Below are 72,089 nucleotides of genomic sequence, written 5' to 3'. Positions count from 1 at the left end.
TAGGTTTGGCATTTTTGGCACCGTTACTAGATTTAGAGAACTTAGTCTACTTTTGTTAATGATGTTAAGAATACCCAACAGGGTGTACACACCGGCCGCGTACAGTAACGTGAGCGAGTCCCGTGATGTGCGTCTGGTGGTTCACTGCAGAAGCGCTCACAACATCAGACACAGGAGAGCGTTCAGTGGCCCACGTCCGTTGACCCAGTGTCAAAAACATCCTCTCCGCATACGGGTCCTGTGTGCATCAGACGCGTTCGGTGCTACTATTTCAAGCACTCATGTGAGTTAGCTGTTGGCAGCAATGGTCGAGTTCAAACAGCTAGTGACATGTGGCTACTTCGTGAGCATTGGACGCTAGGTTCGAGCGTCCGGTGGCTCACCTTCTACACGTTCGGTGCCCACGAGTTTTGCCCAGTGAATGGGCAATGGCTAGTTTAGCCCTTGGGGCTATAAATAGTAGTCTTGGTCGGCTTTAGCCGGTGGCTAAGCACACTAAGGCCTTGGTGGCTTATGTGGTGCTACTTGGGAGCTCTCTAACTCACATATGCTTAATAGTGATCATTCGATTGTGTGAGTGCGTGATTCTAGTGCAATTGCATTGTGAGGTTGCATTGAGTGGCACTAGGTGATCGTGTTGCAAGTCGGTGGTGCTTGTTACTCTTGGAGGTTGCCACCTCCTAGACGGCTTGGTGGCTTGTGACTCCATTAAAGCACACAAGGAGATTGTGCGGTGCTTTGGAGAAGAGATTGTGAGGGATACGGTGCTCACCCTGCGGGGATCGCGAAGAGCAACTCTAGTAGAGCGAGACATGAAGGGTCGACAAGTGGTCCAGTTGGGTCAAGTATCAGAGCTTGTGGTAAGCACTCCACATGGGAGAGTGTGACTTCTGGGTCACCACTAGCAAGAGGACCGGCGGCAACCTTGGAGCTTGTCTCAATGGAGACATAGCTTGGTGGCAACCAAGTGAACCTCGGGAGAAAATCATCGTGTCAACATTATTCTTCCCGTTGGTTTACAAGTTGTTGACGGTCCTTAAGTACCAAATATAATCATCAAATAAATAAAGAAAAGGATCCAAATGCAACCAACACCCAGACTTAGGGTTTTATCTGACAGAATTCCACGAGTTTTGGTGTTTGTCTATTTCTGCAGGGGGTTATCAGGAAATACGGAAGAAAGGCCCACACGTCGGGTTTACATAGAGATATTAACATGCCGCGAAATTTTATATCATCTAGAAGACTCCAGAAGCCTCGGGAACGAACGGGAGGCTGAACGGGCCCGGGGCAGGGCGCCCGCCCTCCTCCCTTGGGCGCCCGCCCTCTGTTGGATGCCAATCGGAACTCTTTTCGTGGACGACACTCCACCGACCTAAAGGATCAAGGATAACCGTCCAATCAATGTCGGTTTGATCCAATGGCTCACGTTCACTTGAGGGGACTATAAAACCAGACCCCCTGGCCCCTGGAGGAGACAAGTTCATCATAGAGTTGAGAGGAGCCCTCGAAGGAATACCTCTCCTCTAAATAAAATTTCTTTTTAGGCTTAGCATCCAATGTAAGTAGAAATAGATCTTCTAGTTTCTACTAGATTGAGAGACATAGAGTGGAGGTGTAGATCGGAGGAAGCCCGGCCTGTCGGTGTCTACTCCGAGCTTGTACCTGCGGGATCAAGTCTTCTAACCCGAGGCTTGCTCCTAGGATTCTTCAGTATTTCGACTTCTAAATTCTAGTAAGTTCTTGTTTTATTGTTCTTTTGGTTTATGAGTTTACTTTAATCTCTTCGCGTAGAGTTTAGAGTAATCATCTCTAGCGTAGACGTGGTGTTTGGGCTACATTACTCATAGATATTCCTTGACTAGCTAGACTGTGGTAGTAGCGAGGAACGTGACATTTACGAGTTACCTTTGCAGACCATATCTCATTAGCAGGAAGGATAGGGTTTATAGGTGCGGGTTGAACATTCTCTGTGGTGTCTAGATTCCGTAAGCTTCCCCAATAAAACAGTAGATCATCCTTACCAAGGTTAGAACGAGACTACGGTTGTAGTCTTCTCTATTTATCACTCACATCGAGAAACATTCTTTGTAGCCTAAAGGGGTAGTGGCAATAGATTTGGTTAGTCAGATGCACCCTTTCTCCCAGTGGTAAAAATATAAATACGATACTCTAGATAACCTCCCGGGTGAAATGCTCACCAATATCCGTGCGCTTGCGGATCATTTCCTTATTGCGTTACCAAATATCAACACAAGTCTCTAACACAAGCTTGTATTTACATTCATATATTTGTGCTTGCGTAGTTGCTTGTAATTAGTTAGCTTGTGTAGCTTTCTAGTTATCTTCTTGCTTGTCTAGCTAGAAGTAGTTCCCTTGCGTGGCTAATTTGGTTTGTATAACCTTGTTAGTCATTTTTCTTAGTTTGTGTAGTTAATTTAGTTGCGCTCTCTAATTTGGCATTAGTTGCCTTGTTATTGAGCTTTGCTAGTGAGCTTAGGAGCTTTGTGCTTTTACTTACTAGTAGTGTAGGAGCTCCCCCGGTGTGCAAAGTACTAGTGACATAGGTTTGTGTGACCTTGCTCCTAGAATTGGTTAGGTAAGCTCTTGCTAACACCTTGTTTGCTTGTTTAGGATCTTTTACAAGGTGCTAGAGAACTTAGATAGAGGGGTATAGTCTTGGCTAGACCGATAGTTTTAATTTCGCACTTAATTCGGTTAGCCGGCGCGATAAGTTTTAGAAATGACTATTCACCCCCCTCTAGTCCGCCATCTTGACCCTTCACCCATCTACCCACCCGATGCATTTGAGGCTCAAATAGAGAGCTATCACTCTGATCTTGGTGTCTATGAGACTTGGCTGTGTGAGGAGAAATCTGCTAAGACCATCTTACTTGCCACTTCACACCTCATATGGGATCACCTCCGTCATAGTTACGATATCTATAATCAAGCAATGTACCTTGCTATTGTTGAGGAGGCTCAGTCACTTCGCTAGCTTGATTCTACAGTTGAGGACTTCCACCGTTAGATGACAGACGTCTGGCATCGTCTTGATGGTTTGGGTGTCGAGTTATGCGGTTGTGGTACTTGTCGGTGCTGTGCCCGCCACCGGGATCAGAGACACACTTCATCTCCATGAGTTCCTCTCTCATCTACGTTCAGAGTTTGAGACTGTTCGCGCATAGCTATTGACCTATCATTCGTGCCCATCGCTTGCAGCGGCAACGCCTGAGCTACGAGCTAAGGAGAACCGTCTTTGAGCTAGAGGTGTGAGTTGTGCTCTGCCGTAGCCCTCCGTTCTAGTGGTCACATCTCCATTGGTCTCTCCGCCTTTGTCCCAGTCTCCGGTCAGGGTGGGGGTACCTTTTGGTGTGCAGTGTGGCTACTGCAAGCTCTATGGCCGAGAAGGACTGTCACAAGAAGTAGCACAACTGGTAAGGGCATAGTGATAGACGCAACTTTTATGGCTCTGGTGGTTCCTCTGCTTCGTAGGGCACTCGTTCTGTGTCTGCAATGGAGCAGGAGGTTCTTTTACAAAATTTAAATTTTAAATTCGAGAAATTCAAATGTAATTTTTCTTGACAAGATGATTTCAAATTAAAACATTGTCAACTATAAGTTTATAACTTTTTGAGATCTACAACTTTTTTTTTGTTTATCCATCCAAGGTCATTTATAAAATTCAAAATTCATTTTTTGAAAATTCAAACATAGTTTTCCTTGACAAGATGGTTTCAAATCGAAAAGTTGTCAACTAAAAAGTTGTATAATTTTCCAAGATCTATAACTTTCATTCCGGGAGTTTCTTCATCCAAGGTCGTTTACAAAATTTAAATTCCAAATTTGAGAAATTCAAATGTAGTTAACCTTGATAAGTTTATTTTAAATGAAAAAGTTATCAACTATAATGTTTCATAGCTTTTCAAGATCTAAAACTTTTATTTTAGTTGTTTCTTCATTCAAGGTCATTTGAAAAATTTAAATTTTAAATTATAAATATTTGGACATCTAAACGATCTCAAATTAAAAAAGTTTAAACTACAAATTTATAGATCTCATCGAATACTACAAATTTGATATAAAGTTCATTTCCTTGGACATCATATGAGAAAGTTACGAAGTTTTCTTGCATATCACTATCGGTACCAGCCACAAACTGATAGTGATAACATCAGTATTGATTCTTGGCTAAAACCGACAGTCATAACCTCATATCACTGTCGGTTCGTGGCTTAAATATGAACCAGTAGTGAAGACCCGATTTTTACTATGGGTTGACCCTATTACTATCGGTTGAAGCCAAAAACCGATAGTGATGTACCGGGAAGCACTATCATTGTTGGTCTTTTTAAATCCGGCAGTGATACAGTCGGCAGTGAACCAAATCTGTAGTAGTGAAGCATGATCGAAAACGGCCAGCGGCTGAAACAACCTGGGCAAATGAAATTGGTCAGGCTTTGCCTGCTAACATACCGGACACGAAGGCACAAACTCCTTTACTGAAGCTTTGAAACTGCGCCACACGGACAGCCGCTTAGCGCAGTGCAGAGTCACTGGAATTCCCGAATGGCCACCAACTGGACTAGCATGTATCGCTGGCAGCAAACGAGCCTGCAGATAAAAGTCTCTGCGCCCACCCATATATCGTCCTTGTACCTGAGAATACCAATGCGGAGGGTGAAATTGGACACCGCTGCGGCATCAACAGCCAATTTAGCTAACAAACGGATAGAAGGATCCGAGTCATAGGAAGCCACAACCGATTGTAGCCAAACTGGAGACACTGCCGACAAAGCACTGCAACTAGAAGCATTAGCCAACCTGTTGTTGTGACCCTGTTTGTACTCAATCTGGTAATGCAAGCCCAATGGCTTGGTCAACCTTTTGCTGTCAAGGTGTGTGAATACATTATTTGGCCAACTCAACCAACCTCTTTGATCCACATTGTATGGCATTGGGACCCTAGTCGATGACGTGCACCTAGCCATCAGAGCGGCTAGATAGGTACAATGGTACGCAGCGGATGCTGATGCTGCGGAGCCGGAGGTGGTGATATTCAGAGGCGGAGCCAGAGAAACAAATTAGAGGGGGCCAAGATAAAGGAAAGCCATAGAAATAATACTTTGAAAAACTTATTTTCTTTAAAATAACTACTTATACTAGTGGCTGAAGCAGAAGTATATACAAAAGTATTGTACGATAGGGGGGCCTTGGCCCCTGCTAGCCCCCTGGTGAGATTGGCCTCGTTGGCGGAGGAAAATGTTTAGGGGATGGGCACGATCATTGACATGCATGATCACGATCCACGATCCAGCCCGGTGTCTGTTGGTCACCGCGTCATGTCGAGCCGGGCGCACATAGCGTGGACCGATCGAAACGGTGTCGCGTTCTTTGCGCGGTATGGCGCGGGAGGATATTGTGGTTGTTGAGATCACAAGACTTACGAATAAATAACAAGGAACAAAGACCCTGCGATGGTTGGCATCGCCATATCTTCTTGTTTGTTGCATCTGCTAGGTTAGACTCGCCGCGATCACCATTGTTCCGCCGGTGCGATCCGAGCTCTAGAGTGCGTTGTGCTCCAACAACTGGTATCGGAGCCAAAGGAAGCCGGCAGGAGGCATTTTTGGTTGTAGAGAGGAGCTGTGCTAGGTGCTGGGTTGTTGAATCTATCACAATCAAGAGGTAGAAGACATGAACGTCATCGGAGTCATGGCACCTAACTCGCCAAAGTCAAGTGGAGCCGACAAGGAGGTGATGCAGCGCGTGTGGAATCAGGCCGCATACAATCTGGTATGGCCGATGTTAATGCGCACTAATTACCACTCATGGTCAGCCCATGTTCAATGCAATCTCAAAGGAATGATCGGCTCACTATGGGTGCTATGCTGAAGGGCGTTTCTGAGGACATGCACGCCATGTTGCTGAATAAGAAATTGGCAAAGGAGGCGTGGGAATCGCTAAAGACAATGCATCTCGGAGTAGATCAGGTCAAGGAGGTGGATGCGCAGAAGTTGTTGAGCGATTTCGAAGCGATATCCTTCAAGACCGGCGAGACCATTGAAGAATTCACCATGAGAATTACAAAGCTCGTGGCAGAATTACGCAGTCTAGGCGAGACTAGAGTTGATGACGCGTGGGTGGTGAAGAAATTCTTGAGGGTTGTGCCATCACGCTACAATCAGGTGGCGGTGGCGATCGAGATGTTCTGCGAAGTAAAGACCCTATCCATCAAGGAACTTTTTGGTCGTCTCAGGGCGGTGGAGGCTTGGTTCGGGCCCACGGTCGAGCAAGTAACAGACAAAACTGGTCGTCTTCTGCTCACAGAGGAAGAGTGGATGGCCAGGAACAAGAGCCACATGGTGGATGACTCATCATCTAGTGGCGGGAAAGGAGGCAGAAAATATATCAAAAAAGATCAATCTGGAGGCTGCGGTGTCTCATCTGGTGGTGGCAAGCATGGCCATGACACGTGTGAGTCCGGTGGTGCCCTCACGTCGAAGGGCATGCCTCGATGGAAGGGAAGATGCCGAAAGTGTGGTGTCTACGGGCACTAGGCAACGAGTGCTTGACCAAGAAGGCTGGAACAGAGGATCATGTAGATGCCGCACACCATGTCCTTGCTGACACGGAGATGAAACCAGCTCTCTTGGTGGCATAGGTGTGCAACATTGTGCGCACACCGGAATCATTGGCCCAAGGTTTGGAACGTGTGTTCCCAAAGAAGTATGATGATGGAGCATGGATACTTGACACAGGGGCAACAAATCACATGACAGGCTGTCGGTCTTCACTGGTAAGCCTAGACGAGTCCGTGCATGGCTCTATCATGTTGGCGATGGATCGACCGTGGAGATTTGCGGGGTTGGTGCGGTCACAATGGTCGGCAGAAATTAGGAGCATCACATTCTCATCGAGGTATTTTTCATCCCCTCTTTGAAATGCAACATTAACAGTCTTGGCCAACTCAAAGAAGCAGGATGTCGTGTCGAGATTGACAAAGGTGTTCTGGTGGTGTTCGACCGGGAACAACTTGGTGTGGAAAGAGGTGTCGTGATCAGAGCAGAAAGGATGAATTGCTTGTACTGGCTGAAAGTGAATCTGTCATCACCTGTTTGCCTACTGACCAAGATGGAGGAGGAGGCCTGGTGATGTCATGCACAGTACGGTCACTTGAATTTTAGGGCTCTGCATGATCTCGGTGCCAAGGAGATGGTAGAGGGACTGCCATTGATCAAGATGGTGGAGCAAGTGTGCGATGGTTGCACCTCAGGGAAGCAGCATCGTGCGCCATTTCCTCAAGCTTCGGCATGGTGGGTGTCCACAGGACTCGAGCTGGTGCACACAGACTTGTGTGGCCCGATCACGACAATCACACCTGGAAGCAAGTCCTATGTGCACACAGACTTGTGTGGCCCGATCACTTCATGCTCGTGGTTGATGATCACAGCCGCTATATGTGGCTCGAATTGCTGGCAAGAAAAGATGAAGCACTGGCATGCTTCAAGAAGTTCAGGGCGGTGATAGAATTGGAGTCAAGTCGTTGCCTAAAGGCGCTAGGGACGGACCTCGATGGCGAGTTCAACTCCAGGGGGTTTGTGGTTTTCTGCAATGAGCATGGCATTAAGCACAACACGACCATGCCCTATACTCCACAATAGAATGGGGTTTTGGAATGGAGGAATCGGACAACAGTGGAGATGAAGAGGTGTTTACTAAATAGTATGGGAGTTCTATCCCAGTTCTGCGGTGAGGCTGTGAAAACAGCAGTATATATCCTAAATCGCTCTCCAACCAAGAGTCTGAGAGGAATGGCTACCTATGAAGCATGGTTTGGTAGGAAACCCGACGTCAAGCATTTGAGGACGTTCGGCTGTATTGCATATGCGAAGAAGGCCGGCCCGGGGATAAGCAAGTTAATTGACAGATCAATTCCAGGTGTGTTCTTTGGCTATGAGCCGGGGACAAAAGGTTATCGTATCTATGATCCAGTGAAGGATGTTGGGTATTCTTAACATCATTACCAAAAGTAGACTAAGTTCTCTAAATCTAGTAACGGTGCCAAAAATGCCAAACCTATCCCTCACACCACTTAAGCCAAGTTGTCATCCCCAGCATGACATGAGAGACGCGGTATTGAAATATGCAATTGCTCTTCTAAATAAATAATGAATGGGATCTACAAGCGCACAGATTAATACCGATGCAGCATTTTAACCGGGAAGTATTCCCGGTATCGTTATTTATATTTTTACCACTGGGAAGGGATTAGCAATCATCACTATTGATTACAGAATAGAATATGAGATTGAGCATCTATCATTGCATGTATAATTGAGAACATTATATCTAACTCATCATACAGGGATAAGTGTCACATAAAAGATATATGAAATAATAATAGTGACAAGGATAACTAATCTGATCTAGCCACATAATAACTATGATAAGCACCTCAATTAGATACTCTAGAAAGTCATTAGCATGGTATTAGAACGAACTACAAGAATATTCCCTAAGTTATTCTTAACTATATAGTCTAGCATTATCATAGTTAGTGCAAGCATACTTAGCAATCATTGCGAGACAAGACTACGCCCATGCATAGTGATATTAGCAAGGAATATGAGAAACATAGCAATCACTCCCCTGTAATAATGTTGCTCTGCCAGCCCAATACACGAGAGGGGGACTATATAAGAATCAATGAAGCTGTCACTATCACGAACCACCCCACGATCTAGCATATTGGGTACAATCGCAGATAAATACGGTATAAGCACCACGCCTACACAATATCTATCATTTACCCATGGATCCGATGGATAAACGCTATACGATCCTAAGCATGTATATAGATCGACTCTAACTAAGCCAAGTACAGAACTATGATAAACTAAGAACAATATAATCTTGAATATAAGCAAGTAGAGCAAAGTCATAAGCAATATATTGAAGTAGAACAAAGTCATATTCATAATATTGAAGAACAAAGATAATTAGAAAGCAATTAGAAGCACAATTAGAGAATTACCAAGAATCCTCTTGACAGATCCAGAAACCAATCGAAGATTGACTCCTTCTAGTTCTAATCCTATGTAGCTATGCTAATCTAGATATCTAATTGATGTGGTGGCTCTAATCTTGATCAGAGGCTTCTTCTCCCTTGATGGAACAATGAATTAGGGTTGAGAGGCTCTCTCCTCCAGGGGCCAGGGGGTCTGGTTTTATAGTCCCTTCAAGTGAATATGGGCCCTTGGATCAAACCGACATAGATTGTATGGTTTAGATTCCTCCTTTAGGTCGGTGGAGATCTCCCGCAAAGCAGAGTCCTGATTGGACTCAGGGGCAGGGCGGGCGCCCTGACCAACTGGGCGGCCGCCCAGGGTCAGGCCCCGTTTCGCCTCCGCTTCGGTCTCGTGGCTTCTGGAGTCTTCTAGATGTAAGGTAATTGCACGGCACGTTAATATCTTTACGTAATCCCGACATGTGGGCCTTTCTTCCATATTTCCTGATAACCCCCTGCAGAAATAGACAAACACCAAAACTCGTGGAATTTTGTCAGATAAAACCCTAAGTCTAAATCTTGATTTCATTTGGATCCTTTTCTTTATTTATTTGATAATTAAATTTGATACTTAAGGACTGTCAACAAACTCCCCCAAGCTTACCTCTTGCTCGTCCCTGAGCAAGGATAGACTCAGTTATGGATCATAAGTAGTTGTAATATCTTTAAAAATTTGACGGTACACATGCTTTTAAATAAGATCTCATCTCTGAGTTAGAGTAAATTGTCAAGACTTAAAACTTACTTACTTTACCTTCACCATGGGACTTGTAACCGTCACTTCTGTCTTGAGTGGTTAAAAGATAGAACAGTCTAGTCAAGTGTCATGTCTCTTATTCTTGATCAGCTATAGCTCTAGAGTTTTTGTAGATTTTCAAATAAAACTCAGAGATTCCTTGTATGATTCTTTCATATCTCTCTTTTCTGGTATTTTTGGATCCTTACCAAGGCAGTGATGGTATATGCCTTCTCTCAAGATATGTGGTATTTGTGGTATGAGGCATAGTGACATTGCCTTCTCTCTCACCCTACTCTAATAAGGCTTTAATATCTGGAGTTCATAGGTGGGAGATAAAGTTAACATACTTATAAGACATTTATTGCATAGTCAAACCATGGATCCAAAGAAACAAATCAATAAGCCAAATCAAGATGTGCATGTGTAGCGAATGAATGATGTATGGTAATGATGGCGATAACAATGGTGGAAACAATGGTGATGGAAGTCTAATTCTACTTTGCTCTTTGAGGGGATACATACCTTCCTTGCTTTTGAAACTTTATGATGAGAATGAGAAGCTCTTCTTTTCCTTTCCTCTCAGGTGGGTATATTGTACCCCTAATTCTACTGTCGGACACTTGTCCATTTTTACCTCTCGTCTCACTTTTTTTCTTTTCTTTCGAGGTTCCGAGCACTTGCTCCTTTTTATTTCCTCGTATCTCTCTTTTTTTTTAGAGCATTCATCTCTTGAGATAATATAGCAAGTGGTAGTAACAAGATAACTTGAGCATTTATTTCACAAGGGGAAAATAGAAATATTTTTGGTTATTCTCTCCCGGATTAGGAGTAGAATATTTTTGGTTGGTTCTGGAGATGGAATGGGTGGATATATGTGGATGGTACTTCCGGAGTAGAAGTAGCATATATGAGTGAACGTGCAAGTGAAATCTTGATTTAACCACATGACAAGCTCCTAAGGGTCTACACAGCTTGACCACACTCAATGCTCATAAGCAGTAAATAATAAATGTGTGGCTCAAAGTCTAGCAAGCATGTATATATGGCTGTGGTAGGAATTTAAACTCTCATCATACAGGAACTCATCATGCAACATTTTAAAGATTTTCAAAGATAAAATTCTCCAGAATTCTAGCATCTCTAGGAACAGATAAACAGCAGCTCAACCTTTCCATATCATATCCGTTAACAACTTATACTTCAGATCAAGTTTTCATCCCACAAGTTTAAGTCTAGGGCAAGCCTTAAATTATAACAGTTATATCTAAACTTGAGAGAGAACTTAAAATTCGCAAATTAGGCAGAGCAACTATTTATCATATCCATGCTTAAGTTTTATTTAGATACAGATTAGCATAGCCACTTTATTTATTTATTAAACACACTAAGCAAAAGACATATATATATATATATATAAGCATAAAATCTTTATTTGGTTTTCCATAGTTTATGTGTATTTTAATATTCTAAAATAATATAAGTATAAAGATAGATAGAAATACTTATCGAGATAAATGGGGGTGCTCTCCCCCAAGCTGAATTTTGACGTAATTTCTCTTGATGTAGCTAGCAGGTGGCAAAGGTGTATTTAAAAGTCAGCAGCATTCTGACAACCATTAAAATGTCCTCCGTCTGCTAGTCTTCTTGATTCTTAAATTCTGTGGACCTCAAATAGACAACAAAGCTTGTGGAACTGATTAAGTGTTAGCGTAAATATCTAGCCTTTATTATCTTGAGACTCCTTAATAAATATTACTCCCTGTTTTTATATTTTTATTTTATAAAACAGAAAAAATTTTATGCCACCACAGTGAATGTACTTATGGGTTGTATGCCACTCGTCTACTCACATGGGGCTTATTGTTTTTCACATTTTTTTCATTTTCTTTTTAATATAGCACGAACTTAATTAACTAAGTAACTATTTGAAATAATTAAAAAGGAAAGGATAACTACCAAGTTTACCTCTTGGCAAGGCGTTCGGTGTTTTTAAGTCCTCCGAACGGGACTCTCCATTTTCTTAATCGTCCTGAGGTTCGTTGGGTGGCGTAGTCGGTACTTCCGGCAGCGCCTCCTCTTCTTGTATAGTTATCTTCATTTTCCACACCTAGCTTGGTGCTTCAATCTCCTCTGGATAATTCTGTTTAAACTCAACGTCTTCTGACCTTACAACTTCTCCTTCATAGTCTGCCCATCCGTCCTTGATGATCTGCCTCCTCTGGTTGCGGTTGCGTCTCTTTCTGACCTGCTTAGATTCTTCAATAATATAGTTAGGATCAGTAAAATAACAGCGTACCTTCTCTGAGGGGAAGTGCATATGGACTTCTCCGGTTCCAATGTAGATAATTGCTTAACAGTGCTGAGGAACGGTCTTCCAAGGATGATGGGTGGATCGTACTCGTCTTCTCCCATGTCAACAACTTGAAAGTCTGTGTAGACAAAGTGATCGTCTATTTTGACTGGGACATCAGATACTATTCCTTGAACTTCTCGAAATGTCTGATCTGCCATCTGAAGCTGAATGTATGTTGGTCTTAGTGGCAGGGTCCCAAACAAGAGCCGATAGGTGACTGCGGCCATTATGTTAACGCCCGATCCGGTGTCGCAAATCGTCTTGTAGAAGTTGTATCCATTTATGGAGCAGTAAATGCTTGGCATTTCTGGGTCGTCCTTCTTGGTCAAAAACGGTGACTTAAGTTGATGATCTTGGCCTCCATGGACTACAGTGACCATCTTAGCTGACTCGGTCCACACTTGCTTGTTCATGTTTCTCCTGTTGGTCCTCTTCCTTAATTTACGTCTGGATTGATCTTGAATTTGTGTAGTCTTGTTTTTGAAGAAAAATGTCTCCTTCTCCCCTTTGACGTAGAAACTGATCTTGGCAGCACTAGCGTAGATGATAGCTCCCGTGGTGTTCAAGAATGGCCTCCCTAGGATGATAGGTGCTCTCTCATCATTCCCGGTCTCTACCACTACGAAGTCTGCTGGGGCATACAAGGTACCAACTCGGACACAAAGATTCCTCACTATTCCTTTTGGAAAAGTTATCGTCTGATCTGCAAACTGCAAACACATGGTTGTTTCTAATAAAGGATATGTAAAGAATTTCTCATAGAGTACCCTGGGTATAATGTTGACGCTAGAGCCAAAGTCGCAGAGTGCTTCTGGGAAGTCCACCATGCCGATGGAGATCGGGATGACGGGGCGTCCTGGATCGCCTCTCTTGACCGGCAGACGGTCAGTAGAAAATTCAGTGACGGGGTTACTCCAATTACCTGCATCAAACATGTCTACAAGATTTGCAGATTCTAATCCTTCCGGTTGTGATGGTATACCGGGGTTAGTAGTAGGAACAGCAGCAGCTATTTGATTTAACTGAGATTCAATCATTTTATTAAAGCTAATTTGATTCTTGATGGCAGTAGAAAAATTATCCATTCTATTATTTATATTTTCTAGCATTTTATCATTAGATGCCAATTTCTTAGATAGATTATCCATTAGCTTTCCATGATTAGACACTAACTCTCTCAAAGGTGGAAAATTATTATTGTTGTTGTAAGAATTGTTACCTTGATAATTACCTGAGTAGTTAGGATTCTGTTGATTCCAACCTTGATTTTGTTGAGGACGATTGTAGTAGTAGTTGTTGTTGTTGTTGATGTAGTTCACATCCTCAAGCATCTCAGGGCAGTGGTTGCCTGAGTGTCCAGTGTCTCCACACTCCTCACAAGTCATGTGAGAGTCGTAGATGTGCATAACTTCTTTCTTGTCTCCAGCTCTATCATCGAGCTTCTTCATGAGCAGGTCTAGCTTTGCAGACAGCATGTCTACCTCCTTCAGCTGATGCATGCCTCCACCTCTCTTGTGTGTCTGGGTCCTCTCTTCATTCCAGCTTTGGTTGGACGCCATCTTCTCCACAAGAGTTGTGGCTTGTGGTATAGTAAGTGATAAGAATGCTCCTCCAGCTGCAGCATCCATGGTTTCTCGGGCACTGTTGCCGAGCCCATGATAGAATATCTGCATCAATAGCCAACTCTCCATTCCATGATGGGGACATTCTAGGATGTAGTCTTGAAAGCGCTCCCATGCTTCTGGAACAGATTCATCATTTTGTTGCTGAAAACTTGTAATCTTCCCACGGAGAGCATTGGTCTTGCCCATGGGAAAGAATTTTGCCAGGAAGTTTGTTGAGCAGAGTGCCCACGTAGTATTCTTCTCCTTTGTAGCGTAGAACCACTGCTTCGCTCTTCCTAACAGTGAGAATGGGAAGAGGCGAAGTAGTATAGCGTCTTTGGAAACTCCTGCTATGGTGAATGTGTTGCAAATCTCCAGGAAGTGTTGTAAATGAGCACTAGCATCTTCGTGTGCCTTCCCACAGAACTGGTTGGATTGCACCATGTTGATAAGTCCAGGCTTGAGCTCAAAATTGCCATCGATCTCTGCAGCAGGTCCAGTGCGGATGTTGTCCGTAGTGGGAGCTGAGAACTCGCGGATTGATTTGTTCGCCATGGCTTCGAACTCTGAAGACAAGTTCCGGTGATCTTCTGGATTGGATGAAACTTCTTCGTGAAGTGTTGATGATTTCTTTAGCTTGGCTCTTGTCTTCTTGAATAATGCTTCGGGATTGTCAACAAAATTCCCTGGAAGATGTCTTCTATTCATACATTCCCCTGCATAAGATAAAATAGAAAAATATCGGGGTAAAACTGTATGAGAGAATAGATAAGCTCAATCATATTAGTGATGCGAATGATAACTTGAAATCTTTTATTCCATTCTTGATTAGTAATCAACCTTCCCTGGCAACGACGCCAAAAATGCTTGTTGGGTATTCTTAACATCATTACCAAAAGTAGACTAAGTTCTCTAAATCTAGTAACGGTGCCAAAAATGCCAAACCTATCCCTCACACCACTTAAGCCAAGTTGTCATCCCCAGCATGACATGAGAGACGCGGTATTGAAATATGCAATTGCTCTTCTAAATAAATAATGAATGGGATCTGCAAGCGCACAGATTAATACCGATGCAGCATTTTAACCGGGAAGTATTCCAGGTATCGTTATTTATATTTTTACCACTGGGAAGGGATTAGCAATCATCAATATTGATTACAGAATAGAATATGAGATTGAGCATCTATCATTGCATGTATAATTGAGAACATTATATCTAACTCATCATACAGGGATAAGTGTCACATAAAAGATATATGAAATAATAATAGTGACAAGGATAACTAATCTGATCTAGCCACATAACAACTATGATAAGCACCTCAATTAGATACTCTAGAAAGTCATTAGCATGGTATTAGAACGAACTACAAGAATATTCCCTAAGTTATTCTTAACTATATAGTCTAGCATTATCATAGTTAGTGCAAGCATACTTAGCAATCATTGCGAGACAAGACTACGCCCATGCATAGTGATATTAGCAAGGAATATGAGAAACATAGCAATCACTCCCCAGTAATAATGTTGCTCTGCCAGCCCAATACACGAGAGGGGGACTATATAAGAATCAATGAAGCTGTCACTATCACGAACCACCCCACGATCTGGCATATTGGGTACAATCGCAGATAAATACGGTATAAGCACCACGCCTACACAATATCTATCATTTACCCGTGGATCCGATGGATAAACGCTATACGATCCTAAGCATGTATATAGATCGAATCTAACTAAGCCAAGTACAGAACTATGATAAACTAAGAACAATATAATCTTGAATATAAGCAAGTAGAGCAAAGTCATAAGCAATATATTGAAGTAGAACAAAGTCATATTCATAATATTGAAGAACAAAGATAATTAGAAAGAAATTAGAAGCACAATTAGAGAATTATCAAGAATCCTCTTGACAGATCCGGAAAGCAATCGAAGATTGACTCCTTCTAGTTCTAATCCTATGTAGCTATGCTAATATAGATATCTAATTGATGTGGTGGCTCTAATCTTGATCAGAGGCTTCTTCTCCCTTGATGGAACAATGAATTAGGGTTGAGAGGCTCTCTCCTCCAGGGGCCAGGGGGTCTGGTTTTATAGTCCCTTCAAGTGAATATGGGCCCTTGGATCAAACCGACATAGATTGTATGGTTTAGATTCATCCTTTAGGTCGGTGGAGATCTCCTGCAAAGCAGAGTCCTGATTGGACTCAGGGGCAGGGCGGGCGCCCTGACCAACTGGGCGGCCGCCCAGGGTCAGGCCCCGTTTCGCCTCCGCTTCGGTCTCGTGGCTTCTGGAGTCTTCTAGATGTAAGATAATTGCACGGCACGTTAATATCTTTACGTAATCCTGACATGTGGGCCTTTCTTCCATATTTCCTGATAACCCCCTGCAGAAATAGACAAACACCAAAACTCGTGGAATTCTGTCAGATAAAACCCTAAGTCTAAATCTTGATTTCATTTGGATCCTTTTCTTTATTTATTTGATAATTAAATTTGATACTTAAGGACCGTCAACAAAGGACAAGGTCATGGTGACTCATGATGTGATCTTTGATGAGGAGAAACCATGGAATTGGGAAGGGAAGGAAGACATGGCTATGAGCCGGGGACAAAAGGTTATCGTATCTATGATCCAGTGAAGAACAAGGTCATGGTGACTCATGATGTGATCTTTGATGAGGAGAAACCATGGAATTGGGAAGGGAAGCAAGACAGCTAGGTGAAAGAGGCAGCAGATAAAACTAAAACTTTTCATTTTCAGTGGGATGATATTGACGATACTGTTCACGGTCCAGCAATGGGACCTGACGATGCTGCAGTGCGCGGTTTCGAGCCAGTTTTGCCTGTTGCGACAATTCCATCAGTAGGGGGTGCAAATACACCACCTGGGACTCCTATTTCCAATCTGGGTACACCATTGATGCAGTGCGCCATGCCACCCAGTGGAGAGTCCATGGATTCAGAAGGTGCTCCACTCCGGTATAGGACCATCGTTGATCTGCTGGATGATACTGAAGATGTTCAGGATTTTGAGTACAGTGGACTTTGTCTTGTTGTGGCTGAGGAACCAAGATCAGTTCAAGAGGCAATGATGGAGGAGTGCTAGAAGCAAGCCATGCAGGCAGAAATGGAGGCAATAGAGGCGAACCGAACCTGGGATGCCAGTGTGTTGCCACCCAAACACAAGGCAATTGGCCTGAAATGGGTTTTCAAGGTCAAAAAGGATCTTGAAGGTAACGTGGTCAAGTACAAAGCACGCCTAGTTGCAAAAGGGTATGCTCAACGGTATGGAGTAGACTTTGATGAAGTTTTTGCTCCGGTGGCCAGAATTGAAACTGTAAGAGTTATGTTAGCACTCGCAGCTCAAGGTGGACGGGAGGTCCATCATATGGATGTAAAATCAGCTTTTTTGAATGGTGATCTCTCTGAAAGTGTCTATGTGCAACAGTCTCCAGGTTTTGTTGTCGGCAATGGAGACAAGGTACTCAAACTGAAAAAGGCACTCTATGGTTTGAAGCAGGCGCCTCAGGCGTGGAATGCAAAACTTGACTGTGAACTTGTGGGTCTTGGTTTTGTCAGGAGCAAGTTGGATCATGTTGTTTACAGAAGAAACAGTGGGAACTTTTTTCTACTTGTGGTTGTTTATGTCGATGACTTGATCATCTCTGGACCAGATGTGAAAGACATGAGATGAAGAAGAAGTTTAGCATGAGTGATTTGGGGCTTTTAAGCTACTATCTAGGCATAGAGGTTAAGCTGGATGCAAATGGCATCACTCTGTGTCAGAGTTCCTATGCGACAAAGATATTAGAAGTGGCTGGAATGAGGATCTGCAACTCGTGTGATACCCCAATGGAATGTCGACTAAAACTAAGCAAGGTAAAGAATGGAGAAGCAATGGATCCTACGGGATATAGGAGCTTAATCGGCAGCCTAAGGTATATTGTTAACACTCGACCTGATCTGGCATTCTCGGTTGGTGTTGTGAGCAGATATATGGATGCACTGGGCAAAGAACATTGGGCCGCTGTAAAACACAGGTATCTTAAAGGTACCATGGGGTATGGCTGCAAGTATGAGAAAGAAGCTGAGCTGAAACTAATTCTACTTGGGTACAGTGACAGTGATTTTGCTGGTGACATTGAGGATAGGAAGAGCACTTCGGGAGTTGGCTATTCCCTCGGTAGCAGTCTTGTTACCTGGGCATCACAAAAGCAAAGGATCGTTGCTTTTGTCTTCGTGTGAAGTGGAGTATGTGGCGGCAGTGGGGGCAGCTTGTCAAGGCATATGGCTAAGTCGGCTGATTGCAGATATGCTGGGAACGAGGGAGACGACAGTAAAACTGCACATGGATAACATGTCTGTGATAGCACTAAGCAGGAATCCGGTATATCATGACCGAAGCAAGGATATTGATACTAAGTGTCATTTTCTTCGTCAATGCATCGAGGAGGGCAAGGTGGAGGTTCAACATGTTGGGATAGGAGATCAGGTCGCTTACATCTTCACCAAGTCGTTGGGACGAGTGAAGTTCATGGAGTTCAGGAGTGCATTGGGTGGCATCGATGTGCATCAAGTTTAGGGGTGATTTGTTAGCTAAAGAGATGCACGAATAAATGTAATCTTGTTCGAGTCGGAGTTTGTAATAGTCGAGTAGGGGATGGGCGTGATCATTGACGTGCATGATCATGATCTAGCCCGGTGTCTGTTGGTCACCGCGACATGTCGAGCCGGGCGCACGTAGCGTGGACCGATCGAAACGGTATCGCGTCTTTGTGCGGTATGGCGCGGGAGGATATTGTGGTTATTGAGATCGCAAGACTTGTATATAAATAACAAGGAACAAAGACCAGAAAAGGCTGCGATGGTTGGCAGTGCCATATCTTCTTGTTTGTTGCATCTACTAGGTTAGACTCGTCGTGATTACCATTGTTCCGCCGGTGCGATCCGAGCTCTAGAGTGCGTTGTGCTCCAACAGAAGATGAGTAGGAGGGGTCAGAATCAAAGAAGGACCGTGTGGCCATCGGCATGGTCGTCTCCAAACATGGCGGTGGTGGTGGAAGCTCCCAAGTGCAAGGCTGGCTAGTGTCGACGCAGTCTCATCGTTCACGCGGCCACACAAAGCTACAACCGGTGTGAAGCTGGCCGCCACTGTGAGGTCGAGCAAGCCCGTCCATGAGGCTACCCCACGTTGTATGGGTGCGAGGCCAGCCCCGGCGCATCATACACAGCACTATGTCGAGCGGTGACCTGAGGCCAGGGAAGGAAGGAGGAAGGTCACCTTTGAGGCCCATAAGTCAGAAATGTAGAGGGGGCATTTTGGGCAATATAATAGTACAATTGACTATAGATGGGCCTGACACTATCTAATGTGTATGAAGTGGCATATTTCAGAGAGCCATAGAATTGCAATGTTAGAGTTCAAAATAGGTGAATAGTAATGGTAGTTTTCAGAACTTAGAAAATTGTAATGATACCGATCCAAATAACCAAGATGATGAGGTCCCAATAACAAAATAAATTAGAAACCATGTCTATAGATGGCCAAACGGGCCACACGGCACGAGCACGGAACGGCACGTCGCGGCACGGGCACGGTTCGGCACGGGCACGATTTGGCACGCGTGCCTGCCGTGCCGTGCCTGACGTGCTACCGTGCCAGCCTCCCAGCACGAGCACGACACGACTAGATCTGGAGCGTGCCGTGCCGTGCCGCTAGGCACGGCAGCACGCCAGCACGAGCACGAGCACGAGAACGACACGGCCGCGTAACAGGAAGAAATGGACGGAGGAGATCGCTTGGGGAAGGGATCCAACGGCTCTCGTGACTGGAGTGGGCTGATGGAGCGGGCCGAGGCCGTGCCGGCCGCTGGAGCGGGCCGTGCCCGTGCCGTGCTGTCGTGTGCGGCTTCCAGCACGGGCACGGGCACGGGGGCGTGCCGTGCCAGCACGGGCACGAGGCAGGCCGGGCCGGGCCGTTTTCGGACCGTGCTTTCTCGTACCGTGCTCGTGCCGGCCTGTTTAAATCGGCCCGTTTGGCCATCTATAACCATGTCTTACTTTAAGTATCAACAATCTTAATGTTTTCTTAATAATACATAGGACATCGCCTATCACTACTGGTATAAAGCAACTCATAGACAGGGCATATATATATGCTGGCAGAACATTAACGACAGAAACATTTTTTTGCATAAAAAGATTCTGCTACAACACAGATCGTGCATGCCATGGGGTTGGTGGAGCTCGATTACCGGTTTAAAAAGGTAAAAGCTTAATGGAATCTAAGATGGTACTACTGTATACTTGTATAGTAACTTTTGATCAACAGAGCCCTCATTCCTCAGCAAGCAGATACGCTGAATCCTTGGAAGTAAGATAGCAGGTACTTGCAGGGACGACGGCATCCACGGCAGTACCCTCACCTGTGAGATCGCCATAAGCATGTTCCTCCAAGATGCGAATGTGCTGCGGATCGTGCGTCGCTGGAAGCACCGGCAACATTGCATCTGCAGAGCGCAGAACATCCATAGCTTGCTCAATGGACGGTCGCTGGCTTGGGTCCTGATGCGCACACCAGAGACCCGTAACAAGCACACGCTCCATCTGCTGCTGGTCGAACTCGCCGTTCATTTTGGCATCTGCTGCATCAAGAACCATGCGCTGATCGTACAGGTCACGGAGCCTGCAGACTAGCAGTGCAGAGGCCTCATCTGGCTGTCTCGATCTCGACGCCGGCCGCTTGCCAGAAGCGATCTCGAGCAGGGCAACGCCGAAGCTGTAGATGTCTGCCTCGGGGCAACGAAGGTGGTTGTTGACGAACTCTGGGTCGATGTACCCACGGGTCCCAGCAACGATTTCCGTGGCTCGGGGCTCTGCTCCGTGCTCGATGAGCCTTGCTGTCCCGAAGTCACCGAGCTTAGCGTTGTATGAGGCGTCAAGCATCACATTTTCAGGCTTGATGTCGCCGTGGACAATGCATTTGTCGCAGCACCGGTGGAGGTAGAGCAGAGCAGAGCCCAAATCAAGAATAATCTTGTACCTAGAAACGGATGAAAGAAGTTGTCTTAGATTGCTGGTATTGTTATTTAATGGAATGGAACTACTGGACAAGATGTTAGATAGAAGACTGCTTATGCCAATTTGGGTGGGTACCTCTGTTGCCATGATAAAACTCTAACAGGATTGTGAAGATGCTTGTCAAGGCTGCCTTGAGCCATCAGTTCGTAGACGAGCAGGAGGCCTTCATTACTGTCACACCAGCCGACGAGTTCCACGATGTTCCTGTGCCTCAGCTGGGTCAGGACTTTGACTTCTGCCTCAAACTCCTTGTGCCCTTGCCAAGAAGAGTCTGCAGACAGCACCTTGACAGCCACATGGCGGTCCGGGTCCGTCAAGAAGCCCCTGTACACAGGGCCAAACCCTCCTTGCCCAAGCTTGTTCTCGTCGGAGAAATTGTTGGTAGCAGCCGCCAGCTCGTTGTATTCGAATGGCCTAGGTCCTTTTACTCTGCAGAGTTGAAGTTGAACTTGGGGTTGATTTTGTTGCCCTCTGTTCCTACACTTGTACCAAAGCAGAGCAGCAACAAAGCAGACCACCACCACAATAAAGATAGCTGAAGCTATGACAATCCACCAAACCACGCCAGTTTTGATTGTCTTGTGTTCTGACAGATGAGGCTTCTGTGGTCTTTTTTGCTTGTCTGTGACATAATATTTGCCTGACCGATCTCTGTTATGATCTGAGATCCAATGTGCAAGTGCTTTCTGATCCTGTCCAGAGCCATCAGCATTCACCGGCGTTGTCATTCTGAGATCAACTCTAACTGTGCTATCCTTGTCATGATTAAATGCAAGTAACGTCCTACCATGAGACTCATCATAATAATTGTGTAAAATTGCGCTGTCCCTCGCTCTTCTCATGCCTGACCAATTATTGAGCCCCAGATCTAAAGCACCAAAAACAAGAGCAGAAAACAGCATCACAAGAAGTCTAACCATCACCGATTTCCTTGTCAAGATGGAATACACAGAGGTCACAAGCTCCTTGACATCTGCAATAAACTTCAACCATGATCGCAGGACGAGCAAACCATACACCTGCTCCACATCAAAGATGTCGCACACCTGATCCACAACAAAGCACGCCATAGCCGAGATTTTGCAGTGGTGTGGTCGTTCTTTACTCACAAGCAAGTGATGCGACACCAGGACCCCTGAATAGTAGAGAAACAGATATAGTAGGATCGGTTCGATATGAGTGTTGAAATTTGTGTTGTCGGTCCCACGCATGCCTCCAAAACAACCCGTGAAAAAACCACAGGTCAAAAATATGAGAAATACTGCAGCAGCAGCAGCAGCGTTACGATGGGAGGAGGACAAGGCGGCGGCGGAAGAGCCATCACCGGAGCAACAGTGGTCCACAGGAACAGCGGCGTTGACGTTGCTGTTGTCGTTGGCCAGCTGCAGGTCATGGCGACAAGAAGGAAGCCATGGTCGAAGAGGTGGGCAGGCTTGTGGTCCAGGAGGGTTGGCTCCGCCATTGGCACTCTCTCCGTGGACGATTTGTGGCATAGCTGTAGGTTTCTAGCACTAGGGAGTATGAGGAAGGGGATGGCAGGCATAATCTCAAGTGACAGGGATTGGGGAGACTAGAGGGATAATATAGCGTGTGATGTTGCATTTGTTTTGATGACCAAGCAGTCTTCATATTGTGTGTGTCTCTCTCTCTCTCTCTCTCTCTCTATATATATATATATATATATATCGCTATTCTACACCGCAAGTTAAAACTGACTAGAAAAAATACTGAGTACTACTGAACCGCGTATCACCCATTACTACACCCAAAACCATAAAATACTGAACAAATACTAAAACACGAGTATTGTATCATACTGAATTCGGTTCAATATACAGTTTGGTGTAGAATAGTATTGTATAGCTAAGGTGTGGAATAGCACTATACACACACTTTTTATTAAATCTGGGACCAAGTCTCGTATTGCGGTCACAACCCCTATGAGCAATTTTGGCCACACAACTAGAACAACAAATTTTAAGATTAACAAAGTTATCATAGCCGTATTGGTATCACTATTGGCGGACATATCGTTTATTCTTAAAAAATAGCACAAATAATTTCTAAAATAAATTCATAACACTTTTGTTAAATCGAGAACTGTTGAAAGAATAGCATCGCTAAATACTAAAATAAATTAATAAAAATACGAATACATGTTAAATCAAAAACTTATTTTCTCTATCCCTAAATGTGTGTCGATATAGTTTGTGTCGATAAGTTTACCTTGATTTATAGAAACTATATTCAACATTTGTGTGTCCAAATAAAATTATTAAAAGCTAGATTCAAATATCTACAATGATACTAATTATGTGCCATAAATATTAATATTTTTTAATATATATTTAGTCAAAGTTGTTTCTTAAGAAATAAAAATGACAAATATTTAGGAATGGAGGGAGTAAATCCATGTAGATTGATTGAACCACAAGAAACTAAGGGCGGCACTAAAAATTAGATAGCTGCTAATTTTTAGTTAGCTAATTTTCAAGAGGAGGTTGGTTGTAGACATCTACTAATAGATGATTGGATAGTGAGTTCAAGGTGTATATGAACTGTTAGCACATATTAGCGACTTCAAAAACTGCTAATAAACCTAATAGTTCTTCAGTTGTTAGCAATAATAGTTGATTCATTTGTTGGTCGGGGAACTGGCAACTATATGGCGACAGGAACCGGAAAAATCGCGTGGCAACTGGCAAGTGGATGTCTATTTGTCTGTTTTCGGGTTCTCTCTAGCTTTTTATTCGGAAGAAGTACGGGAGCACAGTACCATTTCAATTTGTGTACGGGGACATACAGCGTTTGCACTATTTTTTTTTTCTTTCCATGTTTTCATTTTCTGTGTTTACACATGTTTTTAACCGATTCTAGTGATTGATATATTGAGCCTCTATTATATTTTGACTACTATCTTGGTCTCATAAATAGTATCATTCTCGATGAGTTTAAGTTTTTCAACTTTGACCAAATATATATAAGAGAATATTAATATTGTTAATGTATAACAAGTATGATTATATTATTAATCATTGGAAATACTTCTATAATAAATTTATTTGAGATTCAAATGTTGCTGACATTTTCTACAAACATAACTAAACTAGTACAAAATCTATGTGACTTTTTTTTGAATGGATGGGGTACATGTTAGGCCTCGTTTGGTATATAGCTACCTTACCTAGGTTGAGTGTGTTTTAAGAAGTTCGACATGTTTTCACACTTGCTTGAAAAATTAACCATTTGGCATATAAAACAGAATCAAACAACGTATGAATCTGCTAAAGAAGATGTGCCAAAGGGATCCTAATTAAGTAAGCAGAGCCTAGCTGCGTTCACACGTCGTACTATGCTACTACTATTATATAGATAGAAGTGCAAGCCCTGCTTCTGCCGCTTGTGTAAATAATCATCAGTACTTGTAAAACTGCCACTCAGCAGCGTTGGAGTACGTATTAATTTATTTTTCTCCATAATAATCTATTAAACTATCTCCTTTGTTGATTTGCATATATCATCTATCAGATTGCAGTTGTTAATAGTCTATACGCGTTTGGGTTCACCTTTGGCTTCACGTTCGCATATAAACAAGTTGAACCGCCGCGTGTGGGACCAAAGTTGTACGTAGCTCCTTTGTTGCCGAGGGCTACTTTGGATTTTTTTGGTTGCGACATGGAAAGGAAGTTTCCATGTGCCTTCTTCCATTGACCATTGTCTTGTGTGTTTTATGACCGAGTTAGTTGGACGTTTCTCTTTGAGATGCTACAGTCTAGGAATTTAAACCCCATGGTCATCAGTTGGTTTAAACAAGTAGTTATGAGTGGTTCTATAGGGATTATGCTCAATGGTAAAGATAGTGCTTACTTCAAAGCTGGTAAAGGCTTAAGGCTTAAGGAGATTCTTTGTCTCCTTTTCTTTTTAATTTAGTTGGAGATGGCTTATAAAAAGTGCTAGCTAAGGCTTCTAATAGAGGTTTAGTCAAAGGTCTCTTAGAGGACTTTAGACCAGGGGGGATTATATCACTACAATATGCAGATGATACAATATTGTTTTCTAAAGCAGATGCACCTGTTTTAAGGAATCTTAAATGTGTTTTGATGTCATACGAACAGATCTCTGGTATGAGGATTAATTTTAATAAAAGTGAATTAGTACCTCTCAACTTAGATATAGAAGAAACACATAGCTTTTCCCCACATTTTCTCTTGTCCTGTAGGTGCTTTTCCTAAAAAGTATTTAGGAGTTCCTCTCCATTATGATAACCTGACCAGAGAAGACATACAACCTCTAGTAGATAAAATTTTGAGAAAGATAGCAGGTTGGAGGGTGAAACTCTTATCTCTACCTGCTAGAGCTATGTTGCTTAAATCTTGTTTAGCTAGTATATCCCTTTGTATTTGCTAGCCTTCATTAAGTTTCCTAAGTGGGCCGTTAAAATTCTCAATACCCATCTTAGCGATTATTTGTGGAATGATTCAGCAGATAATCACAAGTTTCATTTAGCTATCTGGGAATTAGTGTCACTTAAGAAAGAATATGGTGGTTTAGGTCTTCCAAACCTTAGGGACCTAAACATTAGTTTGTTGGCTTCTTGGCTGAAAAGACATAAATTTGATAGAGATAAGCTTTGGAAAGAGGTTATTGATTGTAAGTATGAAACACAGAGACCAAACATCTTCCAAACTAAAATGGACGGTGCTTCTAGCTTCTTCAAAGGGTTTATGTAGGCATCACAAGCAGCCAAAATGGGTTATAAGTGGAATGTAGGTAGTGGTAAAAAAAAGTTAGATTCTGGGAAGATAACTGGCTAGGCTCCTCTAGTCTAGATCTAGTTTTATCCTTTGTATAGGATTATGAATCCAGAAGGTAAAACAATAGAAGATCTATGGGATGGGGTTAATTTACAGTGTACTTTTAGAAGAAATGTTTCTAGAGATCTTTATCAATCTTGGCTGGATATAGTAGAGTTAGTTGCTTCTGTTGAATTATCAGATGAAGAGGATGAAATGATTTGGTAGTTCAATACCTCTAGTATTTATTCTTCACAATCCCTGTAAAAAATATAAAATTTAGAGGAATTAATTTTGTTTATGTTTCAGCTGCTTGGAGTCTCAAAATTCCCCCTAGGGTCCATTTTTTATAGCTAGTGATGAATAATAGAGCATTAACAAGAGGTAATTTGGCTAAAAGAAGAAAGTTGGAGGATGATACTTGCTTGTTTTTCTCAGAGAAAGAAACTATCCATCATGTTTTCTTTGATTGTGTAGTGGCTAGACAATGCTGGAAAGTTGTGTCTGATAGTTTGGGGGTTGAAATAGGTGTAGATTTGACTAATATTGAAACTTACTGGCTAAGCAATAAAAAGCATTGTTTATCTAATATAGTCTCTTCTACTGTTATTTGGGCTATGTGGAAACTTAGAAATGATCTTTGTTTTTAGAGGATTGGCTGGAGAGGCATGGAAATGCTTCTTTGCAGGATTGTTGGTCTTTTATTGAACTGGGTGGTCCTCTATCCAGCAGACAAGAAGGACTCTCTGAAAGAATGTATAGACAAGATCAATTCAGCAGCAAGCAAGATTTTGTGGCTCCTGTATATCTCCAATCAAGACACTATATGAGGTTTCAGAGAAGCAATGAAGAAGTGTCTGGACACTACAAGCTGATGGAAGCTGTAGAGAAGAAGAAAGAGTTGCCTTGGTGGAGTGCGCTGGACACCTCCCTCTCTGATTGAGTTGGGTAGCTATTTGGCTGTCACAGTTCTTGGATGGACGGTTCAGCAAGTGCTCGAAGCGGTGGTCTAGCTGCTTTGGCGTTTATCTAGTAGTTGTGCCTTGTTGTCTTTAGAGCCCTGGTGTTGAGTTCTGACATTGTTCGGTCCTGGTGGACTTTTGGCTTCTTAAACTGTGTTGTAAAGTACTTTGGTTTTTTTATTTAATTGAAAAGCTAGGGTAATATCCCTCAAATTCTAAAAAAGATATATACACACACTATCGGTGTCTCGACTCGCGATCTAAACAGTAACAAGTAATACAAGTCTGCGTACCCTTCAACCCAAATGCGGATGCAAGAAGAACATAGAGATTTATACTGGTTTAGGCCAAGCGTTTCATACGTCTAGTGTGGGGAGTCGACTTGTATTATCCTACATCCAAAGTGCTCGTAGTAGGGGTTACAAACAATTTGCGAGAGAGGAAGTATGTCACAAGCCTTAGCTTGGCTCGTACTTGTGGTGTTATTGACAGTGTGTGTTCGGTATCCTACTTTGAACGAGGCCCTCCCTCCCCTTTTATAGCTCAAGAGGAGTGAGGGGTACATGTGTTTATGTTACAATGTCGTGGTGTTGTTCCAAGACGTGGGTTAAGGTATGGTGTCGTACGGGAGGTGAGGTGCTCCATCTCTGACGTTGTAGTGGATCATGATCTCGGCATGGTTGCCCCTGTTGATCGTGCCGAGCAATACTTATGTTGTAGACATGATGCTTATCCCTGTTCTTGCCATGTCGACCCCTAGCTCTCATTCGGGTTATTCCCGAGGCCTCTTCCTTTAATCCACGTTCAGGAGTGTTGATGGGTTCATAGCTATAGTACTTGGGATTTGACGTCGCCCACTCATCCTGACTCGATCACACGTATAGTGACAAGAGTCGGGTATGGTAGTGATCAGAGTAGGCGGCACAACGTGTGCCATACCCTACCACATAGCATGGGTGCAAGGACATGCCTTGTGTCCTATTTGTTATACAGCAGCTACTCGGCGTGCGCAAGAAGCCTGGTTACTATATCGAGGAGAGGGGATCCGAGCACAGGCTCAGGCGAAGTGGAAGAATTAGTTCAAGGTTTAGGTCTCGGGCGAGACAAAAAAGACATCCAAGGCTTGCTCTTGGACGAGAGAGAGAATTCGTCTGAGGCTTGGCCTTGGATGAGATGGAGGACACCTCTGAAGGGTCGAGATGGCGGACTAGAGGGGGGGTGAATAGTCCTTTCTAAAAATTATTACGCCGGCTAACCGAAACAAATGCGGAATTAAAACTATCGGTCTAGCCAAGACTACACCCCTCTATCTAAGTTCTCTAGCACCTTGAAAAGATCCTAAACAAGCAAGCAAGGTGCTACCTTAGCAAGAGCTCACCTAACCAATTCTAGGAGCAAGGTCACACAAACCTATGCAACTAGTATTTTGCAAACCGAGGGAGCTCCTACACAAACTAGTGAGGCAAAGCGCACAAAGCCTAAGCTCACTAGCAAGCTCAATAACAAGGCAACTAATGCCAAATTAGAGAGCGCAACTTACTTAGCTACACAAACTAAGCAATGTGACTAACAAGGTTACACAAACCAAATTAGTCACGCAAGGAAACTACTTCTAGCTACACAAGCAAGAAGGCAACTAGCAAGCTACACAAGCTAACTAATTACAAGAGCAACTACACAAGCACAAGTATATGAACGTAAGAACCAGCTTGTGTTAGGGACATGCAAACCAACGGGAAGAACAATGTTGACACGATGATTTTCTCCCGAGGTTCACTTGGTTGCCACCAAGCTACGTCCCCGTTGAGACAAGCTCCAAGGTTGCCGCCGGTCCTCTTGCTAGTGGTGACCCGCAAGTCACACTCTCCCACGTGGAGTGCTTACCACAAGCTCTAGCACTTGACCCGGCCGGACCACTTGTCGCTCTTCACGTCTCGCTCAACTAGAGTTGCTCTTCGCGATCCCCGCGGGGTGAGCACCGTACCCCTCACAATCTCTTCTCCGGAGCACCGCACAATCTCCTTGCGTGCTTCGACGGAGTCACAAGCCACCAAGCCGTCTAGGAGGTGGCAACCTCCAAGAGTAACAAGCACCACCGGCTTGCAACACGAACACCTAGTGCCACTCGATGCAATCTCTCAATGCAACGCACTAGAATCGCTCACTCACACAATCGAATGATCACTATCAAGCATATGTGAGTTAGAGGCTTCACTAGCACTCCCCAAGCATGGACACTAAGTCCCAAGGGTGCTCAGCACCGGCCAAGGCCAGCCACCACTTCTATTTATAGCCCCAAGGGCTAAACTAGCCGTTGCCCCTTCACTGGGCAAAACACGTGAGCACCGGACGCTCTCAAGGAGCCACCGGACGCTCAACACCCAGCGTCCGGTGCTCAGCTGACCGCCACGTGTCACTAGCCGTTTGAAGTCGACCGTTGCCGCCAACGGCTACTTCGCACGCGCGCCTGCACAGCACCACCGGACGATGGCACCGGACGGTCCGGTGCTCACCGGACTCGTGCGCAGAGAGTTTGTCAAACTCGCGACCTCACCGGACGCTAGGCACCGGACGGTCCGGTGCTCACCGGACTCGTGCGCAGAGAGGGTTGCAAAAACCCCTCACACCGGACGCTGAGCACCGGACTCACTCCGGTGCGTCCGGTGCACTCTGCTGCACCCGACAGCACACCGGACGCTAAAGGCCAGCGTCCGGTGCCTCCGCGCTGAGCGTCCGGTGAGTGTTTCCAATTGAGAAACACTCCCGTGACTTCTCTAAAAATTCCCACTGGCGCAATAGAAAATATGCACTTAATTTCCTCAAAAAGCGCCGAATCCCGCCTCGCAAGCTCGGCGGGAGGGAGAGAGAAACCCACACCTCTCTCAACCCTGGGAACACCACCTCCTTTGCAAATGTGCCAACACCACCAAGTGTACACCACCATGTGCATGTGTGTTAGCATTTTCACAAACATTTTCCCAAAGGAGTTAGTCTCTCAAACTTGCCACGCCACTCGATCCTAACACGTATGCAAAGTTAGATCGCTCAAGTGGCACTAGATGACCGATATGCAAACAAGTTTGCCCCTCTTGATAGTACGGCCATCTATCCTAAATCCGGTCATAAACTTCTCTACACACCTATGACCGGTGAAATGGAAATGCCCTAGGTTATACCTTTGCCTTGCGCTTTCCATTCCATCTCCTCCAATGTTGATGCAACACATGCACCAACCAATCACCAAATGATATGATCCACTTCATATCATCACATGACCGTATTGGTTCATCGATCTTGACCTCACTTGCTCTTCACCGTTGCCTCGGTCCATCGGCGCCAAGTCTTGCTCAAGCTTCACCGTCACACGCGGTCCCTCGCTTCAAAGCCTCCGACTTGCCCTTCACTCTTGCAACCGGTCCATCAAGCCAAGCCTCATCTTGATCTTCTCCACCTTGGTCACATGACTCCATGTCATGTCTCATATGCAATGAGCTTCTCCATCATCACATAATCACCTGTGGACTAATCTCCTGTGTATCTCACATAAACACTATTAGTCCACCTAAGTTGTCACTCAAATATCAAAACCAAACAAGGACCTTTCAACCTCCCGTTGCCCGAGGCCCGCCTTGGACTGAAGCAGAGTGGTTCTAGCCCAGTTTGGAAATGTCCTTTGGGCGGCCTAGCTGTCCTCCTTACTAAGGTCAGGTGATTTGGGCCTTGGCCTTTGTTTAAGCAGATTTGTGCTTTTTATGGTGTTAGCTTGGGTACCCCAATTTACAGTAGCTGACAGTAGCCCTCGAGCCTGTGGAGGAGTTGGTTTCTCCTTCAGAGTCTTTTCCATTTTTACTAGGGGTATTTCTTTCAAGGGCAGTATTTGTGTCCTCTGGCGGGTGCACGTGAGTGCACCTGCCGGGTGTAGCCCTCGAGGCCTTGAAGGAATGGGTCATTCCTTCAAGGGCTTTTAGTAATTTGGTGTATGTAGATGAAAGTTGCGTTCTATACACGAGCCATTTTTTGGCTTTAGCCTTGGTGCGGGTGCAGTTAGGGACTTCCTGGCTTTTTAGCCTAAGGGTCGGTCAAGGACTTCCTGGCTTTTTAGCGTCCCTCATTCATCCTTTTCGTTCGGAGGAGGGGTCGGTCAGGGACTTCCTGGCTTTTTAGTGTCCCTCATTCATCCTATGACATAAATTTAGGTCATAAAAGCTTGTGACATCTAAAACCAATGTCATAATATTATGACATGAACACTTATGTGTCACAAGTTGTCAATAAAGACGTGCATCTTTTGACATTTCAGTTTTCGTCAACTTGGTGCCATAAATGGTGATCTATGAATTATTTTGCATATATTATGACATATTTCAATTGTCAAAAGATGGCACATTTCTTGTAGTGTGGGTGACACCATGCTACCCTCGGTGGGCGAGCTATGGTGTTCCCGGTGAGCTTCTAACGCGTTAGTCCAAGTGGAGGCCCGAGCTCCATTCGCTAGGGGTCATCTAGCGGCCACATAGGTGCGCTCCATGATACCTGAGGGTTGTCTTGGTGGATCTCGGAACTGTTCACTAAGTTTTGAGGGCTTGGTGCCTCCCTCGATGGGATCCCACTAATGAGACACCTGCTTGGGTCTCAGACATGGCTTTTTGGGACGTGCCGAGTGAAAGGTCCTAATATGGCTAGAGGGGGGTGAATGGCCTATTTAAAAATTCTACAAAACTCACTAAAGCAAATGGTTAGTAAATAATAAAGCGTAGCTTTTTGCTCTAGCTCTAAAAGGATGTTTGCAAGCCACCTATCCCACAATTCTAGTTGACATAATCACTAGGCACACAAGAGCTATGTCACTACTTACACTAGAAAGCTACCTAAAGTTTCTATACAAGTAAGTAAGCTACTCTAGTTTGCGGGAATGTAAAAGAGTGGATGAGAAAATTATACCACCGAGTAGGGGATGAACCAATCACCAATATAAACAATCAAGCACCGGGAGAATGCCAATCAAACACAATTGAGACACCAATTTTTCTCCCGAGGTTCACGTGCTTGCCGGCACGCTACGTCCCCGTTGTGTCGACCAACACTTGGTGGTTCGGTGGCTAAGAGGTGTAGCACGAACCTCGTCCTCACTAGGACACCACAAGAACCTACCCACAAGTGAGGTAACTCAATGACACGAGCACTTTACTAAAGTTACCTTTCGGCTCTCCGCCGGGAAAGGTACAAGACCCCTCACAATCACCGGGAGATGGCTACGAACAATCACCAACTCGTGTCAATGCTCCTCCGCTGCTCCAAGCCGTCTAGGTGGCGGCAACCACCAAGAGTAACAAGAAAACTGCAGCCAAATCGATCCCCAAGTGCCACTAGATGCAATCACTCAAGCAAATGCAATTGGAATCACTACCAATCTCACAGAGATGTTTAATCTATGAAGGAGATGAGTGGGAGGTGTTTGCTTAGGCTCACAAGAATGTATAGTAGTCAAGAATGCCAAGAGAGTGAGCCCCAAGCCGGCCAAACACGTATTTATAGCCCCTCAAACAAATAGAGCCGTTGGCTCTTTTCACTGGGCAAAACACGAGGTCACCGGACACTCTTAAAGGGGCACCGGACGCTCAACACCTGCGTCCGGTGCTCTAGAAACAGCCAGGTGTCAGAGTCTAACGGTAACCTGCAAAGCACCGGACACTGAGCAAGTTGCCACAGGACGCGTCCGGTGCACACCGGTCCTAAACTGAGGGAGGTCTGTAAAACGCGCAGGGCACCGGACGCTTAGCACCGGACCGTCTGGTGCTCACCGGTCTTAAACCTAGAGAGGTTTGCAAAACACACAGGTCACCGGACGCACACCACCGTACGCTCCCAGAGCGTCCGGTGCTTCCAGTCAGGTTTACTCGCAGAAGACAGATGGTACCGTACGCATGAACAGGAGCTACCCTGCGTCCGGTGCTCACCGTTCGGTGCTTAACCCTAACACCACAGCACACCGGACGCACAGCCTCTGCGTCCGGTGCCTCAATGGTCAGCGTCCGATGAGTGTTTCACTGCGAGGAACACTTCCGTGACTTCTCAAAAAGCGCCGAATCTTCCATGAAAGGTCGAGCCGGGAGCCCATCTTCCATGCGGGCGTACAAATTGTCGGTCTGCGTGACTGGTGTGGGGCTCGGGTACCGAATAATATTCACTACCCTGGGTACCCATTAGCACAGACAGAACATTAACGACAGAAACATTCTTTTGCATAAAAAGATTCTGCTACAACACAGATCGTGCATGCCATGGGGCCTGGTGGAGCTGGATACATATACATACATAACACCCACAGGATTAGCGGTTTGAAAAAGGTAAACTTACTGGGATCTAAAACGGTACTACTGTATAGTAATAGTAACTTGTGATCAACAGAACCCTCATTGCTCAGCAAGCAGATACGCTGAATCCTTGGAAGTAAGATAGCAGGTACTTGCAGGGACGACGGCATCCACGGCAGCACCATCACCTGTGAGATCGCCATAAGCCTGTTCCTCCAAGATGCTAACGCGCTGCCGATCGCGCGTCGCTGGAAGCACCGGCAACATTGCATCTGCAGAACGCAGAACGTCCATAGCTTGTTCAATAGACGGTCACCGGCTCGGGTCCTGATGCGCACACCAGAGACCCGTAACAAGCACACGCTCCATCTGCTGCTGGTCGAACTCGCCGTTCATCTTGGCATCTGCTGCATCGAGAACCATGCGCTGATCGTACAGGTCACGGAGCCTGCAGACTAGCAGCGCAGAGGCCTCATCTGGCTGTCTCGATCTCGACGCCGGCCGCTTGCCAGAAGCAATCTCGAGCAGGGCAACGCCGAAGCTGTAGATGTCTGCCTCAGGGCAACGAAGGTGGTTGTTGACGAACTCTGGGTCGATGTACCCACGGGTCCCAGCAACGATTTCCGTGGCTCGGGGCTCCGCTCCGTGCTCGATGAGCCTTGCTCTCCCGAAGGCACCGAGCTTAGCGTTGTATGAGGCGTCAAGCATCACATTTTCAGGCTTGATGTCGCCGTGGACGATGCATTTGTCGCAGCACCGGTGGAGGTAGAGCAGAGCAGAGCCCAAATCAAATATAATCTTGTACCTAGAAAGGTAAGAAAGAACTTGTCAGAGGAGGACAGATGTAATAAACAAATAGAATTGTAGTAACTGATGAAACTACTGATCGAGATGTTAGATATATAGACTGCTTAATTAGGCTAATTTGGGTACCCTAGATAAACTAGAAACGGATGAAAGAAGTTATCTTAGATTGCTAGTATTGTTATTTAATGGAATGGAACTACTGGACGAGATGTTAGATAGAAGACTGGTTATGCCAATTTGGGTGGGTACCTCTGTTGCCATGATAAAACTCTAACAGGATTGTGAAGATGCTTGTCAATAGGCTGCCTTGAGCCATCAGTTCGTACACGAGCAGGAGGCCTTCATTACTGTCACACCAGCCGACGAGCTCCACGATGTTCCTGTGCCTCAGCTGGGTCAGGACTTTGACTTCTGCCTCAAACTCCTTCTGCCCTTGCCAAGAAGAGTCTGCAGACAGCATCTTGACAGCCACATGGCGGTCCGGGTCCGTCAAGAAGCCCCTGTACACAGGGCCAAACCCTCCTTGCCCAAGCTTGTTCTCGTCGGAGAAACTGTTGGTTGCAGCCGCCAGCTCGTTGTATTCGAACAGCCTAGGTAAAGTAGATCTCCAAAGTTCAAGCTTAGCTACCAGCACATTTTGTTGCGCTGTGTTTCCACATTTGTACCAAAGTAGAGCAGCAATACAGCAGACCACAACCACAACAAAGATAGGCGCAGCTATGACAATAATCCACGAAGCCACGCCAGTCTTGGTTGCCTTTTGTGCTGCTGACAGATGAGGCTTGCCTGCTCTGCTTTGCTTCTCTGTGACATAATATTTGCTTGGCCATTCTCTGTTATGATCTGACATCCAATGTGCCAGCACATTGTTATTGTGTCCAGAATCAGATCCATCAGCACTCCCCGGTGTCATTCTGAGATCAGAGTTGATTATGCCATCATTCATATCCTTGCTAGCATTACCTTGTGTCTCGTGGCCAATTGAAACTAGCATCCTACTCCTACCATGAGAAGGTTCGTAATCGTAACTGCTAACCATTTGGATTTCACTGCCGCGTCTCATCATGGCCAAGCTATTATCCAAGACCAGATGTAAACCACCAGAAACATGAGCCAACAACAGCAACCCGAGAAGGCTACCCACCGTAGCTAATTTCCTGTTCTGGTTCTCAGATGCCAAGATAAAGATGACAAGAAAATGCACCATGGTATGTGCGGTTGTGGCACCAAGCTCAACATCGGCATGCCACAGCAAATATCCAAGACCAAACATGAGACTAGGAGCAGCATAAAGGACTGAAAACATTGCTTTGGCGGAGACAGGGAGGACGGCGGGGTTGGGTGGTGTCGGTGTTTTTCCCCCGGGGGTCACACCAACGAGTAAATTTGTATGCGTGCTCCCTTTCCCGGATGGTGATGCAAGAAGACACAGAGATTTATCCTGGTTCGGGTAAGAGAAGGCCCTACGTCCAGCGGGGGGAGAGAGTTTGTATTATCTTGCACCTAAGTGCTTGTACAGGGGCGAATACAAGCGTGGTATGAAGTGTGGAGCTCTACTACGTATGAGCGTGGTCTTGTGTCGTCCTCTCCGTTCTATTCCTGAGTCCCTCCTTTTATAGTTCAAAGGAAGGACCTAGGGTACATGTATAGGTGTAGGAATTGGAGTCGATAGCAGCATGGAGCGCTGACCTACTCGAGGTTTCCGTACCGGCATGACCTCGAGCCGTCCCGTCTTAATAGCCAGGTGATGATCACGCGTGCCCCTGCATTCTGCTCTGCGCGCCGTCTTGGATTGGTTCGGCGGATGCACGCTTATATGGCTCGGCGGCAAATCCGGCGGAGCGGTTACGGCGTGGTCAGTCGACGCCCGACTCGTCTCCAGGAAGGAGCCTGGTGAAGTCGAGGGTCGGACGCCGTACGAGGTGTCGATATCTGGAGCGCTGACCTTGGGTGTCTCGAGGGGGTCCCGATTAGACGTTCCATCCTTGTTTCCCGCGTCCTGACACGCCCTGGGTCGTTCGGTGGGAAGGCTGCAAAAAGAACGATGGGACAGAAGCCTGTTCCCTATCACGCCTCCCGTGACCCGTGTGTTAGGTGGGGAAGCGTCAGGTGCATTAAATGCCCTGGCTCTCGTGCGCGCGTCAGGCGGCGGACAGTGTCCTTGCGCTCGACGCCTCTCGGTTCGCTCGAGCCCGCTTCCGTATTCGACGGCAGTTGTCGCTCGAGCCCTGACCGATTCGCTCGACGCTATTTCCGTCTTCGAGGCTGCGGCCGTCGATGGCCGCGCGTGTGTACGGATGGTCTCGTTATACGCATTGGTGAGGGTACCCCTTGTTGATACCCTCGACAGTAGCCTCCGAGTCTTCATTCGAGCGCTGGCGCTCGAGTGGAGACTTTCGTTTTTACGGTCGAGCTTCCACGGGGGCGCGCGAGCGACCCCGCGGGGGGTAGCCCCCGAGCCCTCGAGGGAGTATTTAACTCCTTCGAGGGTTATTTTGCCAAATTTGCAGAAACGCTGTCAACACCCGTGGTGGAAGGTTTTGTTCGGCTTTGCCTTGCGTGGAGGTTTCGACGTACTCTCGATAGAGCGAGCGTCTTCCACCCCAGATTGAGTTCCTAGCGGGTAGTCCAAGTGAGAACCTGTGCCCCTTTCGAGGGGGTCAGCTGTAGCCCGGAGGCGTCCTCATAAAGCAGGGTCGACGTGGTCGGGGATACTGGTCTCATTCGATAGAGTCCAGCGGCTCGATGCCTCCCTTCGGGGGGATTCCTCTCGACTGTCTCGACCCTACCTTGGACATCGCCAGCGAGTCCTCGAGGCGGGCCTCGATTTTCGACCACTCGCTGGGGATCCCTGACTCTTGGTGCTCGAGATCGGCTGTCGAACCCTTTCGACGGGCCAGCCATCGACCTCTCGAGACTATCGTGGGCGCATATCTTGGCTTACGAAGTAAGGAAGCTGCCGTGCCGGTTCGTCTTTCTGCCCGTTGGGCGCACCTTTTGAGGTAAGTGACGTTGCGACACTGTATCGGCGGGGAATTCGGAGCGTCCGGCCTGTGAGGAGAGAAAGGACCGTTAGACGGCGCATTTATGGGGGGAGTTACCTCATTTATCGGATCTATCCGTTGGTTGGCCGCTATCTATAAATACGCCGTGGCGTTGCTCCATTCTTTCTTTCCCCTTCCGTCCTCTCGCCTTCGTCTTCTCGCTGCCTTTGCTCTCTTGCTTCCTCCACGCGCGCGTGCACCCCCTCGAGCGGTAGTGAATCCACCATCCTTCCAACCAAGATGCCTGTGAAGCTTGTTGCCGCCGACGACTGGCGTCCGTCGTTGATGACGGACCGCCGTCTGCTAGAGCTCGAGAATGAAGGGCTCTTGCGCCGCCGCACTTCGCAGTCTTCGCCGGAGTGGATCGCGCCGCCGGCGAGTCACAGGGAGCCCCAGCCACCCGAGAGCTATGTGGTGTCATTCGCCAAGTTCCACCGCCGTGGCTTGGGTGCTCCCCCGAGTCGCTTTATGCGGGCCCTCTGCTTCCACTATGGAGTGGAGCTCCAGCATTTTTCTCCGAACGCCATCACCGTCGCGGCGGTCTTCGTCGCGGTGTGTGAGGGCTATCTGGGGATGATGCCCCATTGGGATCTATGGCTCCACCTCTACAGGGGCGAACTTTTCAACGCCCCCACTGGAACCACCGGCGTGAGGAAACCCGTGCGGGCCGGATGCCTCAACCTGGTGTTGAAGACGAAGAAGACGGAAAGGCCGCGCGAGTACATCCCGGTGGGGCTGTCGTCGAACCATGCTGGGTGGGACTCCTAGTGGTTCTATCTGAGAAACGACGACGGTCTCTTCCCCGCCTACACGGGCCGTCTGATCTCAGAGCGCCCAGACAACTGGACGTATGGCGTCGTCCAGGAGCACCAGTCGCGGCTCGACCCCCTCCTCGACGCCATGAAGAAGCTGCGCCTGGAGGGCCTGTCCGCCGCTCTCGTCCTTTCGGCCGTCCATCGTCGGAGGGTCCTTCCCCTGATGTCTCGGCCGTTGAGGATGGACGAAATGGGGCCGGGCGTCTCGTCCCGGGATCTCGAAGCTTGCCGGATGTCCAACGTGGCTCTGGCGGACGATGAAGTCGCCGCCCGGGTCAGGGCGGCCATCGCCGGCGACTTCAAGTCGCAGCACGTCAACGGCTTCCCCATGAGGCCTGATGAAGGCTCGGTCGATCTGGTATGTTTTCTTCCTCGCGGGTAGCCTTGACACTGGGTTCCTTTTCCACCCCCTTTTTCTAAGTCTACTTTTTACGGTGGTAGGGGCGGATCGACGTTCGATCCTCGAGGCCCCCGGTGAGGGAGGACGAAGTCGACCGCGACGCGCGGCGCCGGTCCGCCGAGAAGTCGAAGTCCGTCAAGGACTCTAAGAAGAAGGGGGAGAAGAAGAAAAACCTCGACCGGCAAGCCTTAGAGGCGCGCCGGTCCAAGTCCAGGCAGAGGGGAGAGCCTGAGGAAGAGTCCCCCAGCGAGAAAGATGACGACGATGACGAGGACAGTGAGGACTCCGAGGGGATGGCGTCTCGTCTTGACCGGATCCTCGGGGGTCCATCTCAAGGCGACGTCGACGCTCCTCGGGCGGAAGCTCCGACGGGGGGCCCAGGCGGATCCTACCGTCCTCGCGCCGATACCCCTCCCGCGCCCAAGGTCAGCCAAGTCGTGCCGCGCCCTCCCCCGGCGCTCAGGGAGAGCGGTCATGCCAGGCCCCAAGCGATGGGGCCACTGACCCGCGGTCGCGCAGCAGCCTCCGAGAAAGGAGAGGTCGGCCGCAGGAGCGCCAGTCCCGGCGCCCGTCAGGCTGGAACTGACGCACCTAGGCCAGCACCTGCCCTTGAGGGGCCTGGAGCCCTGACGCGGGGTGGCTCGAGGCCCACCGGTCGGGGCGGAGGGAGGCGAGCTGTTCTCCCCGTGGGGTAAGCCTTCTCGATGCTGTGGCTTTTGTCTTCCTGTTCCTCTGCGTTTGCTCATATACCGATCTTTTCTCAGGCTAAAGCGGACCCTCGAGCAGGCCCAGCCATCCATGGCAAAGAGGCTCAAAACGGGCGCCGCCTCCAAGGAACCAGGTTCGTAGTTTATTTCTGGGCCTTGCGATGTTCTTGTGTCGGTTATTATAACGTCTGACCTTTTTACCCTTTGTTTCGTAGGCTCCTCCAGTTCCCAACCTCCAGCCGGCGTCGAGAGGGCTCCGTCTCGTCCCGCGCCTATTCCGTCGCTGCCGACTTGTGATGAGGCGCCCCAGACGCAAGCGTCAGAGGGAGCCCCCGATCCCCCTAGATTGGGGGTCGAGGGGGAACCCATCACCATCAGCGACACGTCTGATGGTGACAGAGCGTCTGGGGGTGCCCGCCCCATGGAGGAGGAAACGTCGACCCCTCATGTCGAGGGATCAACTCCCTGGCCCGCCGGCCTCCGCACCCTCGAGGAGCAGAAAAAGAAGAGGGAGGGGGATGAACAGCGGGAGCGCGAGGCGGCGCGGCAGCCACAGGAGCATGAGGCACAGCAACAGCAGCAACAACAACAGCAGCAGCAACAACAGCAACAGCGGCAGCAGCAACAGCAACAACCGCAGGAGCAACCGCAGCAGCAGCAGCAGCCAGTGCCCCAAGGTCCGGCCCAGCCAGTGCCACCGGAGCCGCAAGGTCCGGCCCAGCCAGTGCCACCGGAGCCGCAAGAGCTCGGCGAGGAGGAGGACTTGCCGGTGTACGGCCCCCCAACCCCGGCGTGGCTCCTCCCGGGGGCACCTGCCGCGATCCGGGCAGAGCCGGGGCGAGCGGATGGAGTGGTGGCGCTCGCCTGCCTGAAGCGCACGCCCCCCGACCCCGAGTCCGATATCAAGAGGACAATTTTCGGCATGGACGGGATCGCCCCAGGGTTCCTCCGGGAACGTCGGGCGTGGGAGGACCGCTTTCCTTCCGAGGAGGATGAAATTGGGGCATCGGGGACCAAGGATGGAACCTGGAAGACGGTGGATGACGACGGACGGTTCCCATGCCTCGTCGACCTGTTCCTGCGCCATGGGGGCTCCCTCGAGACCGTCGAGGGCCTCATCCGCGGCGTTAAGGCGCGGGCTGACCGGGAGATGGAGCACTGGTGCCCCGACCGCATCCGTATCCGGGCCTCCCACGACCCGTCTGAGCCCGACATCTTCCTCGACGATCGGAAGGAGGCGGAGAAGTGGGAACACGTCGAGGAGCTCCGCCTTTGGATGAAGCATGTGGTGGGGCTCCTCTCGGACGTTATCAACAACGGGCTCGGCCCGGCTTATTTTGTAAGTGTTTCTCGAACTCCAATCCTCATGGTGCTTTCTGGTTTCTGTATTCTAATCCATCCGACCCTTGATTCGTAGGATATGAAAGAGACCTCCCGCATCAAGTCCAGCTTCATACACGTCACGAGGGGCGGTTGGGAGCAGCTCCCCCTCCTCAAGGATCAACTCCTCGAGTCGCAGGAAAAGCTCCTTAAAGCTTACAAAGATCTCATAGCACTCGAGGAGGAGAAGAAGGCGAGGGAGGCTGCCTTGGCTGAGGCCCGAGAGGCCTCGAAGAAGGCGGAGGAGGAGACGATGCAGCTACGGGAGCGGGTTCTTACGGTCGAGGAGGCCGCGTCCAGAGCCCGGGAGGAGGCCCTGTCCTACAAGAGCGTTATCGCGGATCTGGACAAGGAGAAGGGCCTCCTTAAATCCGACCTGGACTCTCTCCGAGAGTCCTTCCGAAAGATGAAGGTGGAGCATGTGAACGGCGAGGTCGCCAGGGGCGCCGCGGAGGAAGCCAAGAAGAAGGCCCTCGAAGATCTCGAGGCGGAGCGAGCTCGATCCCGCAGTCTCTCTAACGACGTCGAGCGTCTGAAGGGAGAATTGCTGGAGAAGAGGGGGCCATTGCTCAGGCTGGCAAGGCGATCGAGGATCTCCGCGTTGCCAACACCGAGCTGGCACGCTCCAACAAAGAGATCGAGGGGGCCAACACCAGGCTGGTCGGCGAGAACACGGCCCTCGAGGAGACCGTACGCGGTATGTTTCCTCTATCAGATTTCTTTTTCCGAGGTGTGCTTAGTTTTTCCTAAGGTCTCTTTATATTGGCTTTTACAGGGCTCAAGGACGAACTCCTGGCCGCCCAAGCCGAGGCTCGCAACGCCAAGGCTCAGCTCGAGGCGGAGGTTGCTTTGAACCGTCGAGTGCGGACGGCGATAAGTGATCTCTCGACCTCTTGGGAGGTCGAGCCTATGGATGAGTCGAGGGAGGACGCTCGAGGCGACGCCCTGGTCGACCAGTTGTGCTACATAGGCGCGACGCTGCGAGATCGGGTGCGGGACGCCCTCCACATCGGGGTGAAGCGGGCGATGGCGGTTGTCTGCTCGGGCTTCTCCTACGACATGGAGGGTCCCATGGCTTCGTCACCGACATCTCCAAGACCGACGCGGAGAACGAGGAGAGGCTCCATGCCTTGATCGACGACGCGGAGGCTCCTGGGGAAAGGTTGGCCAAGCTTTTCGAGCCTGAGGTGCTCCCTCCTGAGGCTAGCTCGGGCGGAGGCGAGGGCGGTGAGGATCGTGACGCGGACTGAGGCCTGCGAGCCTGCTCGGGGCGCCTGAGGCCCCTTGTACGATACTTTGTTAATTCTGTGGGTAACTGATGTTGTATCACTTTCGTAATTGTTAAATGCTTATTTTGTTTGTCTTTCCGCTCGAGGTTCTTTTATTCTTCCTTATTCCTACGTTTGTATTCCTTGTTCGATCTTTCGTCAAAAACAACCTTGATCACCTCAAGGGTAAGGAAGTGAGTAGAGTTTCCGTAGCCCGGGGGCGTAGGAGTTCTCAGGCTCGTTGTCCCTCGGCCTTTGAGGGGCTCGAGGTGCTTTGGCTACTCGAATCGTGCAAGGTTTACTAAGTAAGAAAAGAAAATTTCTTGGCTTTTTTCGACGTTTGGGGGGGGGGTCGTCCCCCTGGTAGCCCCCGAGGGGGGTGTTGACTATGATGGGTCATAGTCGGCACCCCCTTCTATCGTCGAGATCATGACTTGTAAAGCCTAAGTACAAAAAGAAGTTGGATGTTCGAGGGAAGGACCTCATCTATTCATATATTCGTTTACAGGGTCTTGGTACAAAATATACGTAAGAACATAAGTTTTGAACTTCTAGGGGTAAAATCGATGTAGCTGTTCGATGTTCCATGCGTTGGTGAGAATTGCCCCCTTTTCGTCCGCCAGCTTGTACGTTCCCGGCTTCAGGACCTCGGCTACCACGTACGGACCTTCCCAAGGCGGAGTCAGCTTGTGGCGTCCCTGATTGCTTTGCCGGCGTCGTAGGACTAGGTCGCCCACGTTGAGGTCCCTCTTGCGCACATGCTTGTCGTGGTAGCGTCGAAGCCTTTGCTGATATCTGGCAGAGTTGAGGAGGGCCATGTCTCTAGCCTCCTCAAGTTGGTCGACCGCGTTTTCTTGAGTCTCTTTGTTCGATTGCTCGTTGTAGGCCTTGAGTCGAGGTGACCCATACTCGAGGTCCGTTGGGAGCACGGCCTCAGAACCGTAGACCATGAAGAACGGGGTGTATTTGGTGGCCCGGCTTGGCGTCGTCCTCAAGCTCCATAAGACCGAGGAAAGCTCCTCGACCCACTTCTTGCCGAATTTCTTTAGGCGATTGTAGATTCTTGGTTTGAGCCCCTGCAAGATCATGCCGTTGGCGTGCTCGACCTGGCCGTTAGTTCGAGGGTGAGCCACCACGGACCAGTTCACACGGATGTGATGCTGATCGCAGAAGTCCAAGAACTTTTTGCCGGTGAACTGGGTGCCGTTGTCGGTGATGATCACGTTAGGGATTCCGAATCGGTGTATGATGTCGGTGAAGAAAAGGACGGCTTGCTCGGAGCGGATGTTGGTGATGGGTCGAGCCTCGATCCATTTGGAGAATTTGTCGATGGCCACCAGCAAGTGGGTGTACCCTCCTTTCGCCTTTTGCAGGGGTCCTACTAAATCGAGCCCCCACACCGCAAAAGGCCAGGTAATGGGGATCATCTAAAGAGCGTGGGCAGGCAGATGCGTCTGTTTGGCGTAGAACTGGCATCCATGACATGAATGTACGAGCTCGATGGCATCTGCCACGGCCGTCGGCCAGTAGAAACCTTGTCGAAAAGCGTTTCCTACGAGGGTCCGTGGGGCAGCATGGTGGCCGCAAGCCCCCGAGTGTATGTCCTCGAGGAGTTTTCGGCCTTCTTCTACGGTGATGCAACGCTGCAAGACCCCCGTCGGGCTTCGTCGGTATAGCTCATCGCCTTCGCCATAAATCACATATGACTTGGCCCGTCGAGCGATACGGCGGGCCTCAGATCGATCTTCTGGCAGCTCGCAGCGGATTAGGCAGTCGAGGTACGGTGTATGCCAGTCGAACGGTCGACCGGGTCGCTGCTCTACCTCCATCACCTCTGCTGCTCTCAGCAACGCATCGACGGTGTCGGTTGGCTGGGCGGGTGCGGCATCGACGCCAGCCCCCGAGCCCAAGTCGACGGATGGCTCGTGAAGATCTCTTGAGAATGCATCAGGTGGCACCGTGCCTCGAGTCGATGCGATCTTGGCGAGCTCGTCGGCTGCCTCGTTGTAGCGTCGGGCAACATGGGCGAGCTCGAGACCATGGAACTTGTCCTCGAGTCGACGTACTTCTTTGCAGTACGCCTCCATTTTCGGGTCGTGGCAGCTCGAAGCCTTCATCACCTGGTCGATGACGAGTTGGGAGTCGCCTCGACGGGGAGGATGAGAGCGGTCTTTCTACCTCGAGGGGGAGGTTGTTGATGGACTGACACCTCCTCTTCGTTCAGAGGCTGTTCGTCGCGCTTCTCTGTGGCAGCTCCTCGTCGTCGAGACGCCGAACTTTCGGCTTGTTGAACCGCCGCCACCTGGAGCAATGTCTGTACCTCATCTCGAATGCGTCGGGCCTGGGAATTCGACGGCTCTGGCATGTTACGTAGCAGCATCGTCGCTGCCACTACATTCTGGCCTGCTCGAGGGAAACGGCTGACAGGTTGCTCTGGCTCTGCGTCGCCGACGATCTGTCGATGTACCTCTCGAGCGCGTCTGCGGACACTTCCGCCCGGCGGGTAGGGCAGGTCTTGCTCGAGGATTTGCTCGAGCAGGACGAGGCGCTCGCGGTCTTCGTCGAGCTTCATCTTGAGCTTCCGCAGCTGCGCGAGCTGCGCGGTTCTGTCTTCCTGAGGAGGGGGGTCGACCTGTCCGTCGTTCCCAGGCGTCCTGGGGTCTTCTCGCGCCGCGGGGGCTCGACCACCCGCAGCAGCATCCCGTGTCTCGTCAGTAGTTTCTACCGCCCCGTCGATGTGATAGCATTCCCTCGTAGGGTCATAGCTATCTGTCTCGGAGTCGGAGTCCGGTTCGGCGGCGTAGAAACACCCACGTCCTTCCTCCAGCAATCGTTGCCTGAGGGAGGTGATCGAGTATCGTCCGGGGCCTAGACGACGGAGGCCTTGTACTCGGGAAAGGTCCGGCAGCTCGGACGCCGGCCGCCGCGCTTCAGAGCTACGTGGGAGGACCATTGGTCTTTCTACGTACGTCTGGGCGTTTGGGCATATCGCCCTGGCGAGCGACGCCGCGGCGTTGTCCAATCCGAACGGCAGTGCCGCTCTTGGAGAGAACAACCCGTGTGGAAGTAGCCTAGCTGCGGTGGGGGAGAGCGCGCGAGACGCATCCCCTCCCGTCGTCGCGCGGTGCTGAGTCGTCGCGCTTGTTGCTCCGTCACACGGTGCTGCCGACTTGTGGCCTACGTCCTGCCTCGCACGAGTTGTTGGTCGTGCTGAAGCAGAGGGGCCGCGGTGGCGCTGTCCGCGCCTCTTCTTAGGCGGGGAGGCGTGGTGGTGAGGGCGTCTCGGGGCCTTCAACCGTGCTGGCGTAACGCGGGCTCCTCCTGGTCCTTTGACTGAGAGCAAGATCATGTCGTAGCCGGAGCCCGTAGACATGAACTTGAGACTCCCAAACCAAATCACCGTGGAGCGCGGAAACGGCGAGGCAAGAGTAGCCATCCGGAAAGGAGTGGGAAATCGATGAAAAACACGCAGGACCCCTACCTGGCGCGCCAACTGTCGGTGTTTTTCCCCCGGGGGGTCACACCAACGAGTAAATTTGTATGCGTGCTCCCTTTCCCGGATGGTGATACAAGAAGACACAGAGATTTATCCTGGTTTGGGCAAGAGAAGGCCCTACGTCCAGCGGGGGGAGAGAGTTTGTATTATCTTGCACCTAAGTGCTTGTACAGGGGCGAATACAAGCGTGGTATGAAGTGTGGAGCTCTACTACGTATGAGCGTGGTCTTGTGTCGTCCTCTCCGTTCTATTCCTGAGTCCCTCCTTTTATAGTTCCAAGGAAGGACCTAGGGTACATGTATAGGTGTAGGAATTGGAGTCAATAGCAGCATGGAGCGCTGACCTACTCGAGGTTTCCGTACCGGCATGACCTCGAGCCGTCCCGTCTTAATAGCCAGGTGATGATCACGCGTGCCCCTGCATTCTGCTCTGCGCGCCGTCTTGGATTGGTTCGGCGGATGCACGCTTATATGGCTCGGCGGCAAATCCGGCGGAGCGGTTACGGCGTGGTCAGTCGACGCCCGACTCGTCTCCAGGAAGGAGCCTGGTGAAGTCGAGGGTCGGACGTCGTACGAGGTGTCGATATCTGGAGCGCTGACCTTGGGTGTCTCGAGGGGGTCCCGATTAGACGTTCCATCCTTGTTTCCCGCGTCCTGACACGCCCTGGGTCGTTCGGTGGGAAGGCTGCAAAAAGAACGATGGGACAGAAGCCTGTTCCCTATCACGCCTCCCGTGACCCGTGTGTTAGGTGGGGAAGCGTCAGGTGCATTAAATGCCCTGGCTCTCGTGCGCGCGTCAGGCGACGGACAGTGTCCTTGCGCTCGACGCCTCTCGGTTCGCTCGTGCCCGCTTCCGTATTCGACGGCAGTTGTCGCTCGAGCCCTGACCGATTCGCTCGACGCTATTTCCGTCTTCGAGGCTGCGGCCGTCGATGGCCGCGCGTGTGTACGGATGGTCTCGTTATACGCATTGGTGAGGGTACCCCTTGTTGATACCCTCGACAGGTGGGGAACTGGGGAGGATGCGATGCAACGGCAGAGCTGAAAGGCGAGAGAGACGACCTGGAATGCGACGGTGGAGTTGGGAGAAGACGAGTACAAGGTGGTCGTGTCCCAACCTCCAGCAGCAAAGGCCAGGGCAGGGCTCGGGAGCTCGGTGGACGACCTTGTCAGCCGAATCGACAGCAAGATCGGTGTTGTTCTCCTTGACTGGGACACGGCGGCGACTAGGAGTTGGGAAGGCTTGTGTCTACGATTTGTGTGGCGCAGGAGGAAGGGGATGACTGAAACTAAAGAATTGATGATGGTAGCCACTAGGGGTGGAAAGAGAGTGAAGTGCGTGATGATGCTTTCCTTGGTTTTGACGACCCACTCTCACAGTGCGGATACAGTCACTACGCGTAGTTAGGCATTGTTTAGTTCGCTAAAAGAAAAGATTTTTTTAGATACTTTATCATATTTATAACTATACTAATTTGTATCTAATCTTTGACTGATTAGGTTTAAAAAAATTATCTTACAAAATACATGTAAACTGTGCAATTAGTTATTTTTAAATTTATATTTATTACTTCATGCATCTGTCTAAGGCCATGTTTAGTTTCTGGATAAAAAATTTTCGGAACACTGTAGCACTTTCGTTTATTTGTGGTAACTAGTAAAAATGCCCGTGCGTTGCAACGGGAGAAAAAAAAAGCTATTAAATCTATATATATCTCTATTACCTAATAACAATATGGAGCCAACATTAGTTTACTCGTTAATATTATAGTTTTAAGTTTGTTTGTTCGATGCAACTGTGTCGACGAAAGCTAGTCGGCAGTCTACCTTGGGGTATACCCACGGTAGTAGTTTATCGGTAGACGGTGCGCAAACTACGAACTCGATGGTGACGCAAGACACGGACAAGCTTTTTATCCAGGTTCGGCCGCCGAGTTGGCGTAATACCTACGTCCTGCGTCTGGTTGTATTGATTTGTGCTGAGAGAATATGATGTGATATGTCCTCTAGGGGACCCCTGCCCCTCCTTATATATCCTGAAGGGACAGAGTTACAAGCAAAGTATCCTATTTGGTACAAAATCTTGTAGCCTTGCGGTGCACGCCGACCAGTCGTGCGCCGCACGTCTTCATCTTGTGGGCCGAGCCACCTCTAATGGTGCGGCCCATATAGGCCCATGAGGGTATAGGGGTTTATACCCCCACAAACTGTGTCATGAGAACTTTAATCTGTGATACAGTAGCATTCGATACTTTCTGGAAATATCAAAGTAAGAGTACATATGAGCTATCATGCATTTGCAAGAAAAAATGTTGAGCTAACCACTATAACTTGGCACGCATATTATGTGTAACAACTCAGTCACAATTTTCAATTTTTTCTGAATGCTATCACCTACACATACGATACAAAATCAGATGACAGGAGCAGATGGAACCACCACGAATCCGAACCAAAGATGACCGGACAACAGACATCCCAACAGTCACTCACCGACGCCATTCGAAGCGCCCTTCTGATCCCCAAAAACTGCACAAGCATCGTGACACGTCCCAAAAAGGCAGTGTGAGCGAAGGAGTAAATCGAGGCAATAGTTTGCATGAAACTAATAAAGTGCGTGAGGAGCAGCGTACCAAAGACGGCCTTGGCGCCCCTGGGCCCGGAGATTGTTAGCCCCTGCTCCGTCGTCTCGCACCGCAGCCCGCTCCCGTGGATCTCCATCTTGCACTTGCCTGCGCAAACAAGACGTGTATGGGATTCTACGAAAACCTAAACAAGGAGTTAAACGTGATCGGTGGGCTGGGCTGGCTAAGGCCCAGTTTTGTGAAGCCCAAGTGGCAGACAGAAAAAAAAAGACAGACTGAAATTTTGGCTCTTTATAGATAGGTATAGATTATTGTCCAACCATAAACTAAATAGACTTAAAAGATTTGTCTCGTAACTTCCGATCAAACTGTGTAATTTGTTTTTATTTTCGTTTATATTTAATACTCCATATATGCGTCTAAAGATTCGATATGATAGGGAATTTTGAAAAATTTTGAGTTTTTTAAAGTAAATAAGGCCTAAATATTCGATGTGACTGATAAAGAGCGCCTAACTACGCGTACGGAGTCAAGTCAACAATTCAACGTGGCCTGACACATCATGGAAGGCGGCAAAATCCTTGGCATGATATGGAGATGTGGACCTATCCAGATTCTCTGCGGTCCATGTGACTTTAGGCCCTGTTTAGTTCCCCACCCAAAAATTTTTCACCCATCCCATCGAATCTTTAGACACATGCATGAAACATTAAATGTAGATAAAAAAATAAACTAATTACACAGTTTAGTTGAGAATCGCGAGACGAATCTTTTAAGTCTAGTTACTCCATGATTAGCCTTAAGTGCTACAGTAACCTAAATATGCTAATGACAGATTAATTATGCTTAATAAATTTGTCTTGCAGTTTCCTGACGAGTTATGTAATTTGTTTTTTTATTAGTTTCTAAAAACCCCTCCCGACATCCTTCCGACATATCCGATGTGACACCCAAAAAATTTTCGTTCCCAATCTAAACAGGCCCTTAGCCATATCCGATACCATCCATTCACGATCCAACAACTATTGGTTTGCCATGTCTGTTCCGCAGGAGTATTTTAGGCGCCGATTGTGTCCTTGCTCGCCACCGCCGTCATGTCAGACTCACGGCGCAGCATAGTGCTCGCGCCGCCGGACATCGTCGTGCAGTGCATTGATGTCCTTGTCCGAGATAGTAAGGCCGTGTTTACTTTCCGAATTAAAAAAATTGTGATACTATAGCATTTTTCGTTTGTTTATGATAATTATTATCTAATTATAGACTAACTAGGCTCAAAAGATTCGTCTTGTAAATTCCAATCAAACTGTGCAATTAGTTTTTATTTTCGTCTATATTTAATATTTTATGCATACGTTTAAAAATTCGATGTGACGAGAAATCTTGAAAAATTTTGGATTTTTGGTTAGAAGTAAACAAGGGCTAACACATCGACGTCCTCATCCCAGATGCAGCCTTGCAATCTTCGTGCATTCAAGTTCGTCGTTGCCGGTACGGTGAGTTGCGAACTGTGTCATGATCAACGTGTTAGTTTTTTTCTTTCTTCTCTATTTCACTTTTATTTGTTCACAAGTAAAAGTTCACTCATTTCTGCTTATTACTTGTAGTGCTCTTTAAGGCCTTAGCTTTTAATTAAAAAATCCGATAGAACAAACCCGCCAACAAAGTGAGTTATGATTACATTTGTTACTTTTTCTCTTTGTTTACCCACTAGGTGTATTGCAATGAGCATGATTTTATTTTTCTTAAATAGAGAATGCAACTCCAATTTGTGTACCTCGTATTGGTCAGAAATTTTTAAACTTGGATGATGCTTGTCATTTTGGATAGATTATGGAGATCATGCTGGTTTTGAGGTCCGGAAACGCTATGCAAATGAAAGTAAAAATCTGATAAAAAGGTAACATCATGTAGATATGTATGTGTTAGCACAAAAAATAGTCTTCGTGTAACACACTCAAAGGCCCTCAAAGACCATTCAAAAGCTGGAGTTCTTGATCTCCTAAGCCTCAACACGTGAGCCGAGTCTGATGATTTGGGTCTACGGCGTGTCAGTCAATTTGACCTATAATTGACAAGGATAGAAGCAAATGTCAAATTATGGAAGCTGTCGGTTGTTACCTGACAGTCCCAAAATGTATGACTTAAAATAGCCGTTAATCAAAAGATTAACTAAAAAGTCAATTCCTAACAATACTCAGATAATGATAAAATGATCGTGATACTTATTATCCAATAATCTATTATAAAATTATATTACGAATCAAATTATTTTAAACACTCTTCAAAATGAATGATATGGTCATACTGTGAGCGAGAAAGACCGGATCGACTAATTAGTCGTTGCGAGGTTCACTTAAGAAAAGATAGCCTATATGTATTTGTTCTCTTCATTATTAAATAAATGGTAACTTATCCTGATTCATCTAGAGTCCTGCGGTCTCAATAAGTTATTTTTATAAATACATTAAATTTACATTTATCTGGTCTAAGGGTCAGTGGATTTCAATAAATTCGATGCACATTACTAGTTTACTTAATGTCCGAATTGAATCTACACATGAACACTATTCGTTAAAGTATAGCTAGATCGGCTATTTAGCCGGTACAAGATCCATAAAACACGAACAAGATCTATATATTTTATCAGGGTTCAAAAATACAACCGATAACAAGTAATTTAAGCTAAATCTCATTCTAATTCCGGATTAATTATGATCAAATAGATATCTCGAACGCACAACATGTAACAATCGAGATCGACAAACTAGTTGACGATGTAGGCCTGATCAACTGTTTTGATAATGATTAACGTTTATTGGACGATGCATTTGTGGCAGCAACGTGGAGGTAGAGCAAAGCAGAGCCCAATGCAAGTCAAGTATAATCTTGTACGAAAGGTAAGAAAGAACTTGTCAGAAGAGGACAGATGTAATAAACAAATAGAATTGTAGTAACTGACGAAACTACTGATCGAGATGTTAGATATATAGACCGCTTAATTAGGCCAATTTGGGTACCTCTGCTGCCAAGATAGAATTCTGACAGTGACAGGATTGTGAAGATGCTTGTCAAGGCTGCCTTGAGCCATCAGTTCGTAAACGAGCATGAGGCCTTCAATACTGTCACACCCGCCGACGAGCTGGACAACGTTCCTGTGCCTCAGCTCGGTCAGGACTCCGGACTATCACTTCTGCCTCAAACTCTTTCTGCCCTTGCCACGAAGAGTGTCAGCGCCCCACATCCAGGTGATCCTCAGGCTGCAGCTCATCCAAGGAGGTCAAGCAGAGCAAGGCCTTGTTTAGTTTTTGAAGAAAAAAATTTCACACACTGCAGCACTTTCGTTTGTTTGTGATAATTATTGTCTAACTACGGACTAACTAGGCTCAAAAGATTCGTCTCGTCAATTCCGACCAAACTATACAATTAGTTTTTATTTTTATCTATATTTAATACTCTATGCATGTGTTTAAAGATTCGATGTGATGGAGAATTTTGAAAATTTTTGGGTTTTTGGGTGGAAGTAAATATGGCCCAATAGCAAGGAGCAAGAGACTGAGTGGGCTTGTATCCAGTGAGACTGAGTGGGCCTAAGTGGGCTTGTATCTAGTGTTAAGCATAGCCCAGGAGAGCTAGAAAAATATCCTATAAATGTATCCGGGAGGACAACTCTGAATAAACACAAACTCAATTACAATACGCAACCGGTCCTTCCTCCGGTCTTCACCCCCTTCTCGTTCTCCTTCCTGCTGCCTTGCCCTTGCTCCGATCTGCTCAACCTCACCGCACTCGCACGGGGCTGACATCTAGTATCAAAGCTACCGTTCTGCCGACCCGTGCTGGAGTCCAAGCTTCCCCACCCCACACCCGATTGCAGCGAGCTAGGGATGTGATGGAGCCTAACGCCCGAAACATGTTCGACGAAGTGCTCAAGCGTCTCAATGGCATGGAGTCTCTGAGCGGTGGGAGCGTTGGGAGAAGCGCTTCTCCAACTCCAACGCCGAGCGCAAGGAGCGCGACGATGCCGTGGACGAGCGGCTGCAATCGCTGGTGAACTTCGCCTCCGCCCAGTACAGTGCCGCCGCCGACAACTAGGGGTCCCACTTCGAGGATTGCCTACAAGATCTGGAGCATCGCTAGGTGGATCTCGGGCTCATCCGCATCCACGAGATCCGTGACGAGCGCGACGATCGGGTCGAAGCGGTGGAGTCCGAGGTGAAGGAACTCGCGTCATGGTGCCCCCATGTCGACAGATCGATCGACTACCTTCGCACGGAGGTGAAGCGGCTGTCCAAGCACTGGGACCGCGCCCTCGTGGATCTGTCACTTCCCAGGCCGGCATCATGTCTTCACCGGAGTTGGTCGCCGCGTGCCCATCTGCCGGACCAACGACCGACTGGCCCAGTGAGCACCATCATGAATCGACTACACGGGAGAGGTACTATGGGTCGGTCTCGACCCTTGTACCAAACCCGGCCAATGGTACGTGCATTCATCCCTACCTCGGTTCAATTCCTTTACCGATTAATCACCATCCCCCCTCCACCGATTTCGCATCCTCCACCCAATACCTATCCACCTCCCAAATCCGCCCACCACACACATACCCCATACCCCACTGTTCATCCTCCACCTTCCCACTTCGATCCCACATACCACCCTGCTCAATTTTCATCCACTCCACAGCCATCTGATGCTACCAACTTCCTCACTTCCCCCGATAATGATTTGGTGTCCTCCATCCCCGCCAATTCCTTAGGCCACCTTCCCAAGATGCAATTTCCCCAGTTCGACGGTGACAATCCCAAACTTTGGTTATCCCGAGCCAAATCCCATTTCGAGATGTACTCTATCCATCCTTCTGTGTGGGTTTGTGTTGCCACTCACCACATGACCCATGCGGCAGCACGGTGGTTGCAATCTGTCGAGTCTAGTCTGTCCAACATCTCTTGGGAGGCCTTTTCTTCACTCATTCACGAGCGCTTTAGCCATGATCAGCATGAATTGCTCATTCGTTAGTTGTTCCACATCCATCAAACCACCACTGTATCTGACTATGTGGATTGCTTCACTGATCTGGTGGACCAACTTGCTGCTTACACTCCTAACCAAGAAATGGAGGGAGTAAATCCAAGTAGATTGATTGAACCACAATAAAACTAACTAAGGGCGGCACTAAAAATTAGATAGCTGCTAACAGCTGAGTAGCTAATACTCTCTGCAAGCTGCAACTTCTTGAATTGTCCTAAGTCAAATTTTTTGATCTTTGACCAAATTTATAGAAGAAAATGCTAAGATTTATAGTACCAAATTAATAACATTAGATTTATCATAGAATATATTTTCATAAGATATTTATTTTATGTATAGATATTGATGCTATTTTTTATAAAGTTGGTCAAAGTTAAAAAAGTTTAACTGACACAGATTCTAGGAATTGAACTAATTTTTAGTTAGCTAATTTTCAAGAGGAGGTTGGTTGTAGACACCTACTAATAGATGTTTCAAGAGGAGGTTGGTTGTAGACACCTACTCTCACTATCCAACCATCTATTAGTAGGTGCCTACAACCAACCTCCTCTTGAAAATTAGCTAAATAAAAATTAGCAGTTACTCACTCAAAACTGCTAATAAACCTAATAGTTCTTCAACTAATAAACCTAATAGTTCTTCAGCTAATAATTTGTAGGTTTATTAATATACTAGCATTAATTTTAGCTGCTACTTTGTTAGTAATAATAGTTGATTCATTTGTTTCCGGAGACATACAGCGTTTGCACTATTTTTTTTTCTTTCCATGTTTTCATTTTCTGTATTTACACATGTTTTTAACTGATTCTAGTGATTGGTATATTGAGCCTCTATTATATTTTGACTACTATCTTGGTCTCATAAATAGTATCATTCTCACTTGACCAGTTTAAGTTTTTCAACTTTGACCAAATATATATAAGAGATATACTAATATTGTTAATGTATAACAAGTATGATTATATTATTAACCATTGGAAATACTTCTATAATGAATTTATTTGAGATTCAAATGTTGTTGACATTTCTATGAACATAATTAAACTAGTACAAAATCCTGTGACTTTTTTCTGAATGGATAGGGTACATTTTTTTTTTGACCGGCCTTGTTTGTTATATAGCTACCTTACCTTGCTTGAGTGTGTTTTAAGAAGTTCGACATGTTTTGACACTTACTTGAAAAATTAACCATTTGGCATATAAAACAGAATCAAACATGAAACTGCTAAAGATGATGTGCCAAACGGATAGTAAGCAGTGCCTAAAGATAGCTGCGTTCACACGTCGTACTATGCTACTACTATTATATTATATAGATAGAAGTGCCGTTTGTGGCCTTGTTTAGTTCTAAAATTTTTTGTAAAATAAATATAACAATTTTGTTTGTATTTGATAAGTATTGTCCAATCATGAACTAGTTAGGCTCAAAAAAATTCATATCGCAAATTACAGGTAAATTGTACAATTAATTATATTTTTATCTATATTTAATGCTATGCGCCATAAAATTCTATGCGACGGAGAATTTAAAAAATTTATAATTTTTTTAGAACTAAACAAGGCCTAAATAATCATCAGTACTTGTACAACTGCCACTCAGCAGCATTGGAGTACGTATTAATTTATTTTTCTCCATAATAATCTATTAAACTATCTCCTTTGTTGATTTGCATATATCATCTATCAGATTGCAGTTGTTAATAGTCTATACGCGTTTGGGTTCGCCTTTGGCTTCACGTTCGCATGTAAACGAGTTGAACCGCCTGCTTTCTAACGCGTGTGGGACTAAAGTTGTATAGCTCCTTTCTTGCCAAAGGGCTAAGCTTCGGATTTTTTGGTTGCCACAAGGGAAGGAAGTTTCCATGTGCCTTCTTCCATTGACTATTGTCTTGTGCCAACACTCTTTAGATATAGAATATTATTCTACACCGCAAGCTAAAACTGACCAGAAAAAAACACTGAGTATTACTAAACCACATTCAGTGTCCCTCACTACTACACCGAGTACTATGAAATACTAAACAAATAATACTGAATTTTGTTCAGTGTACAGTAGTTTGCATGTCTCTTTAAGTCGCTCTCTATTAATCAAGGTCGGTTGGTGTCGTATACCTCGATAGTTAGGCCTCGTTTGGCTAATCATGTATTGAAAACACATGTGAGGACTTTCACCCGTTGATTGGGTAGGTTAATCTAACTTTTCCAACCACCAAATCCATGCCTAGGCCTAATCCACTGGTGAATTGCTTCTTGCAGCTTACAGGCTAGCTTGTAGGCTGGACACGCTTGGAAAGGTGCTATTGGTGCTTGCATTGAGGCCTTGTTTAGTTGCAAAATTTTTGCAAAATGTATATTATACCATTTTCCTTGTATTTGACAAATATTTGTCCAATCATGGAATAACTAGTCTCAAAAGATTCGCCTTGCAATTTATAGGTAAAATGTGTAATCAATAATTTTTTATTTATATTTAATGCTCTATACATATGCCTTAAAATTCAATGTGACGGAGAATCTTAGAAATTTTGCAAAATATTTTTAGAACTAAACAAGTCCTGAACACGGATTGCTCCCTGTGCTTATATTAGCCGATTTTAATACAGATTGCTGCCAAATTGACACTCTGAATTTTAACCATGAAGCTGCGGACATTAAAAATTCTGAAGAATTATGGTTGCCAATCAGAAGAATAAAAGAAAACATTTTTGAAAAACATATAGCAATATAGTTAAAATAAACACTCATCACACTTCCTGATAATTAAAATAAGCCCTCATTACATACTTGCTCAAACTTACAATCGCAGTAGTGTTGCTTGGTAGCTTGTGTTGGCTGTAGGAAAGTGCTTGACTTCCTGATGAATGAACCAAAACAATGATAGTTAAAATAAGCCCTCATTACATACTTGCTCAAACTTACAATCGCAGTAGTGTTGCTTGGTAGCTTGTGTTGGCTAGGAAGTGCTTGACAGCTTCAATCGATCGATTTGCGTGCAGCGTTGTAGTTTATTCCACACTTGACTGGAGCATTGGATGCTAGAGTAGCTCTGAACCACCACGTGAAACGCCGGCCAGTGCATTTGCATGAAGAAGCGTGGAGGCGCCCCAAGATGCTTTCCTTTTTTTTCTTCTTTTGTGTATTCGCAAGATGCTTTCTCGTCACACGAGATGACGAGCCAAGACTCACAAAAGTGTTATGAATTTATTTTAGAAATTATTTATGCTACTTTAAATGGTAAACGACATGTTTATCCGTTTAAAGATAGTGTTAGTTTCGGTGCAAAATAGGTGCACAATTTGCGCTGAATATATCATAGGCTTAGAAACCATTTTAGACGTACCGATAGTACTTCTAGGTGAAGAGGCTCAAGTGGAAGCTCAGTTTGGTCCGTTTGGAGATAGTGCTAATCTTGATGCAAGATGGGTGTACGGTTTGTGTGGAACGTACCATACGCTTGGAAATCAATTTGGACGCATCTGATGAAATTCCTAGATGACGTGTGTCATATGGAATATCGCTTCAGTCCTTTTGGAGACAGTGTTAGTTTCGGTGCAAGATAGGTGCACGATTTGTGCTCAATGTACCATAGGCTTAGAAACCATTTTGAACGCACTCGATGATACACCTAGGTGAATAGGCTCAAGTGGAAGCTCAGTTCGGTCTGTCTAGAAATAGTACTACTCTTGACGCAAGATAGATGCACAGTTTTGTGGAACGTACCATATGCTCGAAAATTATTTTGGACACACCCGATGGAACTCTTAAATGACGTGTGTCATATGGAATCTTGCTTCGGTCCGTTTGGAGACAGTGTTAGTTTCGGTGCAACATAGGTGCACAATTTGCACTGAATGTACCGTATGATTAGAAACTGTTTTAGACGCATCCGATGATACTCCAAGGTGAAGAGTCTCAAGTGGAAGCTCGGTTCGGTCCGTTTAGAGATACTGCTAATTTTGATACAAGATGGGTGCGGTTTTGCGTGAAACGTACCACATGCTCGGAAATCAATTTGGACGCTCCCAATGGAACTCCTAGATAAGGTGTGTCATATGAATCTCGTTTCGATCCGTTTAGAGACAGTGTTAGTTTTGATGCAAGATAGGTGCATGATTTGCACTGAATGTACCATATGCTCAGAAAGCATTTTGGACACACCTGATGGTACTTCTAGGTGACGAGGCTCAAGTGGAAGCTCGGTTGAGTCCGTTTGAAGATACTGCTAATGCTGATGCAAGATAGGTACACAGTTTGCGCTGAATGTACCATAGGCTTGAAACCATTTTGGACGCATCTGAAAGTACTCCTAGGTGAAGAGGCTTAGCTGGAAGATCAGTGCGCTCTGTTTGGAGATAGTGCTAATCTTAATGCAATATGAGTGCACAGTTTACGTGGAATGTACCAATTTGCTGTTCTAGCTGTGTGGCGAAAAGTGTTCATAGGGGTTATGACCGCAATACGAGACTTGGTCCCAGATTTAATAAAAAAGTATTCCCTCCATTTTAAATTGTAATTCTAATCTTAAAAAGTTAAATCATCTCAAGTTTATCAAATTGCTGTTCTGTGTGGCGAAAAGTGCTCATATGGGTTGTGACCTCAGTACGAGACTTGGTCCTAGATTTAACAAAAAGTACTTTCTCCGTTTCAAATTGTAAGTTATTGTAAGAATTTTGGAAAGTCAAAGCATCTCAAGTTTGACTAAATATATAGGATAGGACAATAACATTTAAGATATCAACTAAGTATCATTAGATTCTTCATTAATTATATTTTCATAGTATATCTATTTGATGCTATAAATTTTGTAATTTTTTTTATAATTTTGGTCAAAGTTGAGATGCTTTGACTCTCGAAGATTCTTGTAATGACTTACAATTTGGGATGGAGAAAGTATATATTTGTACGAGACTCGGTCATCAAAACAAATGCAACATCAGTACATCACACTCTATAGTATCCCTCCAGTCTCCCCACTCGCTATCACTTGAGATTATGCCAGCCATCCCCTTCCTCATACTCCCTAATGCTAGATGCCTACAGCTATGCCACAAATCGTCCACGGAGAGTGTGCCAATGGCGGAGCCGGCTCTCCTGGAACACAAGCTTGCCCACCTCTTCGACCATGGCTTCCTTCTTGTCGCCGTGACCTGCAGCTGGCCGACGACAACAGCAACGTCGACGTCGCTATTCCTGTGGACTCATCCGAGAACAACATCGTCCACCACCACCAGTCTCCGGACCACTGTTGCTCCGGTGATGGCTCTTCCGCCGCCGCCTTGTCCTCCTCCCATCCTAACGCTGCCGCTGCTGCAGTATTTCTCATATTTTGGAGCGGTGGTTTTTTCATGGGTAGTTTTGGAGGCATGCGTGGGAGCGACAACACAAATTTCACCACTCATATCGAACACATCCTACCATTTCTGTCTCTCTACTATTCAGGGGTCCTGGTGTCGCATGACTTGCTTGTGAGTAAAGAACGACCACACCACTGCACAATCTTGGCGTGCTTTGTTCTGGATCAGTTTATTACAGATGTCAAGGAGCTTGTGACCTCTGTGTATTGCTTCTTGACAAGGAAATCGGTGATGGTTAGCCTTCTTGTGCTGCTGTTTTCTGCTCTTATTTTCGGTGCTTTAGATCTGGCGCTCAATAAATGGTCAGGCATGAGAAGGGCGAGTGACAGCGCAATTTTACACAATTATTATGATGAGTCTCATGGTAGGACGTTACTTGCATTTAACCTTGACAAGGATAGAGTTGATCTGAGAATGACAGCGGTGAATGCTGATGGCTCTGGACAGGATCAGAAAGCACTTGCACATTGGATCTCAGATCATAACAGAGATCGGTCAGGCAAATATTATGTCACAGACAAGCAAAAAAGACCACAGAAGCCTCATCTGTCAAAACACAAGACAATCAAAACTGGCGTGGCTTGGTGGATTGTCATAGCTTCAGCTATCTTTGTTGTGGTGGTGGTCTGCTGTATTGCTGGTCTGCTTTGGTACAAGTGTAGGAACAGAGCGCAACAAAATCAGCCCCAAGTTCAACTTCAACTCTGCAGAGTAAAAGGACCTAGGCCATTCAAATACAACGAGCTGGCGGCTGCTACCAACAATTTCTCCGACGAGAACAAGCTTGGGCAAGGAGGGTTTGGCCCTGTGTACAGGGGCTTCTTGACGGACCCGGACCGCCATGTGGCTGTCAAGGTGCTGTCTGCAGACTCTTCTTGGCAAGGGCACAAGGAGTTTGAGGCAGAAGTCAAAGTCCTGACCCAGCTGAGGCACAGGAACATCGTGGAGCTCGTCGGCTGGTGTGACAGTAATGAAGGCCTCCTGCTCGTCTACGAACTGATGGCCGAAGGCAGCCTTGACAAGCATCTTTACAACCCTGTTAGAGTTTTATCATGGCAACAGAGGTACCCACCCAAATTGGCATAAGCAGTCTTCTATCTAACTTCTCGTCCAGTAGTTCCATTCCATTAAATAACAATACTAGCAATCTAAGACAACCTCTTTCATCCGTTTCTAGGTACAAGATTATACTTGACTTGGGCTCTGCTTTGCTCTACCTCCACCGGTGCTGCGACAAATGCATCGTCCACGGCGACATCAAGCCTGAGAATGTGATGCTTGACGCCTCATACAACGCTAAGCTCGGTGACTTCGGGACAGCAAGGCTCATCGAGCACGGAGCAGAGCCACGAGCCACGGAAATCGTTGCTGGGACCCGTGGGTACATCGACCCAGAGTTCGTCAACAACCACCTTCGTTGCCCCGAGGCAGACATCTACAGCTTCGGCGTTGCCCTGCTCGAGATTGCTTCTGGCAAACGGCCGGCGTCGAGATCCAGACAGCCAGATGAGGCCTCTGCGCTGCTAGTCTGCAGGCTCCGTGACCTGTACGATCAGCGCATGGTTCTTGATGCAGCAGATGCCAAGATGAACGGCGAGTTCGACCAGCAGCAGATGGAGCGTGTGCTTGTTATGGGTCTCTGGTGTGCGCATCAGGACCCGAGCCAGCGACCGTCCATTGTGCAAGCTATGGATGTTCTGCGTTCTGCAGATGCAATGTTGCCGGTGCTTCCAGCTATGCGCGATCCGCAGCGCGTTCGCATCTTGAAGGAACAGGCTTACGGCGATCTCACAGGTGATGGTGCTGCTGTGGATGTCGTCGCTGCTGCAAGTACCTGCTACCTTACTTCCAAGGATTCAGCGTATCTGCTTGCTGAGCAATGAGGGTTCTGTTGATCACAAGTTACTATACAGTAGTAAGTACCTTTCTAGATCCCAGTAAGCTTAACTTTTTCAAACCGCTAATCCTGTGGGTGTTATGTATGTATATGTATCCAGCTCCACCAAACCCCATGGCATGCAGGATCTGTGTTGTAGCAGAATCTTTTTATGCAAAAAAATGTTTCTGTCCTTAATGTTCTGTCAGCATATATATGCCCTGTCTAAGATTGCTTTATACTGTGGTACCAGTAGTGATAGGCGATGTCCTATGTATTATTAAGAAAACATTAAGATTGTTGAAACTTAAAGTAAGACATGGTTTCTAATTTGTTTTGTTAATGGGACCTCATCATCGTTTTAACAAAGGTTTTTTTAGATAATGGAAAAGTTCTAGCTTCAGCCTTCTTCTAAGAAGCATCCATCCAAACTTATTACAGTAGCATGCCCATAATTAAAACTTATTAGAGGTTCAGAACTAAAGTTTAAGACAGTAAATGATGGACCATCCATGCGATGCGAAGAACTCCATGACTCTCTGTTGGGGACTCGACCGCACCTTCCCTCCCCCTCAGCTGCGTTGGAAGTAAAAGAACACGATCCAATCGTGATGGCCAAACCTTCGTACACGTAACCTTCGTGCAGTAACGAACGAAGGTTCAGGAAAAGTTAGCGCTAACATAGTTTGACTTTGTGAGACAGGTGTTCGGGAACCAACCCAGCACGGAGGACCCCAATTGATTGCCCATCCTTTGGTCGTTACCAAACCTCAAGCGAGGGCGAAGCGGAGAACCTCATGGTGATGGACGGTGATCCTATGGTGGCCGGACGGCTAAGGATTCGTGAGCTTCATCGAAGGTCAAGCGGAGGATTAGGGCCAAAGTCCTGTCGTGTCGACCTATAAAGTGCTTGGGGTTAGAAATTACTCGAGTAACCCTGTGGGCCGTAGACTGCGGTGATGGAATATGCTAGGATATTCCGCCACCGTTACGAGGTATTTCTGTAACGGATCCCGGTCGGAATCCGTGCCTTATATAAAGGGATTGTAAATGCTCCTCTGGAGTTAGTTGGACAATTTATTGCTGCCTGGACTGTCCAAGCACTACTACAGAACAGGCCTTTGGTCACTTGCCCAAAATGAACAATAATCTCGGCCAAAACAGCGTCCGGGACAAAAACATATTTAGTCCCGGTTGGTGAGACCAACCGGGACTAAAAGTCCCCTGCCCAACGGCTATTGTGTCAGACATCGGCAGAGGGGACTTTTAGTCCGGGTTGGTCTCACCAACCGGGACAAAAGTCTAGCCTTTAGTCCCGGTTGGTACCACCAACCGGGATTAAAAGCTGTTGTCCCGGTCCGTCCCACCGGCCGGGACTAGTGTTGGAATTTAGACCCGGTTTTTAAAAGGAACCGGGACTAAATGTCCCTCCCCATATTTGAACTCTTCTTCTCGTGGCCGAGCCCATCGATCTTCACTCTTTTGTTGTGTTCTTCATTTGGAGTTGCTTGTTCTTGCTCTCATCTCCGGCTATTGATTCATTTCATCGTTTCTACACCGTCATCGACTTGTTAAGAGGTCACTAGCTTCATCTTCTCAACATTTAGAAGCGGCATATGTCATTTCCTAGTGTTATGTATATTGCTTTTTATTTTATGGTTTTTTTAAGAGGTTATTAGCTTCATCACCATTTCAAAAACGACGCGTTTTTTTAGAGAAATAGTGGTAATATGTTTTTTTATTTTAATTAGTTTAGAAAAAATTAAAAACATATAATACTTTAATTTGCAATTTTTGACCGATTTAGTTAGTTAATTATAACTAGAATGCATACCACATTTCATGATTATTTAGGAAAATAGAGAATTTTTGTGCTTTTTTAATTTTGCTTGTTTAGAAAAATTAGAAATAGAGAATTTTAGATTTTTTGTTATTTTAATTTCTCTATTAAAAATTAGAAACTTATAATACTTTAATTTGCAATTTATGACAAGGTTAATTAGTTAATTAAAACTAGTATGCATACCACATTTCATGATTAGTTAGAAATATAGATAACTTTTGTGCTTTTTTAATTTTGGTTGTTTAGAAAAATTAGAAATAGAGAATTTTAGGTTTTTTGTTACTTTAATTTCTCTATTAAAAATTAGAAACTTATATTTCTTTAATTTGCACTTTATGACATGGTTAATTAGTTAATTATAACTAGTATGCATGCCACATTTCATGATTAGTTAGAAAATAGAGAACTTTTATGTCTTTTTAATTTTGTTGGTTTAGAAAAAACAGAAATAGAGAATTTTAGGTTATTTGTAAAAAATTAGAAACTTATAATACTTTACATTGCAATGCAGACAATGACACGTCATTGGATGTACAATGCCGATCGCCGCTCCAAAGAATTCATTGATGGTGTGCATTATTTCTTAAGAGTGGCCGAGGAAAACAAGCGGGATGGATTCATATGTTGCCCATGTGCCTTGTGTCAGAATTTGAAGGAATATTCTAACTCTAGAGATATTCACTCACATTTGTTGAAGTCGGGTTTTATGCCAAACTATATTTGTTGGACCAAGCATGGAGAAAACGGGATAATTATGGAAGAAGGTGAAGAAGAACAGTTGGAGCCTGACGACATTATTGCTCAATACGGTGACTTCGGTGATACAGCAATGGGAGAAGCTGAAGATAAGACAGGTGCAGAAGGCGCACCTGTTGAAGATGATGCTTTTGGTGATGTCATTCGTGATGCACAAAAAGATTGTGAAAGTGAAAAAGAGAAGACAAAGTTTGACCACATGTTAGAAGATCACAAGAAATTACTATACCCATCTGCCCAGGATGGGCAAAAAAAACTGGGTACAACACTAGAATTGTTAAAATGGAAGGCACAAAATGGTGTATCTGATAAGGTATTTGGGCAATTACTGAAGATCCAAAAAAATGCTGCCGAAGCCTAATGAACTGCCCACTACTACGTACGAAGCAAAACAGATCGTCTGTCCTTTGGGATTAGAAATCAAGAAGATACATGCATGTCCTAACGACTGCATCCTATATCGTGGTAAGGACTACGAGAATTTAGATGAATGCCCCATATGTAAAGCATCACGGTATAAGATCAGGCGAGATGACCCTGGCGATGTTGAGGGGGAAGAACGTCCCAGAAAAAAAAAATCCCTGCAAAGGTTATGTGGTATGCTCCTATAATACCACGTCTGAAACGTCTTTTTAGAAATAAGGCCCATGCAAAATTGTTGCGGTGGCACAAAGAAGACCGTAAAGTAGACAACATGTTGAGACACCCTGCTGATGGGTCCCAGTGGAGAACAATAGACAGGGAATTTCCAGAGTTTGCAAAAGACGCAAGAAACTTAAGGTTCGCTTTAAGTACGGACGGCATGAATCCTTTTGCTGAGCAAAGCAGTAGTCATAGCACTTGGCCTGTTACACTATGTATCTACAACCTTCCTCCATGGTTATGCATGAAGCGAAAGTTCATTATGATGCCGGTGCTCATCCAAGGCCCGAAGCAACCGGGCAATGACATTGATGTCTATCTAAGGCCATTAATTGAAGAACTCCTTCTTTTATGGAGTGAAACAGGTGTTCGTGTGTGGGATGAGTACAAACAGGAACACTTCGACCTACGAGCACTGTTGTTTGTGACAATCAATGATTAGCCTGCTCTAAGTAATTTTTCAGGGCAGACAAACAAGGGATATAATGCATGCACACATTGTTTTGATGACCTTGATAGTATATATTTGAAAAAATGCAGAAAGGTCGTGTACCTTGGGTATCGTCGATTTCTTTCTATGAATCACCCAGTTGGAAAGAAAGGAAAGCATTTTAAAGGTAAGGTAGACCACCGATGCAAGCCTCGCAACAGAACTAGAGAAGATGTATTTGAGATGGTTAAGGATGTGAAAGTAGTTTTTGATAAGGGACAAGGCAGCCAACCAGTTCCAAAAGATGCAGCGGGTCATGCACCCATGTGGAAGAAGAAGTCAATATTTTGGGAGCTACCCTATTGGCAAGTCCTAGAGGTCCGGAATGCGATCGACGTCATGCACCTAACAAAGAATCTTTGTGTGAACCTTCTAGGATTCATGGGTGTATATGGTAAGCCTAAGGATTCACTTGAAGCACAACAAGACTTGCAACGCATGGAAGAACGAGACAACCTGCATCCAGAGAAGACAGATGATAGACGCCAATATTTAAGACCTGCTAGCTACACTCTTAGCAATGAAGAGAAATAAATCATGTTTGAATGCTTAAGCAGCATCAAGGTCCCATCTGGATTCTCCTCTAATATAAAAGGTATAATTAATGTACCTGAGAAGAAATTTCTGAACTTAAAGTCACATGACTGCCATGTGCTTATGACGCAATTGCTTCCAGTTGCATTAAGAGGAATTCTACCTCCACATGTACGTCTGGCCACCGTAAAGCTATGTGCATTCCTCAATGCAATTTCTCAGAAGGCAATCAATGCACTGGAACTAGCTGCTCTACAGAATGATGTGGTTCAATGTCTTGTTAGCTTTGAGTTAGTGTTCCCTCCATCCTTCTTTGATATCATGACACACCTCCTAGTTCATCTGGTCAAGGAGATCAATATTCTGGGTCCTGTGTTCCTACATAATATGTTTCCCTTTGAGAGGTTTATGGGAGTTCTGAAGAAATATGTTCACCAACGTGCTCGGCCAGAAGGAAGCATCGCCGAGGGCTATGGGACAGAGGAGGTCATTGAGTTCTGTGTTGAATTCATTCCTGAACTTGACCCAATTGGTGTTCCTGAATCGCGCCATGAGGGAAGACTGAGTGGAAAGGGAACACTAGGAAAGAAAACATACATCGGTACGGGGGACGATTCTTTCAATAAAGCACACTACATAGTTCTTCAAAACACATCCGTGGTGGAGCCGTATGTCACGAAACACAAGGACTTCCTACGATCGCAATTTCCAGAGAAGAATGAAGCTTGGTTTATGCGTCAACACATAGACACTTTCAGTGATTGGTTACGAAAAGAATGTCAGGGTAATGACCAGATTGATGAGCAACTGTATTTGTTGGCTAGGCAACCATCATGGCACATCCTCACGTACAAAGGGTACGAGATAAATGGAAATACATTTTACACCCTAGGCCAAGATAAAAGAAGCACGAACCGAAATAGTGGAGTTCGCGTAGACGCCGTAGACCCGAATAGAAACATACAAATATATTATGGCCATATAGAGGAGATTTGGGAACTAGACTACGCACCTAATTTTAAAATCCCTTTGTTCCGGTGCCAATGGGTGAAGGTTACCGGAGGCGGGGTGACAGTTGACAAAGACTATGGAATGACAACAGTGGACCTCAGCAATGTTGGTTACAAAGATGAACCATTCGTCCTTGCTGCTGATGTGAATCAGGTGTTCTATGTGAAAGACATGTCTACAAAACAGAAGAGAGGGAAAAATGACAACAAATCAACAAACGAGCCAAAACGCCATATAGTTCTCTCAGGGAAAAGAAACATTGTGGGAATTGAGGACAAGTCAGATATTTCAGAAGATTATGAAAGGGATGACCGAATCACGCCTTTCAATGTGACCAAAGATCCGAGCATACTGATAAATGCTGAGGACACTCCATGGTTACGTCAAGATCATGACCAAGGAACATACGTCAAAAAGAAGATCACTATTGTGCCCGCCTAATAAATAGATTGCAATATAGTATGTGTATGTGACAATTGTAACTTAAGATGTTTAAGATCCGAGCATACTGATAAATGCTGAGGACCCATTTGATGACTTGAATGTAGATTTTGATGAGTGGAACAATATTGGTATTCATGACTTTTCCGTTCGAGACCATCTAGGGTTCCGAAAACCGATGCGTGGCTATGAATTCTATCAAAATTCAAAATTGAGTGGTTCAAACTTTTCTAAAAGAAAAGTTGACCATTAGACAAAATGTATAACTTGATGAGTGCAAAAAACTTTGTATTCATTACTTTTCCATTTGGGACCATATAGGGTTCGGTCAAAGTGTGTGTTTCTAAAAACCAATGCTTTGACTTTGATCAAACTTGGTCAAATGACCCATTTGATGACTTGAAATAAAAAAAATGAATACAAAGTTGTTAGAGATCATCAAGATCTACATTTGATATATTGTCCATTTTTCCATTTGGATAAATTTGAGCCAATCCTAAGCACATTTGTTCGAAATCCAAGACGGGTATTGGTCAAACTTGGTCAAATGACAAACTAAATTACTTAAAATGAAAAAATTTTGAATACCAAGTTGTTAGATATAATCAAGATCTAAACTTTTTATATAGACAATTTTTCCATTTGAGAAAGTTTAAGTTCACAACACCCACCAATTCTTGAATCTCACACAAACTATATGAAACTACATGTGTCAATTGTGGATTTTGAACTACACCTTCGCAACACTTTGTCAAATGCAAAAATGGTCTATATATTAAATGTAGATTTTGATGAGTGGAACAATATTGGTATTCATGACTTTTCCGTTGGAGACCATCTAGGGTTCCGAAAACCGATGCGTGGCTATGAATTCTATCAAAATTCAAAATTGAGTGGTTCAAACTTTTCCAAAAGAAAAGTTGACCATTAGATAAAATGTAGAACTTGATGAGTGCAACAAACTTTGTATTCATTACTTTTCCATTTGGGACCATATAGGGTTCGGTCAAAGTGTGTGTTTCTAAAAACCAATGCTTTGACTTTGGTCAAACTTGGTCAAATGACCCATTTGATGACTTGAAATGAAAAAAATTTGAATACAAAGTTGTTAGAGTTCATCAAGATCTACATTTGATATATTGTCCATTTTTCCATTTGGATAAATTTGAGCCAATCCTAAGCACATTTGTTCGAAATCCAAGACGGGTATTGGTCAAACTAGGTCAAATGACAAACTAAATTACTTAAAATGAAAACATTTTAAATACCAAGTTGTTAGATATCATCAAGATCTAAACTTTTTATATAGACAATTTTTCCATTTGAGAAAGTTTAAGTTCACAATACCCACCAATTCTTGAATCTTACACAAACTATATGAAACTACATGTGTCAATTGTGGATTTTGAGCTACACCTTCGCAACACTTTGTCAAATGCAAAAATGGTCTATATATTAAATGTAGATTTTGATGAGTGGAACAATATTGGTTTTCATGACTTTTCCGTTCGAGACCATCTAGGGTTCCGAAAACCAATGCGTGGCTATGAATTCTATCAAAATTCAAAATTGAGTGGTTCAAACTTTTCCAAAAGAAAAGTTGACCATTAGACAAAATGTAGAACTTGATGAGTGCAACAAACTTTGTATTCATTACTTTTCCATTTGGGACCATATAGGGTTCGGTCAAAGTGTGTGTTTCTAAAAACCATTGCTTTGACTTTGGTCAAACTTAGTCAAATAACCTATTTGATGACTTGAAATGAAAAAAATTTGAATATAAAGTTGTTAGAGATCATCAAGATCTACATTTGATATATTGTCCATTTTTCCATTTGGATAAATTTGAGCCAATCCTAAGCACATTTGTTCGAAATCCAAGACGGGTATTGGTCAAACTTAGTCAAATGACAAACTAAATTATTTAAAATGAAAAATTTTGAATACCAAGTTGTTAGATATCATCAAGATCTAAACTTTTTATATAGACAATTTTTCCATTTGAGAAAGCTTAAGTTCACAATACCCACCAATTCTTGAATCTCACGCAAACTATATGAAACTACATGTGTCAATTGTGGATTTTGAAGTACACCTTCGCAACACTTTATCAAATGCAAAAATGGTCTATATATTAAATGTAGATTTTGATGAGTGGAACAATACTGGTATTCATGACTTTTCCGTTCGAGACCATCTAGGGTTCCAAAAACCGATGCGTGGCTATGAATTTTATCAAAATTCAAAATTTAGTGGTTCAAACTTTTCCAAAAGAAAAGTTGACCATTAGACAAAATGTAGAACTTGATGAGTGCAACAAACTTTGTATTCATTACTTTTCCATTTGGGACCATATAGGGTTCGGTCAAAGTGTGTGTTTCTAAAAACCAATGCTTTGACTTTGGTCAAACTTAGTCAAATGACATATTTGATGACTTGAAATAAAAAAAAAATGAATACAAAGTTGTTAGAGATAATCCGATGTAATGGTGAATATTGTTGTAAGCATAAATAAATAAGAAATAGAGAAAAATAATTCGATGTAATGGTGAATATTACGTATATCATGATTTTGGAGATAAATGATGATAAATAAACAAAATTTACGTTTAAATATTGCACAAACAAATTTTTCTATCAAAAACATCTGCTTTAAGATATTAAAATTAAATAATACATTTTTGCATTAACAAAATACTAATTATTTTTCATATTTAAGTTTGTTAATATAAGTGACGAAAAGATTTTATGTTTCCAAATTTATTATGTAACCAATTAGACAAAAAGAAATGGAACTATTATTTTTTAACAAATTAATACCTATTATTCTATTTACTATGCAATTAACAATATTAATCTAATTATTATATGCATAAATAAATAAGAAACTGAAAAATACATTTAGTCCCGGTTTCGCCTTTAGTCCCGGTTCTAGCCAGGAACTGGGACTAAAGGGTGGACCTTTAATCCCGGTGCGTAGCACCAACCGGGACTAAAGACCCTTTAGTCCCGGTTGGTGCTAGGCACCGGGACTAAAGGTCCCCGCGTGTATATAAGAAAACTGTCATCTTCATCCTCCAGATCGACGTTGCCCTAGCCGTCTTCACCGTCGCCACTCCTCGCGCTGCCTCCACATCCTGCCCGAGCCGCCGCTGCCTCCTTCTTCTCCGGCGTAGAGACTCTCTTGGACGAGCGCCGCCACCGCTTCCTCGCCTCCGGACATCGTCGCGCCGCCTCCTCGTCATCCCCGAGCCGTACGTTGTCGTCGCGCCGCCGTGCGGCCTTCGAGCTTCTCCAGCGCCGCCTCCTCGCCCTCATCGCCCCCGCGGCCACCTCCTCTCCCTCGTCAGAGCGCCTCCGGCCGTCGCTCTCCTCCCCGGCCAGAGAACGCTCGCGCCGCCGTCGTCGAGGGTGAGCACGTACACAGAGAAAAAAATGATTATTGATGATGTGTTGTATGAATTGTTGATTTGTTGTATGAATGAGATGATTTTAGTGAATTTTATTTGAATGAAAAGAATCTGTTCCCAAACACATGATAAAAATCATTTTAGTGAATTTTATTTGAATCAAAACTATAATTTAAACTATGAATCTGTTGTGGTCCAAATGTGTGATAAAAATCATTTTAGTGAATTTTATTTGAATCAAAACTATGAATCGGTTCCCAAACGCATGCCCACGAGAAATACGTACCTCTGGCCAAAACGTACTTCTACATCTACACTTGTTGTACTCCGATCGACGAAACACATGCGCTCACGAAACGTACACTTTTTAAAAATCAAACAATTCAAAATTTTTATGACATTTCTATAAAAAATATAAATATTATTAGATTAATTATTTATATATTTTTATACTATAAATTTACTTGAGACATAATTAAAAACCTTGTCTTGTATAGTTGAACTTGAATATAGAAAGCACAAGTTACTTTAATTTAAATAAAAATTGTAATTTATCCTGTGTTGTAATTGAAAGTGCTCCACAAATTGATCATTGGCAGAAGGAATATACATATGGCAAGAGTTTATACAACCCTGCGGCCCTCAGCAAGCTTGGAACACAAATGTACATGCTAAACAAATGGTACATGAAAGCGTGTGTCAGAAAAGCAGATGACTATATTTGTGTCCGAATTAGAAACTATCATTACTTCCGTGGTGATGATATTATTTATGTTCAATTTAATGAGCTACACCAACTATGCCACAGAGACGCTCTTGACAAATCTCTAATGAGTTGCTTCTGTCTGTAAGTGATTCTTCCTTTCAATAATGTCTCTGTAACTTATCATGTATATATATAACTAATTACAGAAACCCGCTATACATATGCAGAAACATGATGAGGGACCTCAGAGTTAGAAATGACAAGGAGATTGGATTTGTAGATCCAAATGTTGTATTCAAAGACCACAAGACCCCGTATGTTTTATGGAGAACTCAAACGGAGAGAAATCTACGGAGGTTCTTGATCAACCAAAAAGATAAAAGATATATACTCTTTCCCTACAACTTTAAGTAAGTGTCGTTATCGTGTGTACATTCTATTTAACTAATTAATCAGATCAATATGAAGATATATACTAATTTTGCCTACATATGCACACAAATGCAGCTTTCATTGGATACTAATTGTCATTGATCTCTGGCAATGTCAATTGGTAATCTATGACTCATTGAGAAAACCACAGGACGATTACCAAGAAATGATAGATATTATCCAATGGTAACTCCGATCTCTATATATTAAATTCTGCTCTTTTAACTTGGTAATGGATAATTAATAATGATCGTTTTATTGCTAGGGTTTGGGCTGGGTTCGTGCAGAAACACCGTCCAGAGTTGAATGCAGCACTTTCAAAGCCCATCTTACTTCAGTGGGTTCTACGGCAGACACCGGGCAACAATTTGTGTGGCTAATATGTGTGCGAGTTTATGACGGTGTATGCCAAAAGAACTAATCTTGAGCACCTAAAAGGATGTAACATGTATATATAATAAGTTTATTTCATTTATTTGTTGCTATTTAATAAATCCTATTCATACCTCTAACTTTTTTCTTTAATGTCTATTAAAGGAGATGTGGCTGAAGGAGCAGGTGTTGGATGCGGTGCGCCTAAAAGGAATTCAGGAGACAATCGCAGGATTTCTTAACGACCAAGTCCTGGATCCCGGCGGCGAGTGCTACTTCAACCCTCAGGAGCAGATGAAACCAAATAACGATGATCATTTGTACGATGCTTGAGTGGCGGAGATAAATTGTGTTGTAAATACTTTGTCCGTGAAGCATATGTGTAAATATTGTATTATGGACCTATAGATACATATTATTTATATATATATATATAGTGTTTTATAGTATATTTATATGTAATCCTTTAAATTATATAAATTATAGATGCGTGTTCCATAAACTACCAGCAAACAATACGCATTCGAAAATAACAATAACATAATTGTAAACCCTAAATGGAAAACCAAATGAAAAGAAAAAGAAAAAAGTCTTTAGTCCTGGTTGGTAGCAACAACCAGAACTAAAAGTGGAGGCCAGGTGGCACACCCTGGTGCACCTTTTAGTCTCGGTTGTTGTTACCAACCGGGACTAAAGGTGGACCTTTAGTCTCGGTCCACGGAACCGGGACTAAAGGTGGGACATTTAGTCCCGAAACCTTATCCCCGGTTCCGTAGCCGGGACTAAAGGCGCTTACGGCCCCGGGGCTAAAGCCCTTCCGTGTACTAGCGAAGAGTTTTATGCTCCACTTCATCTGCTAGGTTGCACGGCCTCTCACTGCAACGAGTGAAAGGTCCCCTCTAACCTCCGTCGACAAAGGTAGATTAAACCAGGACCAACACTCTCGATTTCAGTAGCTTGCAAGCATCAAGAATCCGTTCCTTGTTGTCATCCCAAAATCGTAACCAGTGTATCCCATGAAGAAAACCTGCACAAAAAATTTTAGACATTACAATGCTGGGGATGGTAATAGAAACCACTAGTGTAGGGAAAATGGTAGCTCGGATCCAGTGCCTCGCCATCTAGTAAACTTGTTTAATTGTTTATTTACGTCACGGAATGAAATCAGCATATAGATCAGCTCTTGGAAACTAAGGTACCGTGAAACTTCCAATGGCAGACAACAACAACTCTCGCATCATCCGGACCCAGAACTCTCGCTATATGGCCATGCGGGTACCGTCGTGGATTACCCGTCCGCTGCGGGCCAGGGCATCATGGTAGTTGTCACAGTGGCGTTGGTGCGGACGGTGGTACATATGCCTCTGTCGCCATCCACTCGCACAGGAGCGCTACCGATGGCGCCGGAGGTCAAGCAAGCCTAGGCGCTCGGCGGGACGTTCGCCGCGCCGCCCACCGTGATGGCAGCGCGCTTGCCACGTCCCATGTCCGTGATGTCTGTCGTTCACCATGTCCACGACGGTAGCCATGCATCCATGGCGGCCTTGCGCGCGCTCGCCGCATGCTGTGCTCCGTGAATCCGCGACGGCCACCCGGATGGTGACTGCCACACCGTGACACCGCAAGCATCTCGCATCATTCTGCGCTGCCACAGGCCTCCAGCGCCTCCGGTGCCTCGCTCCGCGCCGCTGCCGGCCTGCAGCGCCGAACAGCCGCCGGCATCTCACATATATGGTCGCGCTGCCGCAGACCTCTCATGCCGAACTCTCTC

At 45.6% G+C, this 72,089-nt stretch overlaps 2 protein-coding genes and 1 pseudogene across 2 annotated transcripts; 1 reads left to right on the top strand and 2 right to left on the bottom strand.

Annotated features, from left to right (window-relative positions):
* LOC8076752 (probable kinase CHARK) lies at window positions 19,883-22,465 on the bottom strand. The gene is made up of 2 exons (XM_021461128.1): window positions 20,929-22,465; window positions 19,883-20,815 (listed from the first exon to the last, which is right to left on the bottom strand). The coding sequence occupies exons 1-2, from the start codon at window positions 22,344-22,346 to the stop codon at window positions 20,110-20,112; spliced, it is 2,124 nt and encodes a 707-aa protein (XP_021316803.1). The 5' UTR covers window positions 22,347-22,465; the 3' UTR covers window positions 19,883-20,109.
* On the bottom strand, window positions 33,022-35,058 carry LOC110435862 (annotated as a pseudogene).
* LOC110435611 (probable kinase CHARK) lies at window positions 57,393-60,067 on the top strand. The gene is made up of 2 exons (XM_021461340.1): window positions 57,393-58,869; window positions 58,983-60,067. The coding sequence occupies exons 1-2, from the start codon at window positions 57,482-57,484 to the stop codon at window positions 59,686-59,688; spliced, it is 2,094 nt and encodes a 697-aa protein (XP_021317015.1). The 5' UTR covers window positions 57,393-57,481; the 3' UTR covers window positions 59,689-60,067.

This window comes from Sorghum bicolor, chromosome 5 (assembly GCF_000003195.3).
Source record: "Sorghum bicolor cultivar BTx623 chromosome 5, Sorghum_bicolor_NCBIv3, whole genome shotgun sequence".
Taxonomy (NCBI): Eukaryota; Viridiplantae; Streptophyta; class Magnoliopsida; order Poales; family Poaceae; genus Sorghum; species Sorghum bicolor.
This window is presented reverse-complemented; position numbering and strand designations above follow the sequence as displayed.

What these genes read in the sequence shown, in the direction of transcription:
- LOC8076752 (XM_021461128.1), bottom strand. Translation starts at nt 22,346, where the DNA reads ATGCCACAAATCGTCCACGGAGAGAGTGCCAATGGCGGAGCCAACCCT. An exon ending in GTTTTATCATGGCAACAGAG is followed by an intron (nt 20,816 to 20,928) that starts GTACCCACCCAA and finishes ATCCGTTTCTAG; the next exon opens with GTACAAGATTATTCTTGATT.
- LOC110435611 (XM_021461340.1), top strand. Translation starts at nt 57,482, where the DNA reads ATGCCTACAGCTATGCCACAAATCGTCCACGGAGAGTGTGCCAATGGC. An exon ending in GTTTTATCATGGCAACAGAG is followed by an intron (nt 58,870 to 58,982) that starts GTACCCACCCAA and finishes ATCCGTTTCTAG; the next exon opens with GTACAAGATTATACTTGACT.